The 70488-nt window shown below is 54.3% G+C and overlaps 1 protein-coding gene and 1 long non-coding RNA gene across 9 annotated transcripts; one reads left to right on the top strand and one right to left on the bottom strand.

Moving 5' to 3' along the window:
- The first annotated feature begins 11861 nt into the window (after window positions 1-11861).
- On the top strand, window positions 11862-18480 carry LOC132597150 (uncharacterized). Of its 2 annotated transcripts, none has more exons than XR_009563577.1 (3): window positions 11862-11930; window positions 12095-12204; window positions 18017-18480. It is a non-coding gene; the product is annotated as an uncharacterized lncRNA (long non-coding RNA). The 2 variants fall into 2 exon arrangements; XR_009563578.1 differs by lacking the exons at window positions 11862-11930; window positions 18017-18480 and adding exons at window positions 14753-14992; window positions 15845-18005 and having other exon boundaries at window positions 11948-12204.
- On the bottom strand, window positions 17369-68918 carry CELF5 (CUGBP Elav-like family member 5). 7 transcript variants are annotated; one of them, XR_009563576.1, is made up of 14 exons: window positions 68619-68918; window positions 50065-50147; window positions 36436-36487; window positions 34460-34588; window positions 32901-32980; window positions 31103-31249; window positions 30205-30346; window positions 29974-30120; window positions 28429-28491; window positions 27697-27780; window positions 24952-25095; window positions 22286-22451; window positions 18024-18217; window positions 17369-17695 (listed from the first exon to the last, which is right to left on the bottom strand). XR_009563576.1 is itself a non-coding variant. In XM_060297386.1 (13 exons), exons 1-12 carry the CDS (start codon window positions 68875-68877, stop codon window positions 22324-22326), a joined length of 1458 nt encoding a protein of 485 aa, XP_060153369.1. In that variant the 5' UTR covers window positions 68878-68918; the 3' UTR covers window positions 18009-18217; window positions 22286-22323. The 7 variants fall into 7 exon arrangements, 6 of the variants coding, with proteins under 6 accessions (XP_060153369.1, XP_060153368.1, XP_030701668.1 ...); XM_060297386.1 differs by lacking the exon at window positions 17369-17695 and having other exon boundaries at window positions 18009-18217; XM_060297385.1 differs by lacking the exons at window positions 17369-17695; window positions 18024-18217 and adding an exon at window positions 19043-20942.
- Between the last annotated feature and the right edge of the window lie 1570 nt (window positions 68919-70488).

Below are 70488 nucleotides of genomic sequence, written 5' to 3'. Positions count from 1 at the left end.
GCTGCCCGGGAGGGAAGGCCCAGCTCCCACCAGGGTCTGGCTTCACACTTCTCTCTCGCCTCCCTCTGCTACCTCACTCACCTCCTCCTGCTTTTAGCTCTGTCACACTCAGCACATTCCCACCGCCACACCTGTGTCTGCACAGTTCCTTCTGCCAGGAATGCCCTCACCACCGTCTCTCTGAGCTGAAAGCCTTAGCATCCCCCCAGGCTTGGCTGAAATGCCACTTCCTCCAGGGAGCCCCACCCCGGCCCCCGGCCAGGGCCCTCTCCCTGCTCCCTGAGTTTCCATCCAAAGACCAGGCACCGCCACCCTGTCTTTGGCTCTAGGCCTCGGGTTCTCGGAGCCTCTCAAGGCCACCAGGGGCGAAGGTGGACCGAAGCACCCTGTCATCAGCTTGTGTGGGGCTGGGGTGTGACACCCACTACCTGAGTGAAGTGACCTCCCCAAATAGCAGCCTCTCATGGATGACAGACAGAGGCTGGTCCTGAGGGTAAGCTCTGAACCACCGCATTATCCTGTCACGTCCCTTCGTCCTCATGCAGTGACCGTCCCTCTCCGAGCCTGTATCCCCATCTGTAAGATGGTGATCATGGCAGTTCCTTCTTCATAGGCTTGTTGGGAGGACTCCAAATGGCTATTATCTTGAGCTCTCGGCTCAGCACTGCAAATTTACAGTAGTTTGCTGTGTGACCTTGGGGAAAGTACCGTCCCTCTCTGAGCCATGGCTTTTCCTTCTCTTGACTTCTAGAATGAGCAGCAGCCCAGCTCTACCCTGCTCTTGGAGGGGCAGCCTCAGGAGCCCCCAGGGGAGGCTCTCAACACCCCATGTTTGCCTGCCCAGGAGAAGAAAGGATGGAAGAGAGGAAGGACTTCCAGAAGGTAGGAAAATGCTGGGACCTGGAGCCGGGGTGGGGTGGGGAGCTGATGGGTGTGGTCAGGTACTGGTTGTGCCTCCGTTTCTCCGTCTGTAAAGTGGGGGGGCATGATGGTGACCCCTTCAGCCCTCTGTGCTGCCTGGGCCCACCCCCCCTCCCTGGCCCTGCTTTCTGTGTCTCCCCAACTTTCTTCTCCGGGGTTCCCCGCCCTTCCCCTCCTCACCGCCGACATTCCCGGCCCGGGCGCTCTGGGAAACATTCCGTGGTTTGCAGCAGACTGTCCGGCTCCTCGGTCCCTCAGATGTGGGCAGAGTGGGCGGCGGCCGGGCGGGCGCGGGCCGGGGGCTGGGGAGACTATGTGCCCCCCAAATCCTACCCCAGCGCCGGGCACACGGCGGGGGAGGCAGCGGGTGGCACTCACAGACAGGCAGAGGGACCCCCTCGGCAGATGGGGGAGGCCCTCTCCTGCTCACAGCCCTCCCAGGGCTCTCTAGTGCCCCTGGAATAAAACCCCAAGTCCTCCCCACAAGCCCACAAGGCCCTGCACGACCTACCCCATCCCCTCCCTGCCCTCCCCTCCTCCCTCTCTCCCCCTCGCTCACTCTGCTCCAGACACACGGGCCTCCTGTCTGTTATTCCAACACGCCAGGCCCAGTCCTGCCCCAGGACCTTTGCACGGGCTGTGCTCACTACCTCCAGTCCTTTGGTCCCTGAGATTACTCAGGCTGCAACTCAGAGAGGCCTTCCCTGCCCACCCGGCTTCCTCCTCAGGCCCATTACCCGTCCCTTTAATGTCTTTGCAGACTTCCTCCCAATTTGGAATTCTCTCACGCATTTATTCATTTTCTCTCTAACTCCCTAACCTCCGACTGGACCATGAGCCCAAGAAGGGCAGGGCTGGGTCAGCCTAGCTCACAGCTGACATGTAATAGGCACTCGCTGAATAGGTGGAGCGGCCACGGAAGTCCTCCTGGAATCTAACCACAATCTCTCCTGCTCTAGCTGTGTGAGTATCACACAGTTCCTGACCTGGGCACAGCCCTTAACAGTTTGCCAGACACCTCCATGGTCACTGGCTCACTGGATTATCCCACAAAGACCCTGTAGGAGAAGAGGCTTTATTCTTCACGCACCCCTCCCCCATTTTACAGATGAGGAAACTGAGGCACCAAGAAGTGAGAGAATTTGCTCTTTGCACGAATGAACAGACACTGAATGAATGTAGCTGCATTATGACTTTGGAGGGCCCGATGCATTTGGCCTTCCTCCCTAAACAATAAAATTATTAAATGTTATGTTTTCTGCTTGCGTTGGTATACATGTCAACATAATTCAGGCTAGATGCATTGCTATATATTCATTATTATCACATTTTGCGTTCTTCTGGTTGTAAAATAAATAAATAAATAAATTTAAATATTTCTGAGGGCACTGAAAGTCCCATGGACCCTGGGCGCCGTGCCTCCAATGGCTGCAGGAGATGGGAGTCTGCCTGGGATTTGGGGGCTGAGGCTGGAATCTTTGGCCCCTACTCACACTTCCCTGTCCAGCCCCACATTTTGAATGCTGCCTGCGGGTCCCTCACTCACCTAGGAATCTTTGCTGCTCTGAGCATAAAGAGACCTTTTTCGAATGGCCTGGTCCTCTCTACTTAAAAGGATGGAATTCCCACCAAGCGGGGCTTGGATGCCTCCTGTGACGGTTACCTCATTACCTTTCAGCCAGGGGGGTGATAGTCCTTACCAACGTTGAACTGACCCCTGCGGAGGCTGAGCTCTGCCCTCTGGGGTTGCACAGACCACATCCCCAGCTCCCACATCAGCTTCCTGTGCCCAAGGGCAGCCCCACCTGGGGACATTTGAGAACTGTCTGGCTGGGTCTGGCTGTTTCAGCTCTTGTGTTGGGGGCTCCATGTGGGTGGGGCTGGGGCTGATCTTCTGTGGGGGGGCCCAGATGACCCAGCTTGGGACTGAGCCCAGAGCAAGGTGATGAATTTAACCAAATTTTAACCAAATTTGCCCAGGCATCTTTTTAGGGCTGAAGCCCTGAATCTCTCAATCTTTCTCCACAGGCTGCTGAACCCCATCCTCTTTCCTCTTCTGGATATACCGCAGTTTGACACCTGTCGTTAGCTGATTAGTGGATCCATAACCTCCTCTGTACTGGGGCTTCTACCTCTCTTGATAAGACCTCAAGTTTGCACAGAACAATTCTCCTTGTCACAGACTGCTTGACATTCCCAGGACCCTGGAGAAAGGTGATGCGGAATCACTCTCTCACCTCTGACCTCTAGCCCCAGGCCTCTTCTCCAGTTCTCAGCTCTGCCCTCCACTTGCCCTGTGACTTTAAGCAAATCACGCCATTATCTGAGCTTCCAATTTAATCATCAGGTTCTTGCCTTTCTTCATCAGAAACCCACCCACTTCCCTCCACCCCCAGGCCCCCATCATGGCTGGCCTGGATGCTGCCCTGGCCTCCCCTTGGTACCAGCTGCCACGTCAGCCTCAGACTATCCCTTCTCCCCACAGAAGCCCAAGGGAGCTTTAAAGAATGTAAAGCAGGCCCCGCCCCTCCTCTGCCCACAGTCCTCCAGCATTCCCACCTCCCTCAGGGTAAAAGCCTGAGTCCTCCCCATGGCCCACACGGGCCTGCACGACCCTGCCCCGTGTCCCCTCCCTGCCCTCCCCTCCTCCCTCTCCCCCCCTCGCTCACTTTGCTCCAGACACACAGGCCTCCTGGCTGTTCCTCGAACACGCCAGGCCCCATCCTGCCCCAGGACCTTTGCATGGGCTGTGCCTGCTGGGGACGCTCTTCCCCCTTCTCTTCTAATGAATTCTGTCATCCATCTGCCAGGTCTCAGATGAGATGTCACCTCCTCAGTGAAGCCCTCCTAGATTGCCCAGCCTAACTCAAAGACCCCAGCTCCTTAGAACCCCTTCCACAATCATAATTAAGTCCGATTTTGTGCACTGATACTTTTATTTTCCGTCTCCCTCACTGCAACATCAGCCCCAAGAGGACCGTGGTCTTTGTCTGGGTCACTGCTGTGTCCTCAGCAGGAGAACAGGACTGGAGACACAGCAGGTGTTTAATCAATGTTGGCTAAATGAGGAATGAAAAATGAAACCAATGCGCGACGCTACTCAGGGATGTGGTAACATCTCTGTCCTCATGGACCCCAAAACCTTGATACTCTATAACTCCCGCTTCACCCAACCCACCTGAGTCACCTGAACCCCAGGGGCAGCAGTAATGAGGGCTCGTGGGAGGTCTTCCACCCAAGGCCCAGCTCTCCTCGGAGAACACTTGCTGAGAAGCCTGAGACGTCTAGGCCCCAAACCCATTTCCCTGATAGGGGAACCTGAGGAACACAGAGGGCGAGCCACTGGCCCAAGGTCACACAGCACACCCAGGTTCAGACCTAGAACTGGATAGGTAGGTAGAAGATTTCAGAGTTCCACGTTGGGCGGCAGGCCAGCTCCTGGAGGGACAGAGGGATGGATGGACGGTGGGGCAGACAATGGTGCACAGGCTTGTGGCTTCATACTGGCTGGAGAGCCTCAGACAGCAAACACCCAGCCCCCAGGTGCCACAGCCTGCCTTGCCCCAGAATGTCTTCTCTCCCATCAGCTGGGTCCCGACTCAGGGAACATGGCCATCCCCCTCGAAGCTTCCAGAAGGGTGCCCAGTCTTAAGGGTGGATGCTACAGGGCGCCCAGAAATGGGGGCACAGAAATGGTCAGAGGTGTGGTCAGAGTCCCACAGCAGCTCAGTCTCCCGTCTCCTGTCTGTTAACCAGAGCCCCCCGACCCAGCGTCCCTAGCCCCCAGACCTCGCTCTACTCAGAACTTCCTATCGTAGGCCCTGGGGCAACGGAGTCATGGCTACTGCAAGGTTTCAGATCCAGCTAACATACTGCAAACCTTCCCAGAGGACGGCCAGCCGCGGCACCCTCCTGGCCACAGACACCGGCACATTCGGACTCTTAACCGCCTCTGGGCAGCCCTGGCCACGCTTCGAGGTGGGAGACTCCGGAATGGCTTTCTCTCCATTGTCTGTCCTTGGTTTCCTCGCTCCTGACCACCTCTCCTCCATTTCCAAATGCCCAGGGAGGGGTCACTGCTGCCGCCAACCACGTCTGAACCCCCTTCACAAATGTCCAAGCGTCCCCGAATCCGAGAGGCCAGAGAACGGGGCGAGAAGCCCTTTGGCTCCCCGCTGTCCCCTCCTGCCCCCCAAGACTTCCACCCGAGGCGCACCCGGCACTGGTGGGTGCCTTCGCACTCACCATCCACCACATCTTGGCCGTCATGTCGTAGCAGAGCTGCCATTTGACCGAGGTCTCGCCCGGCTTGCTGGACACCAGAGGCCCGGGCACCTCCATTCTTGGAAGGAGGCAAGGGCAGCCCGAGCTGCCTCACTCGGTCAGGAGCACAGGCTGGGCCGGCCGCCTAGGGTGCAGGTCCAGGGTCCAGACTTCCATAGCCCCGAGCGAGGGGCTTTCTCTGGGGGAGTCGGAAGAAGGTGCCGGGGACTCTCAGAGCTGGAGATCACAGGCTTGAGAGAGAGGGGGAGGGATGCAGATGCATTGGTCTGAAACACACCAGGCCGGTCCCTTGCAAGTGGCCACCCACAGCCCAAGGAGGCCGTCGCAGGCCGTGGAGTGTGTGTGTGTGTGTGTGTGTGTGTGTGTGTGTGTGAGAGAGAGAGAGCGGCCGGTACGTGGATTTGTGAATGAGCCTCTGACTGGGAATACCCCCCTCCCACCCCCGGAAGGCGTGTGGCTCGTCCTCCCCTTCCCCTGCTGATTTGCCTTCCCATCAACTCTATCAGGGAAAAAAGCTCAGGGGCCGGAGGGAGTTGGGGTGCATGCAGCGGGGGGCCTCGACCCTCCCTCCCTCCTTCCCACCCACCCCTGTCTTGGATGCTGGCTGGGGAGGTGCCCAGGCCCCGAGGCCTCATTAACTCCAGGCGGGGCCCTGAAGCCAAGGCACAGCAGATGGTACGTTTTGAGAGGTGGGGAGAGAGGCACTCTCGGTGTACAAAGAGGGTGGCATCCGAGGGCCCTGGATTGTTGAGTCCTGGCTGTGTGATCTCGGACCAGTCCCTGGGCCTCTCTGGGCTTCACTCTCCCTGTCTTGAAGATGTCAGCTGACCACTGAGGACGTGGTACGGGTGGGGATGGGGGACGAGACAAAATGCAGACGCGCAGAGAAGGGGGTGGGATCATCATCTCACTTTTTTCCTTCCTTCTCCCAATTTCTGAGCAGAAGCAAGCCAGGGGGATTCTTTTGATCTCATCATCTAATGGTTGTTGTGCATTTATGGAGCGCCGAGGGGGTGCCTAAGCTCGATGAGAAGGGGCTGGTCCCTGCTCTGTGTGGGCTGATGCCCTGGCCCGACACTGGCAGTAGGAGAGACTGAAGGTGGACAGCAGGAAGGACCCCCTGGCCTGGCCAGGAGCTGCTGGGAGCTCTGATGCGGCAGCAGCGAGGTCTGGCTGGAGAGCGTGTGGCATCTGGTTTTCCACTGGGCTTTAAGCCTGCCAATTAGGAGTGGACAGAGGGAATGGGAGATGGTGGCAGTAGGACTGGACATGAATGGGGACCGAAGCTGACCCCTGTGGCATTGGGAGTGAGCACAGTGGCACGCTGGGAATGGCTGCCCCAGGCCCGCCCCTTCTGCTCTGCCACCAACCTGGCGGATTCTTCCTAAAACATGGCTCTGACGGGTTCTCTTTCCTGCCTACCACCCTCCATGCTCCCCAGGCCCCCACTGAGACTGGGCCTGGCTTCCTCCTGGTCCCCTCTGTCCGGCACACCCTTCCTCCTTTCGTTACCTGGGGACGCCTATGCATCCTTCAAAACCAGCCCAATATTCCCCACCTGTCCCTGAGGGTGAGAGATAGAGTCAGACAGAGATAAAGAGCAACAGAGACACTAAGAGAGAGAGACAGAGATGGAGAGACAGAGTGAGTGAGAGAGACAGAGAGACACCCAGCCATGCCCTGTCCACTGTCTGGGCTACACGTACACGCTCTTACCTCCCACCCTGAGAGGTTTGGACTATCAGCCACCGTTTTTTTTTTTTAATACCTATTTATTTATTTGGCTGAGCCAGGTCTTAGTTGCTGCATGCGGGATCTTTGTTGCAACGTGCGGGATCTCTCGTTGCTGCATGCGAGATCTAGTTCCATGACCAGGGATCAAACCCGGGGCCCCCTGCATTGGGAGGGCAGAGTCTTAACCACTGGACCACCAGGGAAGTCCCTCAGCCACCTTTTTCTTGTTGGAAAGACATTGTGCAACCCACACCCTCTGGTCCTAGGTTCCAACCCTGAGCACACGGGACTGAGAGTTTCTGCGTCTGGCCTGGGGACTCCCAGAGGATAGGACCTGGGTCTGAGCCCTAGCTGGGACTCCCACACACAACAGGCTCCACCGATCCCTGACCAAGCGCAAGGGTGTGGATCCGATTTGATTATTCAGATCACTGTTATTAACAGCAACTGTTTCTTGACCACCTACTACACGCCAGAAGCCGTGTAAGGTCAGTACAGACAGGAAAACGGAGGCTCCGAGAAGTTTAGTCACGAACCCAGGGACACACAGCAAGTAGAACTCACTTCTGTGATTTGGGGGGGATGCCGAACACCTACCCAGCTTCCACCCTCGCCTCCTTCGGGTCTCAGCTCAGATGACACCTCCTGAGGCGCCCGCCCAGCCCCCTGCTTAATAGTGCTTGCCACCACGCACATGCAGCCCCCTCCCAGCTTTATTTCCCTTAATCACTTTACTTATTGATCGTCTGTGGCCCCCAGCTGGAGGGGGGGGGATGTCAGCTTTTGTCTGTCTTCTTCACGGCTTTGGCCACAGTGTCCGGAACAGTGCCTGGCACAGAGTAGGCTCTCGGTAATCTATTTGCTGAAATGAATGAATGAGCGGGTCAGGGTTTTGCAAACATTGGCATTTCCTGTTGACTCTCCCCAAAGGCATTTTCCTCTTGGCACAAAAGCTGCAGGCCTGGCAAGGGGGGTGGGGAGGGGCAAGGGGCCGGGCATGGCTCTCGTGGCCCCAAGCGGGGCCACGCCTCGGCCAGCTTGCCCAGCTGAGGCCGGCAGGGCCCAGCCCAGCGGACGCGGTTCACCCACACGGAGGCCCCCGCCCCGTAACTATAATTTGCCTCAGTACCTTGTGATCGTAGGAGACCGTTACCCCCACAGATGTGCAGTGGGGGTCAGCCATTCAGACAGTGGGTCAGAGCCCCGTGGCGGAAGGCAGATGTAGGAGGTGGCTTTCAAACAGGAAGGGCGAGGGAAGGAGACTTCACAGGGAGAGCCAGGGAGAAACAGAGGGGCTGAGACAAAGAGAGACACAGAGAGACAGACAGAGAGACAGAACAAGAAAGGCCTAGAGACCCAGCCATGCCCTGTGCGACAGGGGAGCTGGTGAGGCTGCTGGGCACCCCTCCCCCCCCACATCCGGTCGAGGGGCCTGACTCGTAAGCTACATCTCCATTCAAGGAAACTGAGACCCCTGCGGGCCAGCTGGATGCCCAAACCCTCAGTGGCAGCTGAGCTGGACCAGGGCCCAGTGAGGGTCCCCCCAGCACCTCCCCCACTTCCCACCCCCCAATCCCAAGGACAGAGGGCCCAGGGCCACTCTGAACCTCAGTTTCCCCAGATGCCAAAAGAGGAGGTTAGGTAGGAAAGCCCCCCCTCAACCTTCTGCCACTCACAGACCACCCACCCCCTTTTGTCTGTGTCTGAGTATTACCGAACATTTTCCTTTCCATCCGACCGTTTCTAGAAAAAGACTTGGATGTGTTTAAAGAGAAAAGTACAACTCACCACTACAGGCTGCCACCAGTCAAGGTCAGCTGAAAAGATAAATACAATAAAAATCCTCCCCAGTCCTATCCAACTCTAAGCAGAAAACAAGCCTGAAGCCTGTTCTGTCTTTCCTAAAAAGATGATCAAGCATTAAAGAGGTGTTGTAGACGGGCTGGGAGCCCCCAAAGGCCATAGGACAAGATCAAATGATCTAACAAATGTGTAACTGGAATCTCAGAAGGACAAGGAAAAGTGGGCAGAAGGATATTTTGAGAGAGAATGGCCCAGCATTGGAAGCTCAGAGTCCTAACCACTGGACCACCAGGGGATTCCCTCAATTGACTTAAAAGAGAGAGAGAGAGAGAGAGAGAGAGAGAATGGCCCAATAATTTTCCAAAATTTAAGACACCGAATCACAGTTCCAAGAAGCTCAGAAAATACCAAATGGAATAAATATTCCCACAAATACATAGCCAGACATGTCATACTCAAAACGCAGAAATTTGAAAATGAGGAGAAAATTCTTGAAGGCAGCTGAGGAGAAAAAGACACATGGCTTACAGAGGGGCAAAGACAAGAATGATCACAGACTTAATTGTGAAAAAAAAAAGGATGTCTTTAAAGTGCTGATAGCAAAAGACTGTCCACCCAGAAGCTTATACCCAGTGAAAATATCATTTGAATATGGAGGAGAAACAAAGCCTTTTCCAGCAAACAAAAGCTGAGGAAATTCATGATTAGCAAGACACCCATTTTAAATACAAAGACATAGATAAGACTAAAAGGACGGGGGAAATATACCAAGAAAATAGTCATTTAAAATATACTGGGGGGCTTCCCTGGTGGCGCAGTGGTTAAGAACCCGCCTGCCAATGCAGGGGACACGGGTTCAAGCCCTGTTTCGGGAAGATCTCACACGTCACGGAGCAACTAAACCCGTGCGCCACAACTACTGAGCCCGTGTGCCACAACTACTGAAGCCCGCGCGCCTAGAGCCCGTGCTCCGCAACAAGAGAAGCCACTGCAATGAGAAGCCCGCGCACTGCAACGAAGAGTAGCCCCCGCTCACCGAAACTAGAGGAAGCCTGCGTGCAGCCAAAAATAAAATAAATAAATAAATAAAATTTTAAAAGCAGACAAAGCAGACATCATAGCAAGGGACGTATATGATAAAAGGGCCAATTTACCCATCTTGAATGTGTATGCATCTCACCACATACAACCAGCAAACAATCCAACAATATACAGTCAAGACGCACAAAACAAAAACTGATAAAGATGAAAGGAAAAGTGACAGATCTACAATTATACTTGGAGACTTCAAACTATGCTCTCAGCAGTTGGTGGAAAAAGTAGACAGAAAATCTGCAAAGAACTAGAAGACCTTGATAACATTATCAACCAACTTGAAATGGCATTTCTAGAACACTCCACCCAACAACAGCAGAATATACATCCTTTTCAAGTTAGCATGGGACCTTCAACAAGATAAACCATATTCTTTAATCATACACACCAAGGTAGGTCATAAAACGAACCTTAAATTTAAGAAAAGTCAAATCATCCAAAGTATGTAACAAAATTAAACTAGATATCAGTAACTATGTGAAAAAAAATCAGAAAGCTATGCGAAAAAAATCTCCAAAGATTTGGAGATTAAACCATAAACTTCTTACTAACCTATATGGAAGAGCCATGAGAAAATACTTTTTATTCAATGAAAATGAAAATCAAAATTTGTGAGATGTAGCTAAAACAGTGCTTAGGAGAAAAATCATAGCATTAAATGCTTATATTATAAATTATATGAATGTACTTAATGTCGTTGAGCTGTACTCCTAAAATGGTTAATTTTATGCTACATGTATTTAACTACAATTGGAAAAACCACAAGGGAGGAAAAAGTAACCTAACCGTGGGAGTGACGCCATCACCTTCGCATATTCCATTGGTTAGAGCAAGTCGCAGGCCCCTCCCACACTCAAGGGGAGGGGGTGACTCCCCAGTCTGGGCTCGGGGCAGATACGGAAGCTCTTTTCTCTGCACCGGACAGACCTTCCCAGCTCAGGACCTTTTTACCCGACCTGCAGCCCTGCACAATCTCTCCATCAGGTTTCCAGCTGGATTTCATCCTCCTACCATCGCACGACGTGACGCTCGCTCATGCCTTTCCTGTAGCCAAGAGTGCCCTCCTCTGGCCCTTGACCTTCATCCCTGTCTTTCCAGGCCCCACTCAAATGCCACCTCCCCCTGGAAAACTTCCATTACCACCAGAGGCCTTGACCTGGGGTTTGCTCAGGCATATTTCTTTCTTTGACTCTCAATTTCCCCATCTGTACAATGGATCCAATGATGTCCTCTTCGCGGCTTTGCTGTGAGGTCCCAATGCAATGTCAGATGTCTCCAAGCCAGGGTTCTGGGCATGGGACATTCCTTCCTTCTTTCCTTCCTTCCTCAGACTTTTATTGAGCACCTGCTGTATGCCAGGTCCTGCACTGAGCTCTGGGGGACATAGCACAATCAAGGCAGACCCCAGATTCTCCCAAGGGGAATTCTGGGGGGCCCTGGCCTCATCTAATCCACACCATTGCCCGCCTGGGAGCCGGCACAAGCCTCCTCTATTTACATAGTGGGCAGTTTGCTCTTCACACAACAGCCAGAGGGAAACTAAAAGATGCAGATGTGATTGTCTCACCTCTCCCTCCTATAAAACACTCCATGGCTCCCTATTGCCTTTGGGATAGAGACCAATATCTCTACCAGGTCTACAGGGCCTGTGATGCCTGAAAGTTAGCCCCCTGCTAACTTATCCCACCCCCACTCGCTGTGAGTGGAAAGGAGGTGATATCCAGGGAAAAGAGGGTTCTAGGCAAAGGGCTCAGCCAGTGCAAAGACTCTGAGGCAGAGCCATGCCTGGCATGGTGGAAGATCAGCGAAGAGGACAGTGTGTCTGGGGCAGAGTGAGCGAGGCGGAGAGAGGGAGGAGGGGAGGGCAGGGAGGGGACGGGGCAGGCCGTGCAGGGCCTTGTGGGCCGCGGGAAGGACTTGGGCTTTTACCCCCAGGGAGGTGGGACCCTGGAGGGCTGTGGGCAGAGGAGAGGCAGGGCGTGACTCAGGTGCTCACAGGCGCCCCCTGGTGGCTGCTTCGGGGAGGACAGACGGGGGGGCGCCGGTGAGGACTGGAGCCGAGGGCCTGGATGGAGGGGACTGAGCTGGTCCAGGTGGGAGATCCTAGGGCTGCGTCAAGGGGAGGCAGAGGTGGGGGGGAGAAGTGCGCAGATTTAAGATAGACTTTTGAAGGCAGAGGCGACAGGACTTCCTAATAGATTGGTTATGGAGTGAGCAAGCAAGAAGTCAAGGATAACATCAAGATATCTGTCCCCAGCACCTGGAAGGATGGAACTGCCATCTGCAGACATGGAGACGACGTGGGAGCAGCAGGGCTGGGGACCAGGAACAGTTTCGACCTAATGAACATCCGCCTGGAGATGTCAGGTGAATTCATAGATCTGGGGGGCTGGGCTCCTTTGAGGCTTGGATAGGGGGGCAGACAGGCAGAGAGAGTAGGCCCTTGTTCCCGTGGGCTGGCTGAGGGCCTAGGGCTCTTTTTGGACCCTGTCCCCAGAGCCCTCTACACACCCGCACACCCACCCACTCAGGGCCCGCTGTCTGGGCCCTGGAGCTGTCCGCGACCCCCGGTGCTGAAGCTCCAGCTCCAGGCAAGAACCCGGCGCTGGACAAGTGCCTGGCAGGGAGTGCGCGCGCCAAACGCATCCCTGACTTCACCCACGAAAGCAACACTCTTTCGGTGCTATTAGTCTGAGTTGGTTTCTATGCCTCGCACATCCCAACCTGTATTGTACAGACCCCCAAAGAGACGCAGGTGTGTGTCGCTCTAAATCTATTCCAGACTCCCTACTCTATAGGAGGTTACTGCGCCTTTAAGTATCACTGACTGCGTCACTCCTGACGTCACAATCACCCAGGCTCCAAAGACAGGCCTGAGTTCAGGCTGTGGATTGGCTGATGGACTAATGAATATGTAGATAACCTCCACCTCTACCTCGTTCTGGTAGGCTCAGGAAAGAGGGGGCGGAGAGGAGGCGGGTCTAGGGCGGGGCGATGCGCTGGGGGCGTGGTCAGGGGGTGTTTGGGTGCGTTTTGTTCCCGGCTGTGTCTCCAGTAACTACCTACAGCAGCGCCCGGCAAACCGCAGGCGCTCAGTAAATGCCTGTTGACGTTCGAATCCAGTAGGAGTGATGTCCGAGAGTTCACGTTTCTGATTCGGGAGATCCTGTGTTGCCTTCTCTCAATGTTATATTATAATGACAACGGCTGTTATTCGTGTGCATTAATCTTCTTGATCGTATCAACAATCCTGGATGGTGCATAGTATTTTACAGATGAGGAAACTGAGGCTTGGAAAGAGAATGAGGTTGTTCAAGGGCACGCACACCTTGAATAGCTCAGCAAAAACTGAGGACCCAGATGTGAGCATGCCGATCTCTGTCCTCGTGGCCCTCACGTCCGTCCAGTGACACCCTGTTTGACCACCACGTGCCCTGCTTGCATCCTCTGTGTAGCTTTGAGGCCAACCAGGCTGAAGGGCTCCCTGTTCTGTCACTAGGGCCCGGGTCATTCCCAACTCTACACCTTGGCCAGTACCGTTCCCTGTGCTCGGAAGATTACCTGTGCCTCCACCCCAACCCAGCGCCTCAGAACTCCAGGGTAGGAGGGTTTCCCGGCGTGGGAAACCGCACGTGCAATGGCCCGGCAGCTGGACCACATTCAATCTGGAGAGAGGAGGGGGCAGTAGGGAGGTGGGGCTGATCCCACAGGCTTTAAGGGACGGGCTAAGAAATTTGGGAAAGGTAGCTTTTATGTCCCAGGAGAGAGCCCAGGGATCTCCTCACCACCTCATCCAGCCCCCAGCGCGCGCGCGGCACACGTTGGGTGCTCAATATATGCTTGTGGCATTTCAAGTGAAGGCTCCAGTACTACTGAACGAAGGCGTGAGTCTCTGCTGCCCCCTGCTGGTGGCCAGCAGCGAAGCCTCTGGAAAGTGAATTTTCCGCGGGATTGATTTATTTTGACACTTCTGTAGTGCTTACTCTGGGCTTTGTAAATATTAACTCGTTCATCCCCACAACAGCCCTCAGAAGCATGCCCGATTAGACTCATTTTCCAGAGGTGGGGGGGGACTGAGCTGAAGAGAGATCGGTCACTGGTCTCATAAATGTCATAACTGGGATTCAAACCCTGGGCAGTCTCCAGACTTAAGCTCAAGCTTCCAGACTTAAGCACTATGAGTTTAGGACATTTAGCGAGCAGATACTATGTGCTTGGCTCTAGGGAATAGAAGAGTAAATAAAACAGGACAGGCACCGATGACCTGCTATTTTAGTTATTGTAGCTTTATAATGGGTCTTACTGTTGTATAGGGTAGTGTGGCGCAGAGGTCCAGTGGGCAGGCTCTGCAACCAGCCACCCAACCTCTCTGTATTTCCATTATCTATCTGTGAACTAGATCCGACCACCTGGGGTTGCTGCGGTGATTAAATGAGTTAATCCTAATAACTAAAGCACTGGGAATAGTGCCTGGCACGAAGTATATGCTCAATAAACAGTCATTCATTTTGGTACATTCCAGCCTTGCTTCGCTTACAATTCAATTATGCACATGAACTTGAGAATAGGTTTATCCACTTCCAAGGAAACTATTGCAAGGATCTGAACTGTGATGATGTTCAAGGTTCATCAGGGAGAGAACTGATCCTTTAAGATCGTGAGTTGCCCTGGCTACCTCCGTCATCCACTTCACCACTTGTCTGTTTTTTGGTTTTTTGTTTGTTGGTTGTTTTTTTAAAAAATGTATATCAGTAAAATGTTACCGTTTTCTCTCTGCAGATTTTTCTGAGGTTTATTCCACGTACTTTGTAGTTTCTGTCGTTGTAGTTGATGAGGTTTTGCTGATGTGTTAGTTACCATTGCTGCATGATGAATTACCTTAAAACTTTGTGGCTTAAAACATTTATTATCTCAGTTTCAGAAATCTGGGGTGCTCAGCTGGGTCCTCTGCTTCAGGGTCTCCCACAGGCTGCAATCAAGGTGTTGTGCTGGGCTGGGGTCTCATCTGAAGGCTCGACTGAGGCAGGATCTGCTTCCAAGCCTATGTGGTTGCTGGTAGACTTCAGTTCCTCGCTGGCTGTTGGCTGGAGGCTGCCCCATCCCATTCCTTGCTCTGAGGGTCTCTCCGAAGGGCAGTGGAGCAGTTGAGTTACATGTAGGTACTTTCCCCCAAATAACTCTCACACCTGTCTTTCCCATTCTTTCATCTTTAAAAAAAAGTATTTAAACTTAATTATTAATTTCCTGAAAAATAAATATATTCACCTTGTAAAGATTGCAGCTGAGGTTCAACTCTGCTTAATCTTGGCCTCTAATTCTTCACTCCCCCCAAAGCCACCCCGTCGTCATTTTGGTGAATACACTTCTAGCCTTTTCTTTTTTTAAAATAAATTTATTTATTTACTTATTTAGTTTTGGCTGAATTAGGTCTTCATTGCTGTATGCGGGCTTTCTCTAGTTGAGGCGAGCAGGGGCTACTCTTTGTTGTGGTGTGTGGGCTTCTCATTGCAGTGGCTTCTCTTGTTGTGGAGCACAGGCTCTAGGCACATGGGCTTCAGTAGTTGTGGCACATGGGCTCAGTAGTTATGGCACACGGGCTTATTTATTCTGTGGCATGTGGGATCTTCCCGGACCAGGGCTTGAACCCGTTTCCCCTGCATTGGCACACGGATTCTTAACAACTGCACCACCAGGGAAGTCCACGTCTAGCCTTTCCTTCTCATTCTTTTTTTTTTTTTTTAAGATTTTTTTTTGATGTGGACCATTTTTAAAGTCTTTATTGAAATGGCTACAATATTGCTTCTGTTTTATGCTTTGGTTCCCTGCCCATGAGGGATGTGGGATCTCAGCTCCCTAACCAGGGATTAAACCCGCACGCCCTGCATTGGAAGGCGAAGTCTCAACCACTGGACCACCAGGGAAGTCCCATCTTCTCATTCTTAAAATCATATACACGTCCTCAGAGAGAATGTTTTAAATATATGTATTCTTCTTTCTCTCTCTCTAGTTCTCTCACCACCACCACCACCCCCACATTGGATCACACTCTCTCTGGAGGAAGCCAGCTGCCATGTCATGAGCAGCCCTATGGCGAGGTCCACGTGGTGAGGAACTGAGGCCTCCGGCCAACAGCCATGGGAGGGAACCAGCTTGGAAGCAGCTCCTCCAGCCCCAGTCGAGCCTTCAGACGAGGCAGCCCTGGCTGATGTCTTGACTGTGACCTCCTGAGGGACCCTGAGCCAGAACCCCTCAGCTAATTTACTCCTGGATTCCTGACCCATAGAAACTGGGTGAAATAATAGATGTGTAGTGTTTTAAGCAGCTAAATTTTGGGGTGGGGGGTTAATTTGTTATGCAGCAACAGCTAACTGATATGCCCTGGGTGTCACTTAGCCTATTCCCCCTGGATGAACACCTACATGACAGCCTGGGCTCAGCCATCCCAAGCACAACCCTATTCTTCTCAGGTAGAATCTGTTTTGCACGGGTGCACATTCTAAATGTTTAATGACTCTGAGTTAAATTTATTTATGTACTTTTTTTTTTTCATGCGCTGCAAGGCTTGAGGGATCTTAGTTCCCCAACCAGGGATCAAACCCAGGCCCCAGCAGTGAAAGCGCCAAGTCCTAACCACTGGACCGCCAGGGAATTCCCTGACTTTGAGTTAAATTTAAAAGCTTAAATTGGACTATCGCAAATAACAACTTGAATAACAATACATTCAAATTGAAGCCACCACACAGGACAGGGAATTGGGATAGTATAGTGGTTAAGAGACCAGCCTGAGAGCCTGGGTTCAATTACTGCTGTGCAGCCTCGGGGAGGTCACTTAACCTCTCTGGGCTTCAGTTTACTGGCTTATAAAGTGGGGCCATTAATAGGACATACCTCACAAGGCTGTGGCAGGTTGAGTTATGTCGTGTAAAATGTTGAGGCTAGTGTTGTCCGAGAGAACTTCCCAAGTGATGGATGTGTGACTCCTGAGCCCTTGAAATGTGGCTTAGTGTGACTGAGGAAGTGAAGTAATAATTTGATAAATGGATTGAAATGTAAATAGCCACAGGTGGCTAGTAGCTACTATATTGGATGACACAGGCTTGAAACAATGCTTGGCAAATAGTAAGTGCTTAATAAATGCTTGGTAGGAATATTACTCTGCCCATGTTCTCCAGAGTGCCAACTTACACCCCACCAGCAGCACAGAGGTCACCCAGGTATCCTCGTAACACCCCAACCTGATCACACCCCTCCCTTGCTCAAAATCCTCTGTAGCTCCGAACTGACATCAAGATAATGTCCCAGGGACTTCCCTGGCGGTCCAGTGGTTAGGACTCCACGCTTCCACTGCAGGGGGCACGGGTTCGATCCCTGGTCGGGGAACTAAGATCCCGCATGCCACGGGGCACGGCCAAATAAAATAAAATAAAATAAAAATTCTCCCAGATTTGCTGGTCTCATTGTGATTACAACTTTTAGCGTACTTGAGAATTACTTTCTCTTGTGGGGATAGGGTACTTTTGATTTTTTGTCCAAAAGTACTTTCTCCTTGATTGAAACCTTGGGTGGGCGGGGACAAGGTCCGGCACACAGAAGGTGCTCAGTCGCAAAAGAACCTCTGTAACCCAGCCCCTGTCATCTCTGCATCCATCTCTTCACCCAGTGCTGTGGTCTTAGCCAATGATCCAATGACCACAACATGCCAAGCCTCTGAGCCTTTGCCCAGGCTGTTCCTTCCACCTGGAAAACCCTTCCAGGTGGACTCAGACTCACCTTTCCAGCTCCCACTCCAGATGGGCCTCGTTCTCTCTGCTGGAGCTGGAGCAAAGCACTTCCTGTCTCTGAGCCTCAGTCTCCTCAACTGTAAAATGGGATGAGTCCTTGGTAAGATTAAAAGACATCGTTTCTGCAAAGCCCCTGGCAGGATATTAAGTAGCTCATTAAATCGAGTGGTTAGTACCCCTCCCATGGATTTGGAAAGGCTCAGTTTTGGTGTGGCCATCCCCCCTACTCACACCCCTACTCCAGGATTTTACCCTGGAGCCCATGGTTCCCCATCCCAGCTCTCAGGAATTTTTTTCTTTAGGACCTTTGAGGCTTTCACTGGGGTGGGGCAGGGGCCTCAAACTGCTTTGTTTTTTCAGCCAAAGCCACATCATCTCTTAGATCTTATCTCCTCCAGGTCTCACCTCTTTGGCACATTTCTGGGTTCTTGACTGTGTCAGGTCCAATGCGGGGATTTCTCCCTCAACATTCCAACTCAAATCTATTGTGTAACAAGTATTGGTGAGGATGCGCAGAAACAGGAACTCTCACGTGTTGCTGGTGGGAACACAGTTACCAGGACCCAGCAATTCCACTCCTAGGTATGTACCTGAGAGAACTGAAACGGATGTTCAGACAGAAACATGCACACGAATAATTACAGCAGCATGATTCACAATGGCCAAAAGGTGGAAACAAGGGCCCACACACTGGAACATCACTCAGCCATGAAAAGGAGAGAAGCCCTGACAGTCGCTACAACGTGGATGGACCCTGAGAACACGATGCTCAGTGAGAGAAGCCAGACACAGGACACACAGGGTGTGATTCCACCGATGGGAAACGTCCAGAACAGGCCAATCTGCAGAGACAGAGAGTGGATTCATGGTTGTCAGGGGCTGGGGGAGGGGAACGGGGCAGGGGTGACTGCTCATGGGGACGGAGCTTCTTTTTGAGGTGATGAAAACCTTCTGGAATTAGATAGGGGTGATGGTTGCACAACCTTGTGAATGTACTTAATACACTGAATTGTACACTACGAAATGGTAAAAATGGTGAAATTTATGTTGCATGAATTTTTACCCCAATTGCAAAAATGTGTAATGAATAGTGAGTGTCCTTGAGGGCAGAGCCCAGAACCATCTGGTCACTGCTGCGTCCCTGGTGGCCAGCACAGGGTCAGGCACTCAGTAGCCGTTCAATAAACGTTTGTTGAATGAATGTGTGAATCAACAAACACAGGCACCAGCTCTTCTTGAGAAAGAACACTCCATTTCTTCAGTGTCTGGATGAATCCGTCCGAATCCCGGCCATGGGAATGTCAGACCCTTTTCCTCCCGCACCCCTTCACTCTAAATCCGATTTATCTCTAGCCCAGGCACCCGATCCGGCCAGATGTACTTCGTCTTTTTCGACAAGAGAGGGCAAATGAGGGAGGACCCAGTCCTTTAGCAAGTAAAATTTTTATTAAATAAACTTTCAGTTTCTCCAGACCAAAGAGAGGCGTTTTGGACATGAAGATGAAGTCTGCAGCTTCTCACCTGAAACACGCCACAGTGACAGGGACCTCGAGATTCAAACCAAGTCAACCCAAAGTTCCCTCCAAGTCTTTTTCTCCTCTTTCTTTCTCTCTCTGTGTGCGTGTGTGTGTGGCGCGGTTTGTCTCCAAAAGTCGGTTTGCAAGTTGAAACTTCATGAAATTACTTGTAGCAGAAATAAAGTACATCGTACAAATCACGTAGGTCTTTGATGTGGAGTATAAAAATGGTATTTACAGCCGGTAAACATGGACCAGAGGACACACGCCACTGCACGCCAGCACGCACTCCTAAGCAGGCCTGGCGGGGGCTGGGCGGGACAGACACGGCCGAGGCCCCGCCACCCCTGAGCACACGCGCACGCACACGCAGACGCACAGGACACAGGCGCACTAGACAGGGTCTCGGAACAATTATCAAACTCTGGAATATCGAAACAGGTTGGTCAGAAGATATTTTTTCTTTTTCTTTTTTTTTTCTTTTTTCTTTTTTTTTTGCTATTTCTTTTTTCTTTTTTTTTTTTTTCTGGGTCGGTCAACACATTTTGGTAGAAACAAAAGGGAATGCTTTGTTTTTCTTTTCAAAAAAATTTTTTTTCTTGAGTTTATGAAGTTCACTGGTGCCTCGTCTGGCGCGAGGCCCCACCGGATGTCCAAAAAACAAAAAACAAAAACAAAAAAAAACCGAACTTGACTCTGTGCTTCAAGGGGGGTTTTCACGGTTTGGGTAGCTATACAGAGGCACCCCACAGGATTTCCCTCCCCACCCCAACTAGGAAACAAAAATCCACTGTCGTTTGATTTTTCCCCCCATTTCTTTTCTTCTTTGTACCTGCTCAGAAAGATTAAAAAAACAAAAAAACTTTGTAGAGGTATCTCCGGTGAAGGGATGCTGAGCCCGTGCAAGCTGGGCTTGTCCAGTGCACGTGGCGATCTTGGTCATGAGATTGTGAATTCCAGGCTGGTGATCCAAAGGCAGGGAGGGTGGCCGCCTACCCTTGGGAAGGGGCTCCAGGGGTGGGGGGCTCCCCCGACCCTGTCTGTCCCCGACGGAAAGCTAAGGGCTATTGGTCACATGAGTAAGGCTATGACTGGGGAGGGGAGAGGGTGGGAGAGGCCAAGGGGTCTGTTTTGTGCCTACAACTGGGGAAGGCAGGGCCCTGGAACGAAGGGGATGGGGGTTCCAGAAGCTGCAGCTAGGACCAGGGACACTGAAGCCGGCTGAGCCCACAGGCTCGCGAGAATCGTCGATGGCGGGGGGAGGGGGGTGTCAAAAGTCCTGGAGGTATATCGCGTTGGCTGATGATTCCCAGTGCTTGGCCGGCGCCCTGGTCTGACATGACAGCGGGAGGTGGGGGACACTGGGCTGCCCCGCCAGCCTCAGCCCTTCTGAGCGTCCCTGCTGAGTGACCGGCCCAGGGTCACCTTCTCTTGGATGGAAGGAAGTCGGAAAAGTTTGGTCCCTTGATCTATACTCAAAAAATATATATACTGTCTATAGCTCTATATATATATGCATATATATATATAGGAAAAGTTGCGATTTCATTTGGGGAAGCCACAAAGGTTGTGTGTGTGGGAGGAAGGTGGGAGCGAGGAAATCTCCCAGGAGGGGGCAGTGAACCCCTTGGCCCCCAACTCAGGAGTCCCCCGCAGACCATGAAGCCCCCTCCCCATTCCATGTGGCTTTGGGCAGCGTTTCACATTATGGGGAGGGGGTCAGGGGGGAAGGGGGGGGCTGGTGTCCAAACTCAGTTGTAATTTACGTAAAAGTCCTGGATCGGTTGGAAGTGGGAAGGCCCCTCACCTGGCGGAGAAGGGAGGGGCGTTAGGGCGCGGCGCTGGGAGCGGGAGAGTCACGTCGGCCGACAACATCACCTCCCACCCACCCCCTGCCCTGGCCAGGCTGGGGTCTGGGAACCAAGGGCCCCCACCTTTGCAGAAAGAGTCCATTTCGGGGTTTGGAGGCTGACACACCTGGCTTGGAAGGGACCGAGGGTCGCCAAGCCCGTGTCCTCATCCGGCCACTGGGGACAAACATTTCTTTCTGCCTCCTCTTCCCAGCTCCCTGCCCCTGAAGCTCCACGAAGCGGTTCCCCGCCCCCATTTCTGTTCGTTCGTGGTGCTGGAAACAGTGTCTGGCGCACAGTAGGTGCTTAGTGAGGATTTGCTGTCAGCATGTTCAAAGCACGCCGATATCCTGTTGTTGGCTTCTGGTGGCGGATTTCCGCGAGCGCGCCCCCGACGACCCACGACCCGGTGACTGAACACCCTCGAATCTGTGGGTGCTGCCCCGGCAGGGTCTGGGAGCAGCCCCTCACTGAGCACCTGCTTCGCACCAGACCCCAGAGGAGCCTCTGTGATGATGATGGTGACGGCGGTTAAGAGGAAAATATCAAAACGACTTATCCAGAGCTTTCCAGGTGGTTGGTCCTGGGCTCAGCCGGGAAAACACCGAGTGCCCTGTGACTCCGCCCCGCGACCCCTGGAGGAGGCCACAGGCACGGGCCCATTTCACAGATGAGGCTTGCCAAGGCTTGGGCTCACTTATAAGTTTCCCCATTGGCCCCTGAGGCTCACGGCTCATTCCCCAAAGAAGCGATGAGTTGACAAGAGGTGTTCACTCTGATGGCACAAACACTCTTGGGGATTTGCTCATTTGTTCGAGGGGATTTCCGACACACACACCCCGCCGCATGCTGTCGGGTGGGGCAAATATTCCACTCTCCCATCAACCCACTGGGTATGAATTATGCCAAATGAAGAGCTCCCAGAGGGGCCCAGCTGAGAGAACAGATTCTTAGGACAGGACAGAAACACCGCCCCAGAGCCCGCCCCCACCCCAGACCAAGCCCCATCTCTCAGGTGAACTTTTTTTCATCCTTCAAAGCCTTCTCCAGGAAGGATTCCCTAACTACCCTCCCCAACCCCATCCTACTGCTCCGGTTCCAGCCCTGACCACAGGGGTGGGGGGTGGGGGGGGATTGGGGGTGTCTTCGTCCAGCTCTGTCCCCGTCAACCAAACCTGGGGGCTCCTTGTAGCCTCTTGCAGCATCCCCCCAGCCTCGGGAGGGTTTGGAGAATGAGGAGGGGGTGCGGACAAGACCGGGGTGGGGGCGGGAGCAGGGGCGGGGCCGCCTGGCGGCTCACCTGGGCCAAGCCCGCAGCCTCGGGGCGCTGTGGGCCGGTCAGTAGGGGTGTCCCGGATCTTTGGGCCGCTTCAGCTGCACTTTGAGCCTCTTCATGCCGATCTGAAAGCCGTTCATGGCCTGGATGGCGGTCTGCGCGCTGGCCGGGTTGTCAAAGCTCACGAAGCCTGCGGAGACCGGGGTGGACCCACGATGGAGGGCAACGCGGGCGTCCTCTGCTCGCTCCAGCGCTGCAGCCCTGGCTGCCCGGCTCGCGGGGTCCTGGGGGCGGGGGTGTACGCTCGCAGGGGCAGACGGCCCAGGGAGGTGGGAGGGCTTCGCAGAGCACACACAGCAGCTCTGGCCTGGTTCTGACACGCACTGGGCTTGCGTGCCTGCGGGACGGGGCGCTCGCTCCTTACCTGGGGTCTGCTCTGCTGAGACTTCCCAACTGACGTGGGGGACAGGCTGGGTCTCTGGGGGCCCCGGGAGGGCCATGTTCTCCCTCCCCAGACCCCATGCCTGCCTCCTTCGAGGCTCTGGATGCCCACCCTGTGCCTCCTCTGAGATCTCTATCCATCTGGGGTCTTGTCTGCCCATGTGACTGTGTCTGTCTGTCTGTCCTTGTCTCTCTGTTTCTCTGTTTCTCTGTGTCTTTGTGTGTGTGTGTGTGTGTCTTTGTGTTTCTTCTCTCTGTTCCTCCCTTTCTGTCTCTTCTCTTTTGGTCTCTGTCTCTCTTTCCAGTCCCATTTCTCTGTTTCTCTCTGTCTTTGTGTGTGTGTGTGTGTGTCTTTGTGTTTCTTCTCTCTGTTCCTCCCTTTCTGTCTCTTCTCTTTTGGTCTCTGTCTCTCTTTCCAGTCCCAGACCCCCCCTCACCCTGGGCCATCAGAAACACTCCAGCATCCCCCCACCCCCGCCTTAAGCTTCCACCAGCATGACACCCTCCACCTGGCCCTACTCCTGCCCCTCACATGTTGGTCCTCACAGACTTCCTGGGGGACTGTGCAGAGACCACAGGGGCTGGGGAGGTCCTCCAGGGGGAGAGGACTGCATGTGCGGGCATTTGGGGGCAGGATACCTGAGCTCCATGGGAGAGGCTGGGTGGGAGGTCATGCAGAGAGATGGTGGGGTCAGGGCTGAGGGGTCTGGCTGAGGCCCATGGGGAGCCATAGGGGAATCTGGAGCTGGGGTGGGTGGATGTCTTCACACCACCCACACCTCCCATTACATAGAAGAGGAAACTGAGGCTCAGAGAAGGCATGTGACCCCCTGACTGCTGAATGTGACAGAGTAGGTTTTCCTCCAGAAATTTCCTCCTTCTTCCTGGAAGCAGGACGTAGAGGAGAGAGCCTGGGCACTGGAGGGGGGGGGGGCTGTCCCTAACTTGCTGTGTGACCTCAAGCATGTCGCTTGACCATTCTGTGCCTCTTTTTCCTCCCCATGTAAATTGGGATAATTCTTCCCTTTTATGGTTGGATAACGAGTATATACAGGAGGTGCTTAATAAATAGTCAAAAGTCAACCCTTCCAAGAGGACAGGGTGGGTTCAGAGCCCAGATTTTGGAGTCAAACAGACTGGTTCTAACCTAGGTTCTACCTCTTTGCTGCCGTGTGACTTTGGACAAGTTACGTGCCTCTCTGAGCCTTAATGTCCTCTGTTTCTGGGGACAAGGAAGTTCTCCCCACAGCCCACAAGGCCCTGCACGACCTGCCCCGTCCCCTCCCTGCCCTCCCCCTTCCCTCTCTCCCCCTCGCTCACTCTGCTCCAGCCACACGGGCCTCCTCGCTGTTGCTCCAACATGCCAGGCACTGTCCTGCCCCGGGGCCTTTGCACATGTGGTTCCCTATGCCTAGAACACTCTTCTCCAAGACACCCCATGGCTGGCTCCTCATCATTCAGGTCTCAGTTGAAGTGTTGCCTCCTCCTTATCAGTCTGTATTTTCTCACCAGTTTTATTTTTGTCTACACCATTTATAACTCCCTGGCCTATATCCTATATTTGTTAATTTCCATCTCCTCCCCCTGGACCTGTGCTTTCCAATTTGGTCGGCAGCCACTGGCCATGGGTGGTTATTTCAACTGAAATTCATTAAAATTAAGTAAAATAAAAAATTCAGTCCTTTGGTCACACTGGCCACATTTCAAGCACTCGGCAGCCACATGGGGTGGTCGGCTCAGACAGCAGAGATGTAGAGCGTTTCTATCATCGGAGAAAGTTCTACAGGCAGAGTGGCAAGACTGTGAGCTTTCAGAGGGCAGGGATTTTTGTTGGCTTCTTGCACTGCTGTGTGCCAGGCACAATGCTGAGCGGTGGCACACAGTAGGTGTACCGTATGTCTATTTGTTGATGAATAAATGAACAAGGGAGTCTTAGAAATGCTGCATGGTGAGTGCTTGGCACACAGTAGGTGCTTAATAAGTGTTTACTTTGATTATAAATGTGATTCTTTTTTTTCTTTTCTTTTTTGGCCACACCGCTCGGCTTATGGGATCTTAATTCCCCCACCAGGGATTGAATCCGGCCCTTGGCAGTGAGAGTATGGAGTCCTAACCACTGGACCTCCAGGGATTCTTTTGGACCAGACCTGTCTCATGGCTGACCACACCCTCCCAACCCCCATTCCAGGGCGAGGGGCGCGTGGGACGGGGCTGGCAAGCAGGAGGGGGCACCCGCAGCAGGGACTCACCAAAACATTTGCTCTGGTTGGTGGCCCGATCCATAAACACCTTGGAGGAGATGATATTGCCGAAGGGCAGGAACATCTGCGTCAGCTCCGTGTCTCCAAACTCCTGGGGGAGGTGGTAGATAAACAGGTTACAGCCTTCGGGACCTGTAGGTGGGGGAGAGAAAGACATAAAGCCCCCAAGGAGAGGAGGTGGACCCCCGGGGGAGGGGCACGGGTCCGGAGCCCACATCTGACATCTCCAGCTGTTGGGAGAGGGGTACCCCGTGACACTCAGAAAGAAGAGGCGTGGAAGTGGCAGGAAGGGGAGGCCGGGAGCCCTAATCCCTTGTCTATAAAATCCCACACTCAGACACTCCAAACCTCTAATGATCCTCAGGCCCCAGAGAACTTATAAAATTCGTATGATTCCTACCCTCCACAACTGCGATAAATTCTTCCATCCCAGACCCCAGATAATCCAAAAATCCCATACAACCCCAACCCCGGGAAATCCCTAAGCCTCCAACTCCTGGTCATTTACAGAAATCAGATCAACTGGGCGTAGGGTATACGGACACTCTGTACTGTCTTTGCAATAACTCCATAATTCTAAAACTGGTTTTAAAATGAAATATGCCTTTTTGAAAGTCTGATGATCACAGAATAAAATCAGACTAGTAATTGCCTGGTCCTAAACCCCAAATATCCAGATATTTTTCAAAACCTTGGACAACCCTCCAAACCTTGGATAATTTTCAAAACCTTGGATAATTTCAAAAATGATGCAAAAATAAAATCAAGTAAAATAGAGATTATTCTCTAGTCCCGAACCCCAGATATCCTGAAACCGCCGGTAATTTTTAAATGATATGCTATATCAACCAGAAATAATTTTTTAAAACACAGCTAACCCTCAGAATCATCCCCTCCCCCAGTAATCCCCAGTCATGGCTCATATAAGAACCATAAATAATAATAGCATTTTAAAACCTTGATTATCCAAAGTCATCAACAGTCCTCAAACCTGCCTCTAATCCAAAACCTACAGACAACCTTCTCCCAGGTCCCCCCACAAAAAGGTAGCCCTCAAACCACCGAGAATCCCCCCACCCTCACAATGAATATTCCCCACCCCAGAAAATACAAAATCCAAGATTACACATTCACATCCACATCCACCCTTATCTTCCTGATGGGGACTACAGTTCTGCTAACATGCTTCTTGTTGCTGTCGTTGTTGTTGTTTGTTTTTGTTTGTTTGGCCGTGCCCCGAGACTTGTGGGATCTTAGTTCCTCGACCAGGGATTGAACCTAGGGCCACGGCGGTGAAAGCACCGAATCCTAACCACTGGACCTCCAGGGAATTCCCTAACATGCTTGTTTTTAAAATGCAAGTGTGTTCCCATACAACTGATATGTTATGGAACAGTTTTGAGCAAACAAGAATTTTGTGTTTGTCTGTGTGCTATCTCATCTCCAAGAAACACTAGGTGAATGCAGAAAACCACACGCAGCTGCACCGAACCTCATAAGAAAGCAAAATGTGCGTGCGCACGCACACACACACACACACACACACACATACAGCTTCAACATCAACTTTCTCAGTTCTCCAAGTATGTTATGAGCAGGGCCCATCCCCGTCTGGGGTTCCGACTCTCCGTCTGATTTCAGACAAGCCTTTCCATCACTTCAAGGTAACTCACATGCTGCAACCCCTCGGATGCCACTTCCCCCTGCAAACTTGCGGTCTTTTCCAAGATAAAGTACCAAATTTATTATACTCTTCGGGTATCTCTAAACTATCTAACACGCATAAAACTGTGCTACTGTTTTCATTAACATCTTATCTTTTTCCTTTTTTGGCACCTCACAGCCAACGTTTCTGAATGGTGTACCACGACCCCATTTCCCCCACGAGCCTTGTAGTTGGTATTGTGAGGTTCTGCAAACTCAGGTGACTTTCCAGAAAGCATACATCCTGTTACAGCAGCACGGACTGCATCGGGACCAGCTTTTCTCCACTGCACCCTGCCAGTGTTCCCCTTCCTGCAGGCCCAGGGCAAGGGAGAAATTGAACAGAGCCTCACAGAAATCAGTCTGCGGGCCAGGCCACCCGCAAGCTTCCCAGGTCGTGGGGCGATTTGGGGCTTTTCTGGTTGGTTGCTTCTCCCCAGCCCCCGCCCCCACCCCCACTAGATGGATGAAAGAGAGGAAGGGCCTCCCTGGCTGAGTGCCCACCATGTGTCAGGAACCGCCGCTGCTTACTCCACAGCAAGGGGAGTAAGGTGGTCGCCTGAGTGGCAGATGAGGAAACTGAGGCCCGGAGCAGTGAGGTGCCTTCCTTATGACGCTCACAAGTCAGAACTGGGTGGATTTGAATCCGGTCCTCCGACTCCAGAATCTAACTCCTCGCCCCCTTGACTTTACTGAGGAAGCCTCATTTGCCCCGAGATACCTCACCATGCCACCCCCTAAATTCGCTCAAAAAAATTTCAGAGAATCATCCCGTTCTGGGTCACTGCTATCCCTACTGGGTCGGGACTAGCCCCATTCCCACTTTCCGGAGGAGGAGACTGAGGCTCAGAGAGGAAGAGTCAGTCGCCCCCCCAAACACCCATGGGCTACGCCGGGGCTTGAACCCAGGTCTGTCCGGACCCCAGGCCGAGCGGTTCCCCGAGGCCAGGCCGAGCCGGGGGTCCTGGAGGTGGAGGGGGGCGGTCAAAGGGCGGGGCTGGCGCCCAGGGGAGGTCGCGGCCCCCTCACCTTCTCGCTGCTGCTGCTGCAGGAGGGGCGGCGGCTGGGGGACGCTGTGCGCGATGGGCGTGATGGCCGCGGTGGGGTACATGGCTGCAGAGACCGGGAGCGAGACACAGGGCGGAGCGGGCGTGAGGCCGGTGGGCAGCCGGTGCGCGTGGGGGCGGGGCTAAGACGTGAGGGGCGGGGTCACAGCTGAGGGTGGGGCCAAGACCGGGTCTAGGGAAGGCGGAGGGGTGTGGTCACATGGGAGAGACGGTCTGAGGGCAAGGCCAAGGACCCGTCTAGGGAAGAAGGAGGGGGCGTGGTCATTCGAGGACGGGCCTGGGAGGGGCGTGGTCGCATTGGAGGGAGGGGCCAAGGCAACAGGGAAGAGCAGAGTGGGCGTGGCCCTGGCTGAGGGCGGGGCCAAGGCAGCCTTTAGAAGACAAGCCGGAGATCCGAGCGAGGCCCTGGCAGAGGCGGGGTCAGTCTGGGCAGGACATGAGGGGCGGTACCAAAGGCAGGTTATGAGGGGCAGGGCCAAATGAAGAAAGGCGGGGCGTGGGGGGAGGCCAAGAACTGGGATTGGGCCCAAAGTAGGAAGCACAGGCAGAAGAGGGAAGGTAGGATGAGAAGACGGCTCTGAGGGCAGGGACCATATCTAGGTGTGGCTAGGGGCGTGGCGTGGCTAGCCCAGGTAGGACGCCGGGGGCAGAGGGGCAGGGTCACGCGCGGGGCGGGGCCGCGCTGCCTCCCTACCTGTGTACTGCTGTACTCCGGAGAAGGCGGGATGAAGGGTCTCGGCCACCGTCGGGCTCTGAGCTGCGGGGCAGACGGAGGGGCTGAGTGGGGCGGGGGCAGCAGAAGTCGTCCATCCACCCCGCAACACCCACTCCCAGCTTCACTTCTGCATAAACGTTTCACAGGTATGGAAACATTTTACAGGTGGGGAAACCAGCTGGCACAGGGCCGCTCAGGTAGGAAATGACAGAAGCGAAACTCGAATCCAGGTTTCTCAGACTCCAAAGAGGTTTAACAATCAACCCCAACTCTCTGTCCCCATCCTGACCCCCCTTGGTCCTCTCTTTTATTCTCTGGATTCTCCAGGACTCCAGGTCTCTGCTTTTGATCACCACCCATCCCCATCCCTTCCCTTTATCCCTCCCCACACCTTGATCATCAGACACCCTATGGATCCCCTACGTGGCTGTGACCTTCCGACGGTCCCTAGGGGAGGACACAGGGGTAGGGGAGAGCTTGTCTAGGCAACCAGAGCTGGAGAGTCTGGGGAAAATTGAGCAAAAAAATCTTGAATGGAGAGAGGTTGCTAGAAGATGGGGTGGTGATGGGGGAGAGGTAAGACAGTAAAGAGGTCGCATGAACGAATTACTTTATAGTGATGGAACAGTTCTGTATGTAGATTGTGGTGGTGGTTACATGAAACTATACCTGTGATAAAATGACATAGAACCACGCGCGCACACACACACACACACACACACACACAAGTGCCTGTAAATAGTGAAGTCTGAGTAGGCTCTCCAACTCCCGTTGAGTTCATTGTACTGTACCAATGTCAGTTTCCTAGTTTTGACAACATACTGTGGTTACATAAGACGTTAGCATCCAGGGACGCTGGGTGAGGGGTACCAGGACCTCTCTATATTATTTTTGAAACTCCCCGTGAGCGCCAATCATTGCAAGGTAAGAATAAACAAATTCTCAGCGGTGGAAACGCAGATGACATACTTTACCTAAGCAAGGTGTGGGAAGATGTTTGCCTTGAAATTATGGTATAGGGTAGAGGAAAGTGAGACCTCTGCTTCAGGAGGGCAGAGCCCAGCCCAACAAATCAGTGCATGGCCAATATTGAATTAATGAATTAATGAGTGAATGAATGAATATGGGCACTGATATTTTCCCAAATGGTAACGATTACTAATGAAGATTGATGGTGCCATTCTTGGTACATTTTACCAAGACTGACTGCCTCGTCAGTGCAATCTCATGAGATGACTGATGTTATCCGCCCCATTTCCCAGATGAGCAAACTGAGGCTCAGAGACTTAAAGAAACCTCCCAGGGCCACTGAACTGGAATTCGAACCCAGAAAGGTCTGGATGCAAAGTTTCTATGTTTAACCTCTTTCTCTGTGCCCACAGCTAGTATCTGTTCACCTGAGACTCCCTTTGTCCTGCCCCTTTGTTCCCTGGACACCAAGGCATAGGGACTCATGCTTGTCCCCGGGGACACCCTCCCTGCCTCCTACCACTCTCCTCGGCCCCCGGGGACCACCCGAGTTACCTGGGTAGGGCACAAGGCCATTGGCATATACGGTTTCTAGGGCGGGGTGCCCGCCAGGGAAGGGCACAACACCTGCGAAGCCGTTGGTGATCGGAGCCACAAGGCCGGGCACGGCGGTGGTGCCGAGCAGCGGGGGCGAGTGCAGTCCTGGGGAGCGGAAGAGTGTCACGGGAAGCCTGATCCTGGCCCCGGCCCTGCCCACCCATCCATGGGTCCCTGGCAGACTCTCACCAGAGGCAGGGGCGATGGGTGTGGCGGGCAGCCCGTTAAGGCTGACGGCGCCGATCTGCTGGATGTGGCAGGGTGAGAAGGCCACGCCAGGGCTCAGGTAGCTGCCTGAGGTGGACAGGACCGTTGTCTGCTGCTGCATGAGCTGGGGGTGGAGAGGGAGTCAACGTGCACAGTCAAAGTGGCACCTGACCTGAGATCACGGCTCATGAGGTGGGGGGCGGGTCCTCCAGGAACTAGGGGGTCAGGCCGGGTGTCTTGGCTCAGGTCGGGGTCAGGGATCAGTTAGGAATTGGGGCTCAGCCTGGCATTAAGTCTCAGTGTAGGATCAGGGCCTAGACTAGGTTCCAGGCTCATTTAGGAATGAGAGCTCAGCCAGGGATTAGGGCTCAGTCTAAGATCAGGAGTCAGTCTGGGACCAGGGCTCAGCCAATGTTGAACTCACTCAGGGTTGGGTCTCAGCTTGGAGTCAGCCAGGAGGTTTAGCTAGAATTCAGGCTAATCTAGATTTGGGGAACAGCTAGGATCTGGGGGTCAACTAAAGGTTGGATCTTCATTTGATGTTCACGCCGGGTGAGGGTTCAGGCTGGATGTAGGGGTTGAGTCTGGTGTCCTGTCAGTCCAGAGCTGGGGCTCAGCTTGAGCTCGGAGCATAGTCCATGGTTGGGGGCTCAGCTGGGGTTGGGGTCAGGAAGCGGCCTGGATTTGGGGACTCAGCCACAGCCAGAATAAGGCCCTGAGTCAGAAAGACTGGGCCAGAGAAACAGAAAGATGGGCAAAGAGGCAGAAGCCCTAGACCGAGAATAGATGGAGAAAGAGAGTGAGACAGACTGAGCCAGATCCCCAGAGAAGTCTCAGAAGCCCTGCTGGAGACAGAAGTGTGTCTGCTGGGGTCACTCACAGCCTGGGCGTAGGCACTGTAGGGGCTGAAGGGCAGGGTGAGGGACGGCGTCAGGATGCCCAGCTGGCCCACCATCTGCTGCATGCGCCGCAGCGTCCGCTCCTTGTCCGTGTCAGCAAACTTGACCACCAGGCTGGAGGAGGCACCCTGCAGGGGCAGCCGCAAGCAGGGAGGGAAAGAAGGGGGGACGTAGCCGGGACTCTGGGGTCCCTTACGAGGGGTGTAGGGGTGTGGATAGCAGCAGCTGTCAGCCCCACCCTCGAAGTCCCAGGTGCCACAGTGAGGACAGTCTGGAGATCAGCATCCCAGGTCTCGCACTTGACCCTGCAGCCCCCTCGTGCGCACAAGTGGGGCGTCCGGGCGCGGGGGGCTGCATCTGGGGCATAGTGAGGACCCTGACTGTCAACCACACTCTCAAAATGGGTGGAGAATCCAACTGCTGGAAGGGAACAATGGGGGCCCGCATGGAGGACCCTATAGCTGTCACCCATACCTGAGAACAGGTAAGGCTCCAACCATCAGAGAGGTTGAATACCTCCTCTGATGGAGAGCTCACTCCCTGTGCCGCCCACCAGCTCCATCACTGGACAGCTCGGAGCAGGAGAAAGCCTGACCTTCGGACGAGCTGACTCCTGCCCCTCTAAGGATTAAAGCTGATGCCTGAGGACCCAGAGAGCAATAGAAGGAAGGATCTGAGACTGCCCTGCTCTTCACACCCATTTCCCAGAACAACAGAGAGTGGGCCCCCAAGGCCTGTCTTCCCCGTGGCAGATTTGGACATTTATGTACAGTGATGGTGGCTCCCAGGGCCACTTTCCTGGGAGGCAGGGCCACCCCCAACACCTGTGTGGTTCCCTCCAGGCTCTCACTGCTGCAGGCCCACAGGCTCCCGGCTCCAAACTCGTCCCTACTCTGGCCCCACGGGGACATTTCCAAATGACCTGGTCCCTTCCCTCTGGGGCCCCCCATCACCCTAGGAGGAACCCCACGCTTCTCAGCCTTGAACTGCAGGCCCCTCCAGCCCCATCTCTCCCTGCTCCTCTGGGGCTCACACACATCTGCACACACTTACACATGCATTCTGCCCACACACTCACCATTGACACTCACACACACACATGCATACACTCCCAAATACGTGCACATATACTCACACACTCACGTGCACACAGTCACACATGTACACACGTGACTGCCTACATTCACATGCATGCTCACTCCACACACAGACATTTGCCTTCACACTCCTACAGATGTACACACGTGCACTAGCTCCCCCCACATCACCCAGACACACACTCGCACATAAACACACATGTGCACTCAGATACATACTTGCACACGTGTGCTCACACGAACACACCCACTTAACACACTTGTGCATATGCAGTCACACGTGTGCACATGTGCGTATGCACCAGCGCACATGTGCACACGTATCCATACCCATTACACACACCTCGTGTGCACACTGACACCCACCTACTCACAACCACACGCTCACACACAGACATGCACACGTGCACACACCAACACACACAGTGGCCTGCGCGTACTTGCGTACGGGCAGCCACGTGCTGGCAGGACATCCATACACACTCCACACTTACTTGCAGGCTCACACACACAATCACACACATACATCCACCCATACCACCATCAGAGATTGCGCCTCTTCTCCCCACCATGACCTCTCTGAAGAAGGGCCAGGGGCTACCAGATGGCTGGGATGGTAAGGCCAGGCCCCCTTACTCCTTTCCCACCCCTACCCCCATCGCCCAGGGCAACTCCGACTCACCGGCATGGTCTGGCTGCCATGCAGGGCGTGGATGGCCGCCTGAGCCTCCGTATGGGAGGAGAACTTCACGAAGGCACAGCCTGCTCCGAGAGAAGGGGAACAGGTGAGAGGCCACAGGAGAGGGGCTGACAGCCCTGCACGGCCGGTCAGCGTGGACACAGGCAGCCCAAAAGTCGGACATCCGAGAGACAGCCAGCCATTTGTTCAGACAGACAGCTGGACAAGGAAGGATCAGACAGTAAGACAAGCACACAGCCAGCCAGCCAGATAGCGGTTTGTCCAAGACCTCATCAGAGGGTGTGAGGAGGTGCACAGGTGGAGAGGCAGGCCCTGCCCATTAGAACAAGTGAAGGGGATGGGCTTAGAGAACGCCCGCTAGCCACCAATGCCATGAGATCCAGGGTTGTAATCAGATACGCAGAATTAGAGTGACAAACCATCAGACACAGACACAGAGAGATGCAGTCCTGTGGGCACACTCAGGCAGAGGTACACTCAGACCCAGACAGATACGCCCATGTGGCCAGAGTTGGATAGATGGGGATGAAAAGTCACCAGGCAAGGGGAGAATCAGGTGGACAGACAACCAGAGACCACCAGACACAGGCAAATCCAGACAGACGGTCATAGGCTACAGTTCCAGACAGAGAGAGGGCTATGGAAGAGCCAGGCAGATTTGGGGTAAGGGGGGTGAAAATGTTCCGGGACTAGATAGTGGTGACAGTTGTACAGTTTTGTGAATTTTGTGAAGCACTTCACTGTACACTTTAAAAGGGTGAATTTTACAGTATGTGATCATATCTCAATTACAAGAAAAGAGTCAGGCAAATAAACAGTCAGGGACCATCAGATACATTCAGTCCCAGTAAGATAAAGTCGCCAGGGCAGAGACAGGCAAACTGAGACTCAGTCCCAGACAGATGAACCTCAACACGTAGAATCAGGTAGACGGAGACCACCAGGCACATGGATACCCAAACAGAAATAGCCATTTGGACACTCAGAAAGAGTGTCAGAGACTAAGAGACACAGGCGGAGTGATACTCAACCCTAGGTACATGCAGTAACGTGAGTAGACCGGAAAACAAGTTTCTGGAGATCATTAAACAATCATTCCTGCATGGTACAACCATACAGGAACGGTGGAGCAAGTAGGATCAGGCACAGGACATAGGCAAATCCAGACGGCAACAGCCCCATGGACAGAGTCAGGTGGAGACAGGCAGCCCCAGACGGACACGAGCACAAGAGTAGGACCGCGTAGGACTGGACAGTCTCTGCTCGCCCCGCCCCCCGGAGCCGGCCCCGCCCTCCCATGTGCCGCTACCGCCACCTGAGCGAGCCCCACCCTCTTGTGTACCTAGCGGGGCCCCATCCCTCCAGCCCGCTCTCCACGTGCTAGGCCCCGCCCACTGTGGGCCAGCCGCGCCCCACGATCCCGGCCCCGCCCCCTGGATCCCGCCGCGCTCTCCTGTGCCCGCTCCGCCCCGCCCCATCCCTCCAGCCCCGCCCTCCCACAGCCCCGCCCCCAGCAGCCAGCCCCGCGCACGGCCCATCACCTTTGCTGCTGCCGTCGGGCCCCCGGAGCACGGTGCACTCGTCTATGACCCCGAAGGGCTGGAACAGCCGCAGCACGTCCTCCTCTGACTGCTGCTTGTTCAGCATCCCCACAAACAGCTTCCGGTCCCCTGTGGGCGGAGACACCACCTCAGACGAGTCCTAGGCTCCGGGAATTTTCTCCGTCCCTCCAGCAGAGAGTGGAGGTAGCAGGGCGTGGAGCAGGGCGCCTGGACCCCCCCTCCCCGGGCCCTCTTCTGCGCGTGTGAGGGAGGACACAGCCACGCGCTTTCCCTGCCTAGGTCTCTCCACCTTTCCACGTGCCTGCGAGGTCCCACCTCATGCAGTGCCCCCTGCCTGGAATGCCTCTCTGTCCAACTGCTTCCACCCTCTGGGCAAAACGGCCTCTCCCTCCTATGCACTCAGAGTCCACACATAGTACCAGGGTTAGGAACTGCCTTGCCTGGCCCGGGTCCATGTCTGTCTGTCTGTCTGTCTGCCATCTAGATTTTCCAGGCAGGGGTGAGCGCTGAGGGCCCCTGCATCCTCACAGTGCCCAGAAGAGCTCCCTGCCCAACCTTGCCAGGGCTCAGGAGGGGCCAAGCAATCAACGTCTATTGAATGAATGAACAGTGTGTGGGCACAAGACCAGGTGCCTGGGGAGCCTGGGGTTGGCTTGGGGCCTGGCTGCAGGCCTGGCTGGGACCTGCCCAACTCTAAGGCCAGCGGCCAGTCTGGACCAGCCTCTCCCATGTGAGGTACGAGAACTCTGTCCCCCTCTCCCCCCGGGGGAATTGCACTGCTCCCCTGTAATCAGGAACGCGGCAGCTTCCTCTTCCAGGAAGGGTGAGCTTGGTTACTATGGAAACCCGTTCTCTGGCAGCTGTCACTCATAGGGGTGGGAGGGAGGGAGAGACATATGAGGGAGAGAGAGAGGAACAGGGAGAGACTGAGAGACAGAGACAGGCAAAGAGAGACAGTAAGGGGCAAAGAGAGATACACAGAGAAGCACAAAGAGAACCAGAGAGATAGGAGGAGAGAAAAAGATTAGGAGAGAGAAACAGAGATGGAGGGAGAGGGAGAGAAGGAGAGAGAGAATAAGAGACAGAGAGACAGAGATGAAAACATGCAGATCCCCCCCCCTCTAGTCCCTGACCCACAGTGGAAGCCAGGCTGGAGAGTGTGAAAACAGGCTCCCATTCCCGATGGGCTTTACCAGGATCCTACACATACACAGAAGTCCTAACAGCCCTACCCGCTACAGCACCTCCAAGGCTGGCTGCTCTCCCTCAGCCCCCCATCCACCTGAGATGGGGAGGGGGGTCAAAAATATCCGAGAATGACTAGCCTTGGATCCCACTGGGGACAGCCAAGCATCTCCCCATGGGCACACAGCCACCCAGAGGTCCAGCCTAATGCAGACACAGGGCCCAGCCTGCACACCCACGCGCCCAGCCGGGAACAGTCAAGCACACACGCTTGAACATATACACCCACGCAAAGCCCAGGCACGCAGATGTGCACACAGTCAGGCAGGCACCCCCACTGCACCTGCCAGAAACACACATGCACTTGGGCACACACTCGCATACATCTGCGCACAGCCGTGCCCAGGAAGGCATGCTCATATACACACACCTGCACTTGCTCAGACATGCAAACATGCACACACACGCAGAGCCCAGAAACCAATCCATAGTCCTTCAGGGGCCCCATCCCCTCTGTGTCTGAAGATCCCCGTTATTGCACCCTGAGATGAGTGGGGTATTTCAAGTTCTAGGGGAAAGCAGCAGGACCTGGCCACACCTCCCACTGCTGGGCCTGTGGCCCTGTGGTTAGGAGGAGGGGACACGGCCTCCCTACTCTCCCCCCCCACCCCAGGCTGGGCCTCTGCCTCTCCCACCACCTTTGTGCAAGGATTTCCCTCCTCCCGTTCCTCTGCCAACCCGCAGCCTGGTGGCCACGGAGAGATGACAACTACCTCCTCGGCTTTCGCTGTCCGCAGGCTTCACCTGGATTGGCCGTGCCATCTGTGGAGAGAGGGGGGAGGGAGGTCAAGGTGGGCAGTGGGGGTAGCATGGGTGGGAGCTTCACCTGAGCTCTGCTGGGCACTCCTGTCCACCTCCCCAGCCTCAGCATCCCACCAACCTCTGGCAGCAACCAGCACCTCAGTCACACCAAGTGACACATGGTCCCACCTACAGGGCTTTGCTCTTGCTGCCTGGAAAACTCCCACTTTGCCTTCATAGCCCAGTAACAATAACCCTTCATCCAGGGAGTCTTCTTGCCTCCCCAAGTGTGATAGATTGTTTGCAAAGATGGCCCAACTCCTGCAGTCCCTGTATGTGACGTGATTTTGTGGTTCTTCTCATCAAGAACTGGAGTCTATTTCTCCACCTTTTGCTTTTGGACTTGGCCATGCGACTTGCTCTGACCAAGAGAATGTGGTGGAAGTGAAGTTGTGAGAGTTCCAAGCCTTGCCCTCAAGAGAAGTTGCCTTTTTGGAACCATGGAGGTTGCCAGGTGGACAAATCCAGGCGAGTTACTGGAAGACGGGAGATCTCATGCACAGAGATGCCCTGCTGACACACAACGCATGGGAGTCCTGGCTCAGCTAGCCTCAGTCGAGCCCCAGTTGACTGCAACTGCATGAATGACTCAGGACAAACCAGTAGAAGTGCCAGCTAAGCCCAGCCTGAGCTTGTTAACCAACAGAATCATGAACAAATAAAATGGTTGGGGCAGTTTATTACTCAGCAGTAGCTGACTGATACACCAAGGCAGCTACTTTTAGCCAGCTCCCTGAGCCTCGAGTGGGGGGAACTGTCATACTTCAGTGGACCGGCCTGCAATCTGGACTTATTGTTCTGGACTCTGTCCCCCACTCCCAGCACTGAAAATGGAAGAAACCAGTGAACTGTTCAGTGGAAGAAATCCTTCTCTAACCCCCACTCCTGCAACTTACCCAGCCAGGGGTATCAGCTAATGTGAATATTTCAGAACAGATTTGAGGGATGTGGGGTTGGGTGGCATTTGCTTCTCTGTTGATTCTAGGACAGAATCTTCCTCCCAACCCGGTGCCTCTGGTGAACTCCTACTCATCCTTCAAAACCCAGCTCAAAAGTCCCCATGCAGGCAATCCTTCCACGTTTTTGGGTCCCTTCCTCCCTCTGCCTCAGGGCAGGAAGTGTCTATGTGTTGCTCTGTTTCCCTCCAGACTGAGACCATAACATCACAACCCCGCCCCTCAGGGCAGGGTACAGGAGAGAATCAGAGGAGTTTGCTGAACTGAACTGACGAGAAGGAAGTGGCCAACACCCACCAGCATAGAAAGGCACCTGGTCCCTCTGCACCAGGCCTGGGGTTGGAAAGAGTGCTGGTCCCAGCCCCCCTCCCAGGTCAGACAATCTCGGAGTAGATCCCCACAGCCATTCAGAGGTGCTTGATAAACATGTTTTTAAATCACAGTGCAGCTGCCCAGCAAGCTTTCAGAAAGATGCACAATTTTTACGCTGTTTTACAGATGTCAAAATCAAGGCCTGGAGAGGTTATTTTTCTGCTTCCCTTCCCCTTAGTGAGCCCCTCCCGCTCTGATACCCTCCCTCTTTCTGAGTGTGTGTCTGGGGCACATATGGGCCTCCTCAATGTGAACACAGCCTTGGGAGCCCCAGACCAGAGAAGCTTCTGTTTTCCCTACTTGGCCCCCACTTCCCCCAGCCCAATCTTCCTGCCACCCAGCCACACCCTCAGAGGAACCCTGACCACCTGGGAAAGGCCAAACCACATCCCCCTTCCCCCACCATACACACACACACACACACACACACAGACACACACACACACACACACACACACACACACACACACCCTGGGCCCTCTTCACCTGGGTGCCACACCCCTCTAGCTGGAGGCGGGAGGGGAGATTATTTCAACCCATGGGACCAGTTTCTGGGCTGAGGGCAGACTGAGGTGGTGAAGGGAGGTGGGGGGGATGGGGCACCTGGGCTCCAGCCTCCCGTTCCCCCACCCCTCTCACCCGCCTCCGCTGGCCCTCACCTCCCCCCCCCCACCCCCAGCACCTTGGACAGATGAGGATGGGGTTGCCATGGCAACGCTGATTCACCACACGGAAGCTGGCAATTGTTGTTGCCATGGAAACCGCCTCTTAGGGGCGAGCCCAGCTCCTGCCTTGCACAAAAGAGATATTTAAATATAATCTTCTGGAGATGGATAAGCCGAGGGAGGGAGCGAGAGAGGGGGACCACAGGGAGGGAACCTGCCCCCATCACGGCATCCTCCATCCCCACCCCATTCTCGCGGCCTGGCTACCTGCTTCCCACCTCCCCCACCCGCTGCAGAGCCTGGGACCTTCCGCCTCCGACTGGGAGGCCTCTTCCCCCTCCTGGGTCAGGTCGGCGCGGGGGTGGGGGGGTGGTCCTGGTCTGGCTCTGAGAAGCCAGGTGGGCAACCCCTTCCTCTCTAGTCGCCCACTCGAAAGCCAAGGCTGCGAGGCCCGGCCATCCACACCCCGCGGACCCGCGCCTCGCCTTACCCACCGGCCTGCAGACGCGCGCCAGGCTGGCATTCATGTGCCGCCTCCCGCCCGGCTGGCCCTGGGCGCACGGGCGCGCACACGCCGCACGCACACTCGGGCTCCGGGCTCCGCGCCTCGTTCTCCGCGCCTAACGCCCAGGCGATCCGCCCGCCAGAGGCCGGGCCCTGCGCGCGCTGCCCGCCCAAGCCGGGAGGAGGCGTGCCAGGGGAGAGCTGGGTCTCCCCCCCACCCCAACCCGCCCATCTGGCTCTGCCCACCTCCTTCCGGCTCCCTCTCTCCATCTGTCCCACTGAGGTCTTTGCCGAGTGCCCTTCCTCCCTCCTCCACCTTCTCTGGCTCCCCATCACCGCACCCTTTCCCTGCCCCCTCCCTTCCTCTTTACACTTATTCAACAACATTCCCCTGTGCCTCATGCTGAGTAATTCTGCAGCCTCAGGGAGCACCCCACTAGTCTGGCAGAGGGGGAAACAGAGGCATATGCAGACACTTCCAGACTCATGGGGTCAGGGTTGGGGCAGAGGGAAGGATCAAGTGCTGGGAGAGCCTAGAGCCGAGAACAATGAAGAGCCAAAGGCTATCATCCTGGGGGTGCACTGAAGATGGAAAATCTGCAGTGGGTTTTGAAGTATGAATAGGAGTTGGTGGTGGGGCGGGGGGAGCATGTTGGAGCCATACCTACGTCCACTGATTCATTTAATCTCCAAACAACTTTATGAGATGGGAACATGCCCCTTTTACAGACAGCAAATCAGAAAGAGAGGGGAGAAAATCAGAAGCAGGGGTCAGACCTACTACCAGTTTCCTCGGGGGCCTCTGAAGACACAGCCATTCCTCCAGTCAAGGATCAGGTGGGATAGGGCTCTGGGTGGGCATACATTAAGTGGTTGGAATCCAGTTCTTGCTCTGCCACCTAGCTTTTGCTGAGTGACTTCAATCAAGCCATACACCACTGGGAAAACAGGGTCCCGTATGTCTGACCTGTGTGTATTACCGATGGGGAAACTGAGGCCACTGTGGGGAGGAACTGTAGGAAGATTCTTCGGTAGACAGGCTGGGGCCCAAAATATTCTCCTGGATTTGCAAAGCTATGCCTTTAGATGTGGGGGCCCAGGGAAAGCCCCAACTGGGTGGTTTCTGGATGGTGAGGAAGGGAAGGAAGCAAAGTGGACCCCTATCTGGGCCGCCCGGGCTACCATTCCAGCCTCTTCCTCTCCCACCCGAGCCCCAGCCCAACCTCCAGACCAAGCCCCTCTCCTGGTCTAGATTCTGCCTTGGTTCCCTATTGCCCTTGGGGTAGAGTGACAGATCCTCATCCTGGCATTCGAGGCACCTTTACTGCTCAGTCCCAGCCATTCCGGGCCCCTCCTCCTCCCACACCCCGAGGACACAGGGCTGGAATGCGCCCCTGTACACCCCATCCTCGCCCCACAAGCCCCTTGAATGCCACCCAACCCCGAAGCCTTCCCCTCCATCCCCATCTGCTTTGGTTGCTTTGCCCAGGCATTGCCTTGGTGGTGACACATCCCCCAACACACACACCGTCCCTCTTTGGGATGAACTCCTGAAGTTAGGGCTGGGGGGCTCTGGGAACTCCTCCCCAGAAAGACCCAGCATAGGGTCCACAAATGACAACTGAGATGAAACGAGACGAGACCTATGGTTTCCAGACTCCTGTCCTATGGGCAAGAGTGAGGCAGGCGTGCTGGGCACAGTGCCCTGCACGGGAAGTAACCCAAGAGCTCGTGCCAGGCATGTCTGCACTGTCCCCATTTCACGGGAGAAAACAGGCTCGGCAAGAGACGTGACTGGCCAGAGTCCCACAGCTCGACTTGCCTGGGACCCTGCGTTCATTCACTCAGCATCTATTTGCCAAGTGCGCGCTCAGCATCTGGCCTGTGTCACCTCAAAGGACCCTCAAAACACTCCGCAAACCCACTTTACAGACTAGGAGACTGAGGTCTGGGGAAGCCAAATCATGAGACATTCGGCACTTGGGGCCCCCCCGCCCATTCTCAGGGTTGGCTTGACTCTGAGCCGAGTCATGGGATGTGGGGCTGGATCGTGCAAAGGGACCACTTCAGAGACCCCTGTGTGCACAGAAGGGGCTTCAGGAGGGGCCTGTGGGGGGACTCATAGCTGGACAAACTCATCCTTTTCCAGGGTGCTCAGATGAGCAGCAGGGCGGCCGCCAGGTCTGGGGCATCCCTCACCCACCAAGGCCTTCACGAAGAAAGAGGTGACATTGCCTCACATGGCCCAGCCCCTCACCGTCCAAGAGGCAGGAGCTGGACCTGTTGCCTGTTGTCGATGGAGGTGAGGGTATGAGGAGGGGAGGGGGGATCCCTTCCATCCGCAGGAACCCCGTCCTGGGGTTTGACAGCCAGCAAAGAACTCCTGCGGGAATCAGAGACATCTGCCCAGCGTGGATTCCAGGGTCCTGCGGTCCATTCTGGGTTCTATTCTGGGCTTCTGTTATTCAATGTAGGATCCTATTCCAGAGTGCTGAGATTTGATTAAACTGCGTCCCCCACGGACGCTGCTGTCATACTCGAGGAGAGAACTGGAAGTGAGAGTGGGTGGGTCACTCGCTGCAGAAAGCAGCGTTATGGGGGGTGGGGGCCTGGGCTCTGCCAGGGCACAGAGAGATGCACCGGGTCGGCAAACGACGGGGACCACCCCCCTCCTGGGTCATCAAGAGACAGAAAAACAGAAGCATCCGCTTTATACGACTCCTCCAACACACACACACGCACACACACGGGGACAGGAGAGATGGTGGCTGTCCGTCTCTAGCGCCGCAACCCAGCCCCGGCCTCCCCGCCCCCCGACTCCCGAGCGGTGCGCGCGGGTGTGCGCGGAGACGTGAGCCCGCGGGGTGGGCTTTCTCTTGCGGCCGGCCGAGGCTCCATCCTCTGGCGGAGACGCCTGGGAGGGGGCTCGGACGCCTGTGCTCCGCTGCCGCTGACAGGCAAGGGGGTCTCCCGCGCAGTAGCCCCCACGCCTCCTCGTGCGATCGGCAAGCAAGCCTCCAGCGCTTGTTCTGAAAGGCTGATTCCATTTCTGCGGGTGTTCTCAGGCAGGGAGGCTCACCCCCCACATCAGCTTCTTCGCTCCTCAGAATTGGAAGATACACGTACTCAGGGATCGGAACTCCTGGGTATGCACCTGACCCAAACGTGGCACGTGTCCACCAAAGACAAAACACCGGCAATGATCTCTATGCCTTAAGAGCAAAACTAGAAACAACCCAAATGTCCACCAGCAGGAGAGTGGATGAATAAATGGTGTGTCGCAGCCATGGAATACCACACAGCGATGACAAAGTGCAAAGCGCTGAGGGGTGATATTGAATCTCACGGGCGCGGTACCAGAAGAAAAGCAGGGGTTGGTTACCGTAAAAGTCAGGGCAGCAGCTCCTCCAACAGAAGAGAGGGGTTTGGGCTTGGGGACGTGGGACGGGGTGGTGTCCAGGGTGCCAACTGTGTAGTGGTAACAGGGTGCTTGCTTTGTAATCAGTTGGGTTGCATGCACTTTTCTCTAAGTGTGCAGTATTTTTCAAATTTTAAGAAAAAAATTTTTAAGCCAGGCTCTACTCCCACAGAATGCTGCCCCAGTCAGGAGGTGGCCCCCAGGGGCCCCTCCGTCCCCAGGGTCCAGCCCCGAGCCACCTCCTTCTTCTTTATCAAACATCAGCCCGCACCTCCAGGGAGGAAGGGGGCCAGCTTGCAGGAACTGAGCCAGAGAAGCCAGAGGCTCAAGGTCTGTGGAGCTGGGTGGCTGGAGCTGCAGTCTTCACTCTGCTGGGTGACGTCAAACAAGTCCCTTCCTCTCTCTCACCACAGTCTCCCCACCTTTCAAATGGGGTGAGCAGCAGCCCTGGTGCCCCCCTGACATGGCAGATGGATGAGGTGCCCCGGCAGTGCTGGGAAACAGTGATAACCCTGGGGAAACTGAGGCCCAAGAAGAGAAGGGCATTGCTTGAGACTCCTCACCCATCCCCACTGTCAGCAGGTGTCAAAGAGAGACGGGGAACTCCCTAGCCTAGATGTATGATGACACTGCACCATGCTCCTGGTTCTAGAACATTGTAGCCTGCACTGTCTAATATGGTAGCTGACTCCCAGCCTAGAACATTCTAGGTCTGCACTGTCTAACATGGTAGCTGACCCCAAGTCTAGAACATTCTAGCCTGCACAGTCTAACATGGTAGCTGACCCCCAGCCTAGAACATTCCAGGTCTGCACTGTCTAATATGGTGGCTGAGCCCTGGTCTGGAACATTCTGGGTCTGGGCTCTCCGAAACAGTAGTTGATCCCTGATCTAGAATATTCTAGATTTGCACTGTCCAGTACGGTAGCCCTTAGCCACATGTAGACATTGGAAGTTTAAATTTACATCTATTAAAATTAAATAACATTAAAACTTCAGTTCCTGTGTCACTCTTGCCCCTTTTCAAGGGCTCCATAGCCACACGGAGCTAGTGGCCACCCTATTGGACAGCGCAGAGAGAACACTTCCACCTTCAAGTTCTGTTGGACAGCAATGGTCTATAATGGGGATTGGCAAACTACAGCGCTATTCGGGCCCCCAATCTGTTGTTGTCAATAAAGTTTTACTGGCACACAGCCATGCCCATTTGTTCACTTGTCATCTGTTACTGTTTTACACTTTGAGTAGATGTGACAGAGGCTGTATGGCCGGCAAAGCCATACATTTCTGCTTTACAGAAAAAGCTGGCTGACCCTTGGCCTGGAACATTTTAGAACTATGCCATCCACTAGAGCAGCCGACAGCCACACGTGGCTACTGAGCACTTGAAATGTGGCTTGTGTGACCGAGAAACGGAACTGTGTTTAATTGTGTTCAGTTAAAATTAATATAGGACTTCCCTGGTGGCGCAGTGGTTAAGAATCTGCCTGCCAATGCAGGGGACACGGGTTCCATCCCTGCTCCGGGAAGATCCCACATGCCGCGCAGCAACTAAGCCCATGTGCCAGAACTACAGAGCCTGCGCTCTAGAGCCCGCGAGCCACAACTACTGAAGCCCACACACCTAGAGCCCGAGCTCCGCAACAAGAGAAGCCACCGCAATGAGAAGCCCGCACACTGCAATGAAGAGTAGCCCCCGCTCGCCGCAGCTAGAGAAAGCTGGCGTGCAGCAAGGAAGACCCAACGCAGCTAAAAATAAATAAATAAATTTATTTTTTTAAAAAAATTAATATAAAGGTAAATCTAAGTCTAAAACCTGTTACTAGCCGACTTCATTCTTGGAAAACCTTTAAGTATGTTTAGGACAATGGGCAAGTGAATCTATTTTTTCAACTGTCAATTTTATAAAATGCAAATCCAGATCGAGCATCTCTGATAACCACTGAGTGTCCCACTTGAGATGGACCAGAAGTGTGCAATCCACACACCGGATTTTGGAACACTTAGGATGAAAAAAAGGAATGTGAACTATCTCGTTAATAAGTTTTACGTGGGCTCTACTGACTGCCTCTTGATAGGATTTTGGAGATAGTGGGTTAAAATAAAAGATAGCATTAAAATTCATTTCAACTGTTTCTTTTTACTCATTAAATGATGCTCCTAGAAAAATCTAAATGCTATACATGGCTTGTATTCTATTTCTATTAGCACCGTTCTAGAACATTAACCGTCTCCTCATTCTCCTAAACAGGGTTTCTCAGCCTCAGCACTGTTGATCTGGGGCTGGGGAATTCTCCATCGTGGCGGGCCGTCCTGTGCACTGTAGGGTTTGGAGCAGCATCCCTGGACTCTACCCACAAGACGCCAGCAGCATCTCCTGGTCATGACAACCACAAATGTCCCCAGACATTGCCCAGTGTCCCTGGGGGCAGTAAACTCGTCCGTCAGGCTCTCACATGTCCTTGCCCTCAGCAGGCCAGGCATGTTCCTGCTTCCAAGTCTTGGTATACCCCGTGCTCATACCACCCCCATCTGCCACGATCCTCCCCATTGCTCAAGACTCAGCTCAAATGCATCCCCCTCCAAGAAGCCACCCTGTTTGCCCTCCGCGAGGCCATCAACGCAGGTCACCTGGTTCTCCCTTGAGATGCTGCCCACAGTGACCCTTATATCTGGCTCTTCATTTTGTGGTCACCCCTTGTAGTGAGTTGAATGGCTGTCCTCCCTAAAAATATGTCCAAGTCCTAACCCCTGGAATCTGTGAGTGGGAACTTATTGGAAAAGGCATCTTTAGAGATGTAATTAAGTGATAGATCTGGACACGAGGTCATCCTGGATTTAGGTGAGCCTTAAATCCAATGACTGGTGTCCTCATAAGAGAAAGGCAGAGGGGCCTCCCTGGTGGCACAGTGGTTAAGAATCCGCCTGCCAATGCAGGGGACACAGGTTCAAGCCCTGGTCCGGGAAGATCCCACATGCCGCAGAACAACTAAGCCCGTGCGTCACAACTACTGAGCCTGCGTTCTAGAGCCCGTGAGCCACAACTACTGAGCCTGCACTCTAGAGGCCGTGCTCCGCAACAAGAGAAGCCACTGGACTGAGAAGCCCATGCACCGCAACAAAGCGTAGCCCTTGCTTGCCGCAACTAGAGAAAGCCCGCACGCAGCAACAAAGACCCAACACAGCCAAAAATAAATAAATTTATTTAAAAACAAAGAGAGAGAGAGAAAGGTACAGACTTCCGTGACGGCGCAGTGGTTAAGAATCTGCCTGCCAAGGCAGGGGACACGGGTTCCATCCCTGGTCCGGGAAGATCCCACATGCCGAGGAGCAACTAAGCCCGTGTGCCACAACTACTGAAGCCCGCGTGCCTAGAGCCCATGCTCTGCAACAAGAGAAGCCACCACAATGAGAAGCTCACGCACCGCAACGAAGTGTAGCCCCTGCTCGCCGCAACTAGAGAAAGCCCGCGTGCAGCAACAAAGACGGAGCGCAGCCAAAAATAATAAAAATAAAATTAATTAATTTAAAAAACAAAGACTCCTCGCTCCCAATGCAGGGGGCCCGGCTCCGATCCCTGGTCAGGGAACTAGATCCCACATGCATGCCGCAACTAAGAGTTTGCATGCCACAACTAAGGAGCCAGCGAGCCGCAACTAAGACCCGGCGCAACCAATGAATAAATAAATAAATAAATATTTTTTAAAAAGACAGAGCGAGAGAGAGAGAAAGGCAGAGGGAGGTGGGAGAGCTGAAGACACAGAGAAGAAGGCCACGTGATGTCAGAGGCAGGGGTTGGAGGGATGCGTCTACAAGCCAAGGATTGCCAGCGACCACCAGAAGCTGGGAGACAGCCTGGGATAGAATCTCCCTGAGAGCCTGCAGAGGGAGGGCAGCCCTGCTGACAACTGGATCTTGGACTCTGGCTCTTAGAACTGGGAGACTGTAAGTTTCTGTTGCTTTAATACACCCAGTTTGTGATGCCTTGTTAGAGTGGCCCTAGGAGACGTCTACACCCCCGGATTTACTCCCATCCTGAAAGTCAGGGTCTGCCCTCAAGGGACCCCCAATCTAGGGGGAGACATAGGCAGACGCAGACACCCCCAGCCCCTAGGGGTCAGGGATAAGCAGAGGGAGGAGATAACAGGGGTCGCCTTGAAAGCAGCGTAGAGATTCTCCAGGTAGGAAGGCAGTTTCCCACACGTTCTCCACACGACCTAGAGGTTGGTGTTCTTTCTGGGTCCTTAGTATCTGGAGAGTGAGGAATTTCTAGGAACTAGGGGCTGCCGGAGACCAAAATATAAGAGCTTAACATCTCCAAAAATGGAATCTACTTTGTACCCACATTTTTTTTTTTTTTTTTTTTTGCGGTACGCGGGTCTCTCACTGCCGTGGCCTCTCCCGTTGCAGAGCACAGGCTCCAGATGCGCAGGCTCAGCGGCCATGGCTCACGGGCCCAGCCGCTCCGCAGCATGTGGGATCTTCCCGGACCGAGGCACGAACCCGTGTCCCCTGCACCGGCAGGCGGACTCTCAACCACTGTGCCACCAGGGAAGCCCTGTACCCACATTTTTTAACAACCCCCTCTCCAGCCTGGACAGATGGACCTGGTGATGCCCATTTTGGAGACAAGGATGACTGAGCCTCTTAAGGAAAGATACTGTCAAGGTCACACAGGTTGGGAGGAGTGTAGCTGGGATGGGAACCCACAGGATCACAGAAGTGGGGGGGGGTGACACATGGAGGAGAGGCTCTGGAGAGCAGGATGTGGGGATGGCAGGGCTGGGGGGGGATGGGGGAGGGAGGAGGAGAAACTTGTTCAAAGGGCATGCTGTGGCCAGTTTGAGCTCTGCTGGGTCTGGGGTGCCTGGGAGAGTCACCAGGGGGTGGTTTCTGCACACAGAGCTGGCGAGAGAAGTGCAGCATAGGTGCTCAATGAAAGTTTGCTGGTGGCTGGATAGATGGATGAAAGAACTCGATCCATGGGCTGGGAGAGTGAGCAGAGAGAGGAGGACAGAGAGCCCTGAGCCTGACACAGAGAAGGAACCCCGGGCAACTGGCATCTTTACATCCTGAAGAGGCCTTGGACCAGAGACCAGCCTGGAAAGAGGGGCGGGGCATACAGGGAGGGATGGCTCCTTGACTCCTGGCCCTTCCACCGTCTGCCAGAGCCCAGCTTTAGCCCCCAACACAGGGGGAACAGGCCCCTGAGGCCTCAGGCAGCCAAAGGCACTGGCTTTGGATCTCAGTGATCCCATCAGGAAAATGGGCGCAGGGGAATGGGGACGAGGGACTTAGCTGATGGGGGCGGAGGGAAACTTCTAGGAACGTTGGCAAATCTCCATGTGGGTATTGATTTCTCTGAACAGAGAGTCAGAGCTTCCAGCCAGGACCTGATGCCACAAAAAAAAAAAAAAAAGGTCCACTGGATATGGAAGGATTGGGAAACAGCACTGGAGCTGTTGCTAGCATGGGGTCTGCAGTCAGACCATGAAGGTCATATCCCTGTTCTGCTGCTTGCTGGCTGCCAGAACTTGGACAAATCCACTACCAAACTTTGTCCCTCCAAGGTGTCCCTCCCCAAGGCCCCCTGGCTCCTGGCAAGTTGCCAGGACAGAATATGGCAGAAATGAGAGTGTGTCATTCTGAAAGGAAGACATAAAAGGTGCCGTGGCTTCCTCCTGGCTCTCGCCTGCTCCGATCACATGCCCTGGGGGAAGCCAGCAGCCCTGTTGTGAGGCCCCTCCCTCAAGCAGCAGGCACCAGGGAGATGCCCACGGGGAGAGACGCTGAGGCCTCCAGCCAACAGTCGAGCTCTGGCTGACAACTTCACTGCCACCTCAGGAGAGACCCCAAAGCCAGGACCACACAGCAAACTCATGCCCCAATTCCTGACCCCTGGCAACTGTGAGATAACAAATGCTGATTTTTTTTTTTTTTTTTTTTGCGGTACACGGGCCTCTCACTGTTGTGGCCTCTCCCGTTGTGGAGCACAGGCTCCGGACGCACAGGCTCAGCGGCCGTGGCTCACGGGCCCAGCCGCTCCGTGGCATGTGGGATCTTCCCGGACCGGGGCACGAACCTGCGTCCCCTGCATCGGCAGGCGGACTCTCAACCACTGCGCCACCAGGGAAGCCCGAATGCTGATTTTCTGAAGCCACTAAGTTGAGCAGTAATTTGTGGTGCATCAGGAGATAACTAATACAGTCCGTAGAACCCCACTGTGCCCCTTGACGCTAACCTGTATGGACGGACCTGCCCTCCAGTTTCCAGTTGATTTGGGGAGGTATTGACAGAAGGTCCAAGGGAGGGAGAAGAGTGAGTTCCGGATGGTGTTTATTCCACAGGCTCTAAGTCACCTTTGCAAGTCCTGTTCCTTCTCCTGGCATGCCCTGCCTTCTCATCTTTCAAGTCTCTTCTCAAATGCCACCTACTCTGTGAATCCCTCCATGACCTTCGGTACAGTTTCACCCCATTGTACTCTTCCAATGCTGAAGACCAGAGAGGTTGAGTTACTGGCTCATTGTCACACAGCAAAAACAGGTGGGAGCTAAATGAGGAGCCCACTGATGTGGCCACCAAAGTGTATGCTCTTGCCTCTGCCACTTCACCTTCCAAAGAGGGGCTCTTTGTTCTGCAAGATAAGGTTGAGACCACCCCCTCCCAAACATTGTGATGCTTATTCAGAGTTGAGTTAAACCCATGCCACAGCTTCATGTCCCTAGCAGGCGAACCCCAGATTGTCCACTGTCAGCCGTGCTGTGCCCATGCTCCCAGCAGTGATGGCATGATGCCACCAAAGCATCTGCTGAATCTTCTTGAGGCTGAAGGGTCCCTGAGATTTCCAGAGGGAAGGGGCGACACCCCCACCCCCGAACTCATGGGGGGTGCCACAGTTCTCACTGGAGACCTGGCTTGGCTGGCTCAGGGGGACCATCCATCCTTTACTGGGGGCAGGGACCTCCTGCCCACCCAAAGAGGACAGGGCTGATAAGAGAGACCAGCAGGGACAGAGCCTGGGCCAGCTTTCCCTGGGGAGGAACTATTACATTAAGGGGCCATAGCTTCATTTGCTCCATAAGAACAAGGGGAAAGAGAACCCCTTCCCTTTTTATGGTGAGAAACAGGTAGGGTCTAGGCTCCTCCCTGAGGCCCACAGGCCCTGCACATCTGCCTCTCTCACCTCCCTGCCCTCCCCTCCTCCCTCTCTCCCCCTCGCTCATTCTGTTCCAGACACATGGGCCTCCTCGCTGTTTCTCCAACACACCAGGCCCAGTCCTGCCCCAGGGCCTTTGCACAGGCTGTCCCTCTGCCCTGCCAATATTTCCTCATCCTTCAGGTTTCAGTCCAATGACACTCGCATGCTAAGTCAGGTGCCCTTGTGCAGTATGCAGCCTGCACGCCACACAACAACCCTGATGTGAAGTGTACAGCATGGGATGCAGTAGGCACACAAGAAATGCTCATTCTGGTGATTTCTGTCTCCCTGTTCCTTATGCCTCTTTCTGAGTCCAGAAGCACGTGGGCTTCACAGCTGATCCCCGGAAGGGCCTTAGCCTTCCCCAGGCCGAAAGCATCTCCTCCGTGTGTTCCCTCCCTTCCCAGACAGCACCCAGGACTCACCCCGGGCAAGGTCTTCTGTTCGTGCAGGGCAGTCTGAGCTTTGATGGCGGAGTCCCTGGCACAGTAGGTGAGAAAGGCACAGCCTGGAGGGGAGACAAAAATGGGTGTTAGGAGAAAAGGATGCTGTATACCCATGTTCACAGCAGTATTATTCACAATACCCAAGAGGCAGAAACAACCCAAGCATCCACTAACTGATGAATGGATAAACTAAACGTGGTCCACCTGTACAATGGAATATTACTCAGCTTTATAAAGGAAGGAAACGGGACTTCTCTGGCGGTCCAGTGGTTAAAACTCCATGCTCCCACTGCAGGGGCACAGGTTCGATCCCTGGTTGGGGAATTAGGATCCCACATGCCGCACGGCACAGCCAAATAGATAAATTAAAAGGAAGGAAATTCTGACACATGCTACAACATACATGAACCTTGAGGATGTTATGCTCAGTGAGAGAACCAGACACAGAAGGATACTGTGTGATCCCACTCACATGAGGTCCCCAGAGGAGTCACATCCATAGAGACAGGAAGTAGATGGTGGGGGCCAGGGGCTGGGGGAGGATGTGGGGAGTTAGTGTTTCATGGGGACAGAATTTCAGTTTGGGGAGATGAGAAAGTTCTGGAGGTGATGGTGGGGATGGTTACACAACAGTGGGAATGTACTTAATGCCACTGAATTGCACACTTAAAAATGGTTAAAATGGTCAACTTTATGTTATGTGTATTTAACCACAATAAAAGAAATTTAAGGAAAGAAAAGAAGGAGAAATGATTAAGGTGGTAAATTTAATGTTATGTGTATTTTACTACAATTTAAAAAACAAAAAGAGAAAAGGAGGCTGGAGCCCCCTTTGGGTGTGGGGCAGTAGGAGTAGCTCAGCTCTCCCCTCCCACACGTACATTTCCCAAAGGGTGAGACAGGGAAAGGCAGAGAGGAGAATCAGTTGTTAATTAAATCCGTGGCTGATGCTAAAATGCGGGGCGAGGTGGGGGAGGGGAGAGGGGGCAGAGCTGCTGCCCCAGGGAGGAGGGTGGGGAGGGCACCAGCAGCCCCAAGGAGTCAGAAGAGGCCTCAACCCTGGAATGAGGAGCACAGTGACTCTGCCACTAACCAGCTTTGTGGCCTCGGATGGGACGCTGCCCCTGTGTGGGCCTCAGTTTCCCCCATCAGAGAGGATGGTCCGAGGGTACGGTGGGATTGACCCACCAAGGGGCGGGGAGCGGAGCTACAAGGGGGGGTGTGTGGCGTCAAAGGGCAGGGCCAATCAGGAGAGGCAAGGGGCGGGGCCGGCCCTAAAGTAGTCTAGACAGAGGGTGTGATTGGAGGAAGTCCTGAATGGGGGCGGGGGGTGAGAAGCGTGAGAGCCACAGGGACAAGAAAGGTTGAGAGACAGACACAGAAGAGGAGCGAGCAGAGGGAGGCGCCCAGAGAAAGGCCAATGAGATCAAAGATATTTTGAAAGATGTTTGCCCGAGGCGGGCTAGAGGATGCAGACAAGTTCCCTGGGATGGACATAGGGATCCGGGCTCCAGCGCTGGGTTGCCTCTCTAACCCCTATGGACCTCAGTTTCACTGTCTGTGAAATGAGACCATGGTTGGCTGCTCTGATGCTGTCGAGTCCTGTGTCCTCCATGCCCAGCTCCCTCCCCATGGTCTCTCTGCCTTCCCCGAAGAGGACCCCCTGTGCAGAGCCCCTAGGAACAGCTCCGTGGGCACCACTTCCGCCCCAGGCTGGAGCTAATTAAAGCCGCATCCTGCTGGGCTGCGCTCACTACGCGGCTGCTCCCACCAGCTGGGCCTGGTGATGGGGAGGGGTCCCCGCCCCAGGCCTGAGAGGTGCCCTGCAGCCCTGGGGAAGGGGCACCAGGCAGAGCTGAGGACAGCTTCTAGCATTTAAAAAACATTTAAATGTGTTGGGAATGTAAAATTGTGCGGCCGCTGTGGAGAACACTTTGGCAGCTCCTAAAAAAAGTTAAACATAGAATTACCATATGATCCAGCAATTCCACTTCTGGGTATATATCTCAAAAGAATTGAAAGCAGGGACTCGAAGAGATATTTGCACACCCGTGTTCATAGCAGCATTATTCACAACAGCCAAAAGGTGGAAACAACCCAGATATCCATCAACAGATAAACGGATAAGCAAAATGTGGTCCATCTATAAAAGGACCACAAAGGAAAGAAATTCTGACACCTGCTGCAACATGGATGAACCCTGAAGACCTGATGCTCAGTGAAATAAGCCAGACATAGAAGGACAAATACAGTATGATTCCACTCATAGGAGGACCCAGAGGAGTCAGATGCATGGCGACAGGAAGTAGATGGTGGGGGCCAGGGGCTGGGGGAGGGGGATGGGGAATCAGTGTTTAATGGGGACAGAGTTTCAGTTTGGGAAGATGAGAAAGTTCTGGAGATGATGGTGGGGATGGTTGCACAACAATGTGAATGTGCTTAATGCCACTGAGCTGTGCACTTAAAAATGGTTAAGTTGGTAAATTTTGTTATGTAATTTTACCAGAATAAAAACTTGTAATTGGGATATATTACAAACATCCCCTCTTTATAAATTTTGTGTGCTTATTCTTTTTTGATTATATTTGATGCCCATGTCTTCTTCCAATACATGCCTCATCTTTCCACTTTTTTTTTTTTTTTTTGGTGTTTCTATTTTCTGAATAGAATTTTCCAAGGTCTTCAGGGAAACGAGAAGCACTACGAAAATCGGCCATAAAGACTGAGAGAAATTAGGCATGATTGGCAAGAAACTGGGCTGCAGGGAGATGTAAAATAGGGGCAAAGCCCTTTCTCCTTGGGTCCTTTCTTGCCTGTGGAGCCCTATATGCAGAAGATGAAGTGTGCTGGCCCTAGAAGGGTAGGTGAGACCCCTGAATAACCCTCCATCAGCCTCTGGGTCTGGAAGGTTTGCAGCGAGAGAAAAAACCAAAACAAACACGCGAGCCGCTGTCCCTGGTACTGAAATGTTTCCCTGTTTTCTTGGCCCTATCTCCTCTCGGCCTCTTAGCTTCTCTTTTCTAATTGGTGAAAACGCGTCATGTTCACCAGTTTCTGGATAATAGAGCCTCGAATTTCAGGTTCTATTAGGGTTGAACTGTTTCCCTCCTCCCTCAAGCTCATATGTTGTTCTCCTAACCAACAGGACCTCAGAATGTGAACTTATTTGGAAATAGGGTCGTTGCAGATGCAATTAGTTGAGGTGAGGTCATAGTAGAGTAGGGTGGACCCTAATCCAATATGAGACTGGTACCCTTATAAAAGGGGAAGACTTGAACACAGAGACATGCACACAGGGAGAACGCCATGTGAACATGAAGGCAGAAATCTGGGGGATGTATGACAAGCCAAAGAACGGTAAGGACTGCCAGCATCACCAGAAGCTGGAAGACCTGCATCAAATTCTCCCTAATGGTCTCAGAAGGAGCCAGCCCCCGGGGCTTCCCTGGCGGTCCAGTGGTTAAGATTCCGCGCTCTCAATGCGGGGGGCACGGGTTTGATCCCTGGTCGGGAAACTAAGATCCCACATGCCACACAGTGCGGCCAAAAAAAAAAAAAAAAGAAGCCAACCCTGCTGACACCTTGATCTCCGACTTCTGGCCTGTCGGACTAGGAGAGATTACACTTCTGTTTTTTTAAGCCACCTGGTTTGCAGCACATTATTTCAGCAGCCTTAACGAATAAATACGGTTCCCAACAGACACAGACTTTTAGTGATGATGTTAATAAAGCTCCTTAGTTTTGTTTTTGTTTTTTGCGGTACGCGGGCCTCTCACCGTTGTGGCCTCTCCCGTTGTGGAGCACAGGCTCCGGACGCACAGGCTCAGCGGCCATGGCTCACGGGCCCAGCCGCTCCGCGGCATGTGGGATCTTCCCAGACCAGGGCACGAACCCGCGTCCCCTGCATCGGCAGGCGGACTCTCAACCACTGCGCCACCAGGGAAGCCTTAAGCTCCTTAGTTTTTATTGCTAATAAGCTTATACTCAATACTGACTCATTTAATCGTCACAATAACCGCACAAAGGAGCTGTTGGCATTGTCCTCGTTTTACAGATGAGGGCTTGAGGTACAGAGAGCAGAAGTGACTTGCCCAAGGTCACAGAGTGGAACACCCCAGGCAGTCAGGCACCTCGAACTGTGTGCTAACCACTAGGATACACTGCCTTGAGTTTGCATCTTTTCTAAAAATTTCCCCCAGAGCCTATGAGGGAAATAGGCCCCCCAGGCCTATGTGGAGGGTCACAGGCCCCTGCCTTAACTTTCCCTGCAAGGAACCTTAAAATAGTACCACCTTTCTGACAGAATGTGCTGCTGGATCAAATGTTGAAGACGCCATGGACCCCATTTCAATTTAGGGGGTCTGGTTTGCTGCATCCTAGTCCTAGAGGGACCCTCCCAGGGAAATCTCAGCCCAGCCAGTGCCCACAATGGGTGAGCCTCTCAGCAGATTCCAGCCCTGGCTACCCTCACCCTATACACCAGCCTCGTCAATGACAAGAGGGTGGGACCAGGTGTTCAGCAAAACACACTCCAAGCCCCGTGCTGGCCAAGCCCTGGGGTTCTGTAGAGGCGGGGCAGGTCAATAGGGCAGCCCCACCTCCAAGAACCAATAACCCAGAATGCTCAGTACTTGACAACCCCATGGTTCCCTTCACACCCACCCCCATTTTTCAAAGCCTGGACAAGAGCTGACCTCTCGACACCCCAGGTGGAGTAGGGACCAATGGGGGGATCCTTGGGAAACAAGAGATTTCCTCAATATATGAAAATTGTCTAACAACTAGATCCACCTCATCATGGCTCTCTTTGGAGGGAGGCAGTGCCCTGTCCCTGGAGGCAAGCAAGCAGCAGATCCCCTTCTTTACTGGGAAACCTGAGGGTCCCTCCTCTTGACGAGATCCTCTGCTCTCTGCTCCAAGATCACAGCTTTTGGAATTTCATGACTTGAAGTTGTAATAATGACAGTAATAGTTGAAGTTCACTGAGTGCCAAGCATCTTATAGAGACATCACCCATATGAACCCTTCAAACCCTCAGCCTAGCCCAAGAGAATGGCACTATTGTATCTGTTTTCTCCCCATTTTAAGACGGGGACACGGAAACACCAGACATTGAGCTGTCACACAGCGACGGGTCCCAGAGGTGGAATTCGAACCCTGGAAGTCTAACTCCAGTCCCAGCCCTTCCGCACCACAATATTTCCCCTCTTATAACAGTAATAGCAATAACAGGGGAATCATTGAACACTTAGGGCGTTCACTGTCCTGGTTACCTGGCTCCACGCCCCTCTCTTCTCTGCAGGAATCCTATGAGGGAGGTGTTATGCACTGTATGGAGGAATTGAGGTTCAGAGAGACAAAGTGACTTGCCTATGATTGCACAGCAGGTAAGGGGTGGAGCTGGAATTTGGAGCCAGGGGTATCTGATGTCATGGGCTTCACTCCCATCCACTGCACTTTTGGGGCTTTTGTCCCCGGGGTGTGGAGTGGCAGAGGCACCCAATTCTGCCATCTTCCCTGAACTCACTCCACACCTTTAGTATTTTAAGACAAACGTGGCCTTAAGAGCATCCATGAAAAGACCATTGTGGGCCACCTACAATCTAGTCTAGGCACCAACTGTTTGATGCACAGATAAACTGAACCATTAATACAGGCCTCCCAAACATGGAGACCCAGGCCGACCCCACAGAGCCTACGATGGTAGGGAGAAGAGTGTCCACCTTACAGGTGAGGAGACTGAGGTTCCCAGTGGCCCAGGTCACCCACAGATAGGACAGGGCTAGGACTTAAGCCCATACCTGCATGACACATGACACAGGGCTCTTCCCCCAGCCCTGGGGATGCTCCTCTCTGAGGAAGGGGGCAGAGGTGGCCATTGTCCCTCCATGGCAACAGGCCTCTGCTCAGCTGGGGTTCTGGAGACAATGCTTTGACTAATGGGTGATGCTAAGGCTCCAGGCTGGGTAGAGGCAGAGATAGACACTCCCCCGTGTGTTGTCAGCCTGGGGCAGAGGTGGGGACACGGGGCTAGGGAAGCCCAGAAGATGAGAAGCATCTCTGCGCACTGAATGCTGGTCCTCCCAGAAAAGATCCATCCACTCCAGGAACCTGGGAATGGGACCTTATTTGGAAAAAGGGTCTTTGCAGATGTAAGGATCTTGACATGAGATCATCCTGGACAACATGTGCGTCCCAAATCCAATGCCAAGTGTCCTTATACGAGACGGAAGAGGAGACACAGACAGAAGACAGGGGAATATGGAGGCAGACACTGGACGGATGCAGCCAGAAGCCAAGGGACGCCTGGAGCCCCCAGAAGCTGGAAGAGGCAGGAGGGACCCTCCCCTGGAGCCTCCAGAGGGAGCACAGCTTTGATCTCAGACTTCTGGCCTCCAGGACTGAGAGAGAATCTGTGATCGTTTGGAATGGCTACCCCAGGAAACTGGTACCGATGGGGACCCAGGAGCAGCAGCAGTTTGGAAGGAAGAGGTGGAACCCGGTTTGGGCCCTGCTAGATCTGAGGGTTTGGGGGTCTTCATGGGAAGGACCCCCGCAGGACTGACTAAAAATCCCCCAAGTGGTACCACTCATGTGCGTGGAGCCAAGCCCTCATGCAGCTGCTCTCCCTGCCATCCCTGGATTCTCACACCATATATATATATATATATATATATATATATATATATATATATTTTTTTTTTTTTTCCGGTACGCGGGCCTCTCACTGTTGTGGCCTCTCCCGTTGCGGAGCACAGACTCCGGACGCGCAGGCTCAGCGGCCACGGCTCACGGGTCCAGCCGCTCCGCGGCATGTGGGATCCTCCTGGACCGGGGCACGAACCCGTGTCCCCTGCATCGGCAGGTGGACTCTCAACCACTGCACCACCAGGGAAGCCCTCTCACACTATTTTTATCCTCATGTTACAGAGGAGTTAACCCAGGCTCAGAGATGCTGAGCAGCTTTCCTGAGGTCATACAGCAAGTCAGAAACAACCCCTGGTGCTAAACCCAAACTGGGGGTGGGTAAAGGGCTTCTGAGTTCCAGAAAATTCCAGAGCCTTGGGGAACAACTTAAGTCGCTGGAGCTTGTTACATTGATCTAATGAACTAAAAAAACTTTTAAAAATGAAAAGAGGGGCTTCCCTGGTGGCGCAGTGGTTGAGAGTCTGCCTGCCGATGCAGGGGACGCGGGTTCGTGACCCGGTCCGGGAAGATCCCACATGCTGCGGAGCGGCTGGGCCCGTGAGCCATGGCCGCTGAGCCTGCGCGTCCGGAGCCTGTGCTCCGCAACGGGAGAGGCCACAACAGTGAGAGGCCCGCGTACCGCAAAAAAAAAATGAAAAGAAAAACAATTTTTTTTTCCTTTTTACTATTCATAGTCCTTATGTTCATGCATAAGTCTGGGATTTTTGTCACTTCCCAGGCAGCTTGGTAGGTCTGGGGACTGACCCTGATGGACACTGGTCGTGTCCCTGGCTGCACCCTGACCCTGGACACACCCCACGCCTGGCATCTCAATGACTGCCTTTGTTTTTGTTTCTTTTAATATTTATGTATTTGGCTGTGCCGGGTCTTAGTTGAGGCATGCGGGATCTTTTAGTTGTGGCATGCAGGATCTAGTTCCCTGACCAGGGATCGGACCTGGTCCCCCTGCATTGGGAGCACGGAGTCTTAACCATTGGACCGCCAGGGAAGTCCCTCGCTGACTACCTTTGAACTTGCCATTTTCTTGGTTCACACACCCTCACCCTCATCTTTGCCTGGCTCATTTCTCCTCAACCTGAAGGTCCCAACTGAGCCACTGCTCCTCGGGGAAGCCTCCCCAGCCCCAGCTGATGCTGGGTCAGGGGCGTGGAGACAGGTAGTGTCCCAGTCACTTATGTGTTCCCAGTGTCCAGCATCGGGCCCAGCACACAGCACATGCTCAGTAAGAATTTGGCCACTGTTCCTGGTCCAGCCCCACCTGGACCAACTCAGTCCCCTACCCCCTGGTCCCCAGCTACGCCCTGGCGCCCACAGTCTGTCCTCCCCAGAGCAGCCACAAGGGGGCGCCTGTGACACCTGAGCCAGGCCCCGCCCCTCCACAACCCTCCAGAGCTCCCACCTCCCTGGGGTAAAAGCCCAAGTCCTCCCCGTGGCCCACAAGGCCCTGAACGACCTCCCCCTTCCCCTCCCTGCCCTCCCCGCTCCTCTCCCCCTTACTCACTCTGCTCCAGACACACGGGCCTCCCGCTGTTCCTCCAACACACCAGGCCCCGTCCTGCCCCAGGGCCTTTGCACAAGCTGTTCTGGGATGTATTTCCCCCAGATCTCTGCACAGTTCACCCTCTCACTTCCTTCAGGTCTTGGCTCAAATGTCACACCCTCAGTGAAACCTCCATGGAGCACCCTGTTTAAAACGACAGTCCTGGGACTTCCCTGGTGGCACAGTGGTTAAGGATCTGCCTGCCAGTGCAGGGGACATGCGTTTGATTCCCTGGTGTGGAAAGATCCCACATACCGCGGAGCTACTAAGCCCATACACCACAACTCCCGAGCTTGTGCTCTAGAGCCCGCGAGGCACAACTACTGAGCCCACGCGCCTAGAACCCATGCTCTGCAACAAGAGAAGCCACCGCAATGAGTAGCCCTGCCTGGATGGAACTAGAGAAAGCCCGCGTGCAGCAACGAAGACCCAATGCAACCAGAAAAAAAACAAAAACATTCCTCAACCACCCCCCACCCTGTTCTATTTTTTCCTGTGCCTTTGTCACCATCTCAAATGGCACATAATTTTTTCTGTCTCCCCCACTGAAATGCCACTTCCAAGAGGATGGAGGGAGTTTGTGTTTTGTTCAGTTTGGGGTCCCCAGAACTTACATAGTGCCAGGAACAGAGTAGGTGCTCAATAAATACTGACTGAATGACTTTGTTTCCAAACTGACCTGCTAATATCAAGACCACCTCCTGGAGGGCGGCGACTACACTTGATTCATTTTTCTCCCTCCCCCCGCCCCCCCCATGCCCAGCATCAGGTCAGTCAATATTTCCTGAGCACCTGTCATGTGCCAGTTGTGCTGGGGAAACAAAAGCAGGAGAGACAGCCTTTTTCATTTCTCTCTGATCACCAACATCTCCTCCCCTCCCCAGCCAGGACTCCATCCATGACCGATTGTGCAAAGTCCTCGTCTCAAACCCCTCTGATCCCCACCCACCGCACAGTGGCACCCCAGGCTCAAGATCTTTCAATTCAGTGCTAATCAAGGGACTAAAGACGGGGAATTAACCCTGCCCGATGCCCTTCTGCTGTGTGATCTAGGGCCAGCCACTTTACTTCTCTGAGCCTCCACTTTCTCATCCATAAAATAATAATACCATCCACTAAAGATTATAGGAGACATTCCCTTCTGCTGTGGCACCACCTCTCCACCACCCCCTGTCCCCGGTCACCCTCTCCACCTCCTTGTCCATCCTCTCATCCTGAAGCCATCCCCCACTTTGCTGAGAATAGCAGGGCTGATGGGCCCCTCCCTCTGCTTATAAACTCATTGCTTCCTGTCCAAGAGGGCAAGACTAGGACCCAGGGCTCACACTCCATCGGGCACACCGTCTCTGGGCTGCCGCTCCTTAGCCTCTGTTGCTCCCTCCTCCTCTGCCCCCACCTTACACACTGGGGCTTCTCAGGGCTCATCTGGACCCCCGACTTCCTGCCTACGGCCATGTTGACTCCTCCCACGGATTTAGTCGCCATCGCTGCACCAGTGATTCCCCCATCCGTGCACTCACCCATCCATCCATCCATCCATCCATCCGTACATACATACATTATCCATTCATTTATCCTCTCATTCACCTGTCCATCCTCATATCCATCCATCCATCCATCCATCTGCTATCCATTTATTTATCATCCAGTACTTTATTCATCCATCCATCATTCATTCATTTACCCATTCATCCATCCACACATCAAGTTATCCAACCATCCATACATACATCCGTGAATCCACCCACCCACCTGCTGTGTTTCAGGTACTTTTCTAAGCACTCGAGACCTATCAGTGAACACAAAAGGCAGAAATATCCCATCTTAATAGGGCTTCTAGTCTATTGGGAGGAGAGAAAAACCACTAAAATAAAAAGTAAAATCTATGGTACATCAGAAGTTCTCATTTTCACAGAAAAAAAAGGGGGAAAGCAGGGAAGAAGGGTTTGGAGTGCTGGAGAGTGGCTGAGATTATAAATCATGTCTGCAGGATGGCTTCACTGAGAAGGTGACGTTTGCAGAGGATGAAGGAAGAGGCATGTGATTATTTGGGGGAAGTGTGGTCCAGGCAGAGGGCACAACCCATGCAAAGGCCCTGGGGCAGGACCGGGCCTGGCGTGTTGGAGGAACAGCGAGGAGGCCCGTGTGTCTGGAGCAGAGTGAGCGAGGATGTGAGGTGGGGAGAGGGAGGGTGACTCCATGGTTCTATCCTGAGCACCCTGAGGGCTTGTCTACATGACACCACACTGACCACACATGACACCACACTGACCAGAATGTTGGTGTGATCCTAGATCGGGGTCCCCCCCTCAGCACTGCTGCCATCGGGGCCGGGTCATCCTCTGTGGGGGCCATCCTGGGTGCTGTAGGGTGTGGAGCAGCCTCCCTGGTCACCAGCCAAAGCCAGGACCCCCCCCCAACTCATGACAACCACAGATGTCCCCAGACAACGCCCAGTGTCCCCCAGGGGGCAGGATCGCTCTGGGTGAGACACACCTCACTGGACCCCTTGCTCCTCACCTCCCCCCACCAAGAGATGACGATTTGACTTTTTAAATCACCACAAATCACCACCCTTAGGACCACTCAGCTGTGCTGACAACTTTCTCACAGCACATTGTGCTCCTCGTGGGCACAGGAGGTCTAGTTCACTCAAAGGTGGCACATAATAGGGACAAAAAAAAAAAAAAAAAAACAGTTGAGAGAGGGGGTGGGTAGGTAGGTGAAGAAATGACCTTGCAGCCCTACCCACCCACTTGGGGTAGCTCTAGATGACACCAAAACCCTTCCAATATAGACATTGCTATGATGAACGTGCTGTGTGTCCTTGGGGTGGTGCCCTCCCCTCTCTGAGCCTGCCTTTCCCCATAAGGTTGCTCAGGAGACCCCTAGTTGTGGTGGGAATGCCTCCTTGGGTCCCTCCTCCTAGTAGAGGGTCACGGACAAGGACATAATGAGTGCCCCCTCCCCACCTCTCAGAAATGAAGACTCCACCCTTAAAGGCTGCTGAGAGAAGTAGGAGGACAGTTAGGGGAGGTCACAATCTACCCTACATGACATCTGCAGGCAACCCGCCATCTCTCAGGAGCCCCTCAGAGGAGCTGGGCTCAACCGTGGTGGCAGAAATCTCCGATGTTCGTCCAATACACCGGACCCCATCCTGCCCCAGGGCCTTTGCACATGCTGTGCTCACTACCTCCAGATTTTTGGGCCCTGAGACACACAGGCCACTATTCTCCCAACACAGCAAACTAATTCTGACCTCAGGGTCTTTGCACATGCCATGTCCTCTTCCTGGAATGCCTTTCCTTTGGGTTTAGAACAACAGCTTTCTCATCTGTAATGCAGGTCTCATCCCAAATATCACCTCCTGACATCTTCAGTCACTCAACGTCAGCTGTCACCCTCCAACACACATCTCATTTTACTTCCTCCAGAGCGACTCTCTCCTACCCAAATCTTATTCATCTGTTTGCTCACTTATTGTCAATCCCTCCTCCCCCCAGATTGCTTTGTGTCCCCCAGAGCCTAGCTCTGGCACATCCCAGAGACCTGACAGACAGTTGTTGACTATCTGGCTACCCAACCATTTACTGACACCAAGTATACGCAAGACACTACTGACAGTGATTGCATTAACCACATTCTATAAACTAATTCTAATTTTTACAACTACTCTGTAAGACGACTATTGATATTCTTTCTCTTTTACAAATGAGGACGCTAAGGCTAAGAAAAAAGATAAGGTGGTTTGTCCAAGATCACACAGAAATAAAAAGCAGAGCCAGGAACAGGAACCAAGCCTGTCCGGCTGCAAAGCTGATGGTCATTCCCATTCAGGTGGGGAGGAAGGTGGTAAATGTTGGAGGGGTGTCCACCAACCCAGCCAGCCAGCCATCCGTCCCTCTATCCATCCACTCACCCATCCATCCACCCCTCTACCCATGTATTCCTCCGTCCATCCATCCATCCATCCATCCATCTATTCATCCATCTATTTACCCACCCACCCACCCATCCATCCATCAATCCATTCAGCCTTTCATCTGTCTACCACTCTTTCATCCAGCAATGCACTCATACAGCCAAGTCACTGTCACCCATCCGTCCATTCATACCTAGAACTATCTACTCACGTATCCATCTATCCACCTGTTGACCAGCCCCCCCCCAATCCAACCACTCCCTTATCTTCCCATCCTCTCATTCCCTTAGGCCTTTGTTCACCCACATGATCCACTTCAAAATGGTGAACAAGACACAGTCCCTGCCGTCACAGAGCTTACATGTCAGTGATGATGACCATGACCCCAGACCAACAGAGCTATTGCTAGGTCAGTGTCTTCCAAACCTAGCAGCCCCTCCCTCTGGCCCCGGACAAGGACAGCCAGCATCCCTGGATGGCTTTCATCCTGAGTCTATGTCTCCACAATCACATCTCTTTCTCTGACTCCTTTATTTCTCTTCCAAAGTGGGTCAAGTCTCAGGTTGGGAGGTGTGACACCTAGCTATACTGCTGTGTGACTTGAGTCTGGGTGTTGCCCGTCTCTGAGCCCCAATTCCTCACCTATCCATGTGGGGGAGGGGAACCTGGTTTTCTAAGAACCACTGCGACCTGAGCACATGTCTGCTTCTTTGTGACCCTCTTGTCCCGTAGTGTGAGCCTCGCCCCAAGGGGAAGCTTCTGTTGTACCCATCCAGGTGTGTAGGAAATGTGCATATACTGAACAAGGCTGGGAGGCTGGAAAGAGGCCAATGGTGGCCATGACAGTTAACAGGACATGAAGCTCCCTTTTCATGCAGGTCTGAGATCCTCCCCTGCTCCATATTCTTCCATGGCTCCCCAGTGTCCTCAGGAAGGAGTCCAAGCTCAGTCCAGCATAAGAGGCTCTTCAGGGTCCAGCCCATGCCAACTCTCTGGCCTTACCTCCCATGCCTCACCTAATTCCTCCTCTACTCCATCTGTGCTCCTTCACTCCTCCAGGCCTTTGCAAACCCAGTTCCCTCTGTCCACATCCAGAAGGACAGAGACATCCACCTAGCTGACTCACTGCTTTTTTTCACACCCATAAAAGGGTCCAGAACAAAAAAAGTGCTCTGTGAATAAATACATGAAATGCTTTCTCCACCTGGCAAGCTCCTATTCATCCTTCAAAACCCCACTTCTAAAGCCCCTCTGCCATGCAGCCAGAGTCCCCAGGCAGAGCCTTCAACTTCCTATCCAGTTCCCTCAACCCTGCATCCCCTCCCTTTCATATAACCCTGACCATTCCAGCTATAGGTGCCAATGTCTAGCTCTGTCTACCAATCAGAGGGGTCTCAGATCTCTCTTGCCTAGTACAAGGCAAGGCCCCAAAAGGCTTTCCGGAAGTGTTGGCTAAATTAGTGAGTGTGGTCCTACTGAGTGCTCCTAATGGCGAGGGTCTCATCTGCCAACATCAGGGGTGAAAGAGAGAGTCACCGGCCTATTTCAGAGATAGCTCGTGGGTCCACCCCCCATGCCAGAACTTCTCAGAGGAGCCCTGCCAGATATGCCCCACATCAGAAGGGGACCCTGGGGCTCCCAGGACTCTTTGCTGTTTTCCCACCAGGGCAAAAACTCTGTCTTTCCCCTGCTTGAACTTTCCCAGAGTCAGCATCAGCATTGCTCTGGGCCTTTGCACATACTCTACCAGGAACACCCTTCCCCGTCAACAGATCTTTCCCACCCTTCAGGTCTCAGCTTACTCGTATAATAAGCATGGCTCTGTGCCCAGCCCTGTGTCAAGAGCTTTAACCACCATTCCGGTCCTCACATCCCCCAACCCTCTCCGAGATGGGAGGTCCCGCTGGCCTCCCAACTCTATAGATAACAGCCTCCTCTGGGTTGTCCCCGCTGATGTGTTTCCACCATCGCAGCCCTAACATCAGTGCCTTGTAACCTCCTGGTTCCTCACTGTGTCCCCCACCATGTGGGATCTGGGGGTGGGAGGAGTCTGGGAGAGGATTTTTATCTGTTTGCCCAACACTGTATCCCGGGTCTAGGACGGGGCCTGGGACACAGCAGGTGCTCAATAAATGTTGGTCATAGGGGTAGATGGATTTACGGCTTGTTGACTCCATCGTGCCACATAGGGATTCCTATTTGCTCGGAATCTCAGCCCCGCACCAACGCCGGCACACAGTAGGCGCTCAATCAATGCCCTCAGCCTGAAGGAAGGCAGAAACGATGTCACAGTCACCCTCAGAAAAGCCTGTTAAACCCATCATCATGGGAAACTGAGGCACTGGGGGGGGTGCCTGGCTCGAAGCTGCACAGCCAGCCCTGGTGGCTCTCCCCAGCCCCCCGCCGTTGTCCCCTCCCTCCATCCCCCCCGCCAGGCAGCGCCTGCCGGCCGCCCAGCCCGCCGTCTCCCTGGGGCTGGCACGTCACACTCGGAATCTCACGCCTCAATCGCGGCGTGCTCCAGCCTCCCCCCAGCCGCCAGCCGAGCAGCTGGTGCTCCCATGGAAACCGTAGGCCCCGACCCGTCCCCTCCACCTGCACCGGCCCCCCTCACAACCTCCGCTTTAAGACAAATATTGTCATTAACATGCAAATATATATGTGATTACCATAAATGGGGGCCGCGCGGCAGCGGACGAGCCCTCTGGCAGGCGCCTGCCCTGGGCAGGTTGGGTATTAATATTCAGCCCGATCGGGAGAGGGACGGCCCGAGCCACACCAGGCACCTCGGGGGACCCCACGTGCACCCAGCGCCTTCGGAGGGAGGGTCCCAGAGGGGGCCTGTCCCCCAGCAGGTGACTGGAGGGGGTGATGACTGGACACTGGCCACTGGGAGACCTCTGGCCAGTGGGAGCCCCCCCAGTGCCTAGCCTGAGCCCCGGGTTGGGCTGGGAGCGCCGGGGGAGGCCTCCTTTCTCTGAATGGGGCACCGATCTGGGCGGGGGGAAGGTCTCGTGGTCTCCCTGCCCCCCTTCTCCAGCTCTGCCCCACTCCCGCCCTCTCTCTGCCTCTTCCTGTGGAGGGGGGGGGTCTGGGGGCGGCTCCCTGGGTCTCTCCCTCTCTCCATCTCGGTGTATCTCTCTCCTTCTCTGCTCTTGCTGTGTCTCTCCACCTCTGTCTTCATCTCTCTCTCTTAAAAACAAAACACGCCAGCACCCAGGGGCCTGCCCTGTTCCTGAGGAATCTTCACTTCCCGCCCTGCCTTCTCCCCGCAACCCTGCCCCATCCCCAGAGCCCAAGGACCCGGCTGGACTCCCTGCCTTTCTCCTGGTCCCAGCACGGCCCGCCCGTAGAAAATGAGGTGCCCCTACCCTCCACCCTTGGCGATGGCTGTCAGATGTCACAGCCCCGCCCCCTCCCCCCCCCCACCGCGGTGTGGGGTGGTCCTCATCCTCAGCTTGGGGAACACTGTCGCTCCTTCATCACACAGATATACTTCTGCTTCCTCTGGCCTGGGAGGGAGACAGGTGGGTGACAGCTGGGGGGCAGCTCTGGTTGGTCCTTGGGACCAAGTATTTGCCCCTCCAGCCTCAGTTTCCCTTCTGGATGAAATGCACAGGTGCTCACAAGCCCGTGGGAGTGATGATCCCTTCACTGGGCATCAAAACAGGCCCCCAAATGTGAAAATTAAGGGTGTGATGGTGATCGTAAGAATAATGCGATACTGGATGGTCCTTCTCCCACTGGGTGCTGGGGTCACGGGGACCACAATGGGTGTTTTCACTTCACCCCACCCCGGCCCTTTCAGCTCCCCTGGTGCCCAGCCTCCGGCGGCCCAGAAAGCTCTCAGGGGATTTCTCTCCACAACCCGGCGTCCACACTCCCACCCCATGGCTCTCAGCCAGCACCCCCAGCAGGCACCCTGCACCCTGTAGGCTCCCCAGAAACGAAACCAGAGACATGTTGGCAGGAGGGGCCTGGAGCTCATCCCCACACCACAACCTCCCAGTCATCCTTCCACTTCCCTTTGGCTGAGCCCAGAGAGGGGCAGCCACTGGCCAGACAGAGGTCACACAGCTGAGCCCCACAAACAGGCCTCAATCCCAGCTGCTGGCCTTCAGCTCCCCCCAGCTCCCACCCACAGGTAAGGTCCTGCCAGGCCCAGCATAGGTGGGATCAGGAGGGGGAACCATTCGGGTCCTGATGGTATTGGGGGAGGGGATAGAAGGGGAAGACCCCCACCCCCATACCCCCCAGGCCCTGCATCCAGGGCTCAGCCCGACCCAAGTCTCCTGCAAAGTGGAGGTTGAGGACCAGGTATCATGGACACCCAGCTTCCTAATTTTCACCCTCCAAAGAAAGATCGCAAATGGGAAACACCCTGAGATGCCCCCAATCCCAACATTCTCCGGCCAGAAAAAAATAATCCCACCCACATTCATGAGAGCCTGCTCTGTTAACAGCAGGTAAACTGAGGCTCTGACCAGGTGAAAATCCAGCCACAGTTTCTCCCTCACCTTCCCACGCTGCGGGGGCGGCAGGGGTCTCCAGGGGAGATTTAAAAATGAGAAACGAGGGGAGGGCCACCAGGTGTCTCCTACTCCCTGTACCCCATCTGTCTCCCTGACCCAGAGCTCACTGACAGCCTTTCAATTCAACATTTGGGGGGGACCACGTGGACACTCCCCCACCCCACCAGAATCTCTCTAGAAAAGGGCCCTTCGGACACACCAGGGGGTGAGGGCTGTGGAAAGAGCCCTCCGTACAGCTGTGGACCCCTTAGCCTGGATGAGTGCAAGCCCTCTGCCCTCCTAGGCCACAGGGAGAAGTTAGATTTTCCAGGCCCTTTTTTTTTTTTTTTGGTGATGGTTGGATTTGAAAAGAGGTGGGGGATGGGAAGAGTTGCTTTCCTCCCCCAGGGTACCGGCTGGAGGGTCTAGCTGAAGTGGCAGGCCTGGGCTCCAACCCACCAGACCCTCCCTGTGGCCTGCCCCGACCCATCATTCATTGATTCATTCACTCGTTCATTCATCCATTCATTCAACAAATACGTATTCATGCTTACCATGCCCGCCACACTGAAGGGAGGACAGGCACGAATGGGGCCTGAAATAGGTCATGGGACCTGATCCATCCCCAAGACCCCTCCAGGGTCTCACCTGGGGTGTCAGCACAAAGCCTGTACCATCCCCACCCGCAGTCCCCAGCCCCTGCCGGAAGAACTGTCAGGGCCACCCCCATTCAGATACTGGGCCGTGATCAGAGCCCAGGGCTGGGGCCACAGTCCCTGGCACCCCCTCCCAGCATGCCATCAGAGAATCAGGTGGCAGGGAGGCGGGCAGGCCTCCCCACCCCACCTGCCTCCCCCGCTGGGCTCACAGGTCGCCCACGCCTCCTCATCCACCCCAGGATCTGGGCTCTGCCAGATGGACGGTCCAGGCTCATCGTCTTTGGCCTCAGCCTTCAACACACTGCTAACAGGCTTGGCCAGTTTTAACTTGAGCCAAAGGTGGAGGCGGCATTCGGGGTGGGGGGGGCCATAGAGAAATGGAGGGGGGATGCTGCTCCAGACAGAGAGGGTGGGCAGGGGGGAGGGCAAACGGTAGCCTTTTAACCACCCGAGGCTGGTGCTCCCCCTGACTGGCTTAGCTGCCTGCACCCCAGACCCCCACCCCGCTTTCTTTGTAGTTACCGATTAGCCCGGGATCCTGGGCATCCGTGTCCCCCGTGGCCGGCTGGACCTGCCCCACCGGCCTGGCTTTGTGAAAATGACCAAAGCAATGGAGTCCAGAGGTGCAAACTTCCCCGACGGGGCCTGGAGAGGCCGAATGAATGGGGAGGGGGGGCGGCAGGGAGGGGTGGCAGCGTTCAGGCAGCTCCCCGAGCAAAGGGGCAGGAAAGAGTGGGTGAGGGAGGGAGGAAGGGGTGGGGGTCTAGAGGGAATGAGAGGGAGAGGGAGGGAGAGAGAGAGAGAGAGAGAGAGAGAGAAGGAGAAGGATGCTGGGGGGGGAGGATGGGAGGTAGAGGGAGATGGGAGAGGAGAGAAAAGGAAAGAGAAGAGAGAGGGAGAGAGAGAGAGGGAGAGGGAGAGAGAATGCCGGAAGGTGGGGAGGGAGGGAGAGGGGGCGGAGGAGGGGAGGGGGCCAGCTCGGATCTGTCAGCTGCACCCCCAGAGGGGGGAGGAGGGGGTGGGTGGAACAGGGTTTGGGGGGGGAGAAATGATGCCGTGGCAGAGGCAAGCAGAGGGAGGAGGTGAGGAGAGGAGGGTTGGTGGGGGGGCGGGGGGGAGAAGATGCCGGAAGGTGGGGTGGGGAGGCCGAGGGAGGAGAGGGGAGGGGAGGGAGGGGGCCGAGTGCCCACCTTTGTGCATGCCCGTGTAGGGGTCTTTGAGCACCGTGAGCTCATAGATGCGGCCGAACTGCTCGAAGAGCGGCTTGAGGTCCTTCTCGTCCAGGTTGCGCGGGATCTGGCCCACGAAGAGCTTGATGGCGTCCAGGTCCTTCATGCCGTCGGGCTGCCCCCCGGGGGGCTCGGGCCCGCTGCTGCCCACTGGCGAGGGCCGCGGCTGCAGGAGCTGCTGCTGCTGCCGGCGCGCCTCGCTCTCCGTTAGGCGGGCCATGGCGGGCGAAGGCGGGCGGCGGGCGCGGGACCGAGCCGGCGGCGGCGGCGGCGGGCGGCGGGCGGACTCGCAGCTGGAGCGACGGACGCCGCCTCCCGCCTCTCTCCCGCCCCGTCCCCGCGCCCTCCTCCCTCCTCCGCGCGCCCGCTCGCTCCAGCATCAGGACCACAAAAGGGCGGCTCCGCAGCGGCCCCTGGTGGCCGGAGCGCGCCTCGCCGAGGCGGCGACCCCCGCGCGCATCGCCCATCCAGCATCCCGCATCCCGCCTCCGCGCTCATCGCGCACCCCGAATCGCGCATCCCACATCGCACTTGGCACATCCTGAATCCCACATCCCGCATCCCGGCGCCCAGTCCGGCCCGGTAAACTGAGTCCACCGGGCCCGTAGCCCCTGCTTTCTGGGTAGGTGACGGCGAAGCTTTAGGCAGGACAGACCAGGCCCCCAGGTGGCACGGGCTCCTCTCACTGATAACAGCAGGAAAAACACTAAAAGTAGCGCACAGTTCTATACGGTGCTTACTTGGCATTTACAGGGCTGTCCTTGGAATGTTTAAGTATACAATCATGAATAATAAGAGCAACAAGAAAGAACACTTTGATAATACTACGTGCTAGGCACTGCGCTCAGCACAGCTTTAAGTTTGTAACTTATGAAATAGAAGTAGCAATCATTGTGTTATATCAACAGCAACACTTTCTGTCATACTTGCCATGTGCACATACTGTCCAAAATATTTCGAAGGATATGGACGCATTTGGGCCAAGTGCTCTATGGGCATCATGTCAACCCTGCTTAAAACTCTCCATCAAAACCACAAGGAGGTATATCACCTCACACAGGTCGGAATGGCCATCATCAAAAAGCCTACAAACAGGGCTTCCCTGGTGGCGCAGTGGTTGAGAGTCCGCCTGCCGATGCAGGGGACACGGGTTCGTGCCCCCGTCCGGGAAGATCCCACGTGCCGCGGAGCGGCTGGGCCCGTGAGCCATGGCCGCTGAGCCTGTGCATCCGGAGCCTGTGCTCCGCAACGGGAGAGGCCGCGGCAGTGAGAGGCCTGCGTACCGCAAAAAAAAAAAAAAAAAAAAAAAAGCACCTACAAACAATAAATGCTGGGGAGGGTGTGAAGAGAAGGGAACCCTCCTACACTGTTGGTGGGAATGTAAATTGGTGCAGCCACTATGGAGAACAGTAGGCAGGCTCCGCAAAAAACTAAAAATAGAGCTACCCTATGATCCAGCAATCCCACTACTGGGCATATATCTGGAGAAAACTCTAATTCGAAAAGATGCATACACCCCAATGTTCACAGAAGCACCAGTTACAATAGCCAGGACATGGAAGCAACTTAAATGTCCATCAACAGATGAATGGATAAAGATATGTTGTATATATATATATATATATATTCTGGTGTGTGTGTACAACAGAATACTATTCAGCCATAAAAAACAGAATGAAATAATGCCATTTGCAGCAACATGGATGGACCTAGAGATTATCATACTAAGTGAAGTGAGTCAGAGAAAAATAAATATCATATGATATCACTTAGATGTGGAATGTAAAATAAATGATACAAACGAACTTATTTACAAAACAGAAATAGACTC

The sequence above is a fragment of the Globicephala melas genome, chromosome 3 (genome assembly GCF_963455315.2).
Source record: "Globicephala melas chromosome 3, mGloMel1.2, whole genome shotgun sequence".
NCBI lineage: Eukaryota > Metazoa > Chordata > Mammalia > Artiodactyla > Delphinidae > Globicephala > Globicephala melas.
This window is presented reverse-complemented; position numbering and strand designations above follow the sequence as displayed.

Coding starts and splice junctions, on each gene's coding strand:
- CELF5 (XM_060297386.1), bottom strand. CDS start 68,877: ATGGCCCGCCTAACGGAGAGCGAGGCGCGCCGGCAGCAGCAGCAGCTC. Junction 31,250..32,900: donor ATGGCAGCCAGACCATGCCG/GTGAGTCGGAGT, acceptor CTGCCCCTGCAG/GGTGCCTCCTCCAGCCTGGT. Junction 30,121..30,204: donor ACCCATCGCCCCTGCCTCTG/GTGAGAGTCTGC, acceptor TCCGCTCCCCAG/GACTGCACTCGCCCCCGCTG.